Raw genomic sequence first — 61,016 nt, forward strand, 5'->3', positions numbered from 1 at the left:
CTTCACAATGATGTCATGTGCTACAACAGTGTCAATAGGCTGAAAGTTATGGTGAGAAACTGCTTGTCTAATCTCCTCATTATAGTCTCCAGAGACAAAATCAGTTGTCTTCTCAGCTACAACACGTGGTGGGAATAAGTTGCCAGCACTTAAGAAAGCTTGAAGAAGCTGATGCCTCTCTGCAAGAGTAGAACACAAATTCTTAAAATTGTGTAACTTTCTCGCACACTGCTTAAAATATGTGTGCTTACTCTCAAATCTTAGGGTCCACAGACGAATGAGAGGGCCAAAGCGAACAATCAGGTCTGGGTAATGAGTGATGTAGTGGTGCTTGGGTTTCAGGGGATGATTGGGAAATGCCTCCAATCGAAAATGCAAATACTCATCAATCAGAATGCTTAAATAGGCTATCTGACCAGGGGTAATAGTAGGTGCACAAATGAACTCAACGATCTGCCTAAGTTGCAACACTAGTTGCCACACTTTATTGTCAGTTGGGCTTTCGATCTTATCTCCAACCAAGACTGGTAGCAATCGCAGGAAACACCAGTTCTGCACAGCATGACCCCCAAGCTTCTCACTCCCAGGATTAATCTCACAAGGTTTGTCATGAGCATCATTACCAAGATACTTAAGCTGATTTATTCTTCTGTTCAACTCAGTATAGGTGAAGTGTTTGTCTTTAGTGACAAGATGTTTGATATATAATGCCAGATCATACGACACAACACCTTCAAATAGATCATGACCAAGGCATGGAGGTAAGCCTGGCTGACAAACGTGATAGTACTGGAGTTCGTTAAAGAGAGAGTCAAACTTAATACCTGTAGTATTACCCTGTGCATCATCGCCCTGAGTTTGTACAGCATTTTTGTAGGACTCCACGGTCCTGTTCAAACCTTTTGCTAGAGGGTCAGACTCAAATGCAGTCCTGTCAATGTCACAGTATCTGCAAAAGTGTTTACTTTTGCTAAAGTTCTCCACAAAGCCTCCTATGTTGTGAGAACCAAGATTATCTCCTGCGATAGCACACAGAGTTCCTTTCACAATCCGCCCATCAGGAAATGCAATACCATTGACTTCAAGTTCTTTGAGGTCCTTGACCAACTGGCCCATCACTAATTGTTGACCAAAATACTTAAAGTCAACCTCCCTACAAAGAAGAACAAGTTGCATCTGATCAATGCTAGACCGATTGTGCGGCAAAATGTCTGCGAGCGTTAGGTATACTGCAAGTATTTTGTGCTTCTTTTTCCCAGAACCCAAAGGATTTACAACTTCAAACGAATCCTGGTATAGGACCAAGCCTAGAGTTGAGGCCTCCGTCTTAAAGAGCGGGTTTTCTGCAGCATTCCTACCATCCCAAATGTCCTGAATGACATTTTTGTTTTGAGCACGTGAATGTGTTTCCTGGTGCTGCTTCCTGACTGAATCACATTTCAAAAGAGATTCAATTGTTTCCTTGATGGGAACATACTGCACAAAGCGCTCTTTACCTGCTTCATCCTGACCTAAGCAGATGGGCATAGGCTCTACAAAATTGAAACTCTTTTTAAACACAGTCTTCCTTCTATGATCTGTTTTCAATGTGTATGTGTTGCAAGCGTGAAAGAGGTCTTCTGATTTCACCACATCTATCACATTCTTTATGTCATCCTCTGAAACCCCCAGAGTAACCAATTTCTCCTTTAACTTATAAAGTAGATGCGATTGACTGATGTCATGTACAGACTGAAAATCTTCAATTATAGTTTGAATAACGGATGAAGGAAGCAATAGCTTTGCCTGCAACTTCAAGTAAAACAGGGCCAAGTTTCTCATGAACAAGGCTTCGTCTGCATCTTCAGGGCAAACCTCTGACTGCTCGCCACCCTCAGGGCAAACATCTAATTCCTCACCACCCTCACTGGAGGTCATAGCTTCAAACTGCTCATTTAAATGCAGCTCCCCTGCACCGATCTCACTGCTAGTTTCTAGATTAACAGCAGGTGTCTCTAGAATTGATTTGACCAGACTTGCCTCCGAACAACTTCTATGTGCTCTGGACAGGTGCGATGTGAACGTGGATATAACACGGAATGTCTTATCACACTGTCTGAATGGACACATAACTGTTCCACCTTCTTTAATGTGGGTTTTTAAATGGGAAAAGAACCCAGTCAGATCCTTACATCGGACATTGCACATCTCAACACTGCATATCAAGCTAAGATTGCCACTGCACAATCTAGGCTCCACCACATACTGACGTTTCTTGTGGTTCCTGTACATGTGTAATTTGAAGGCTTGGAATTTTGTAAAGGTTCTCTTACAATCAGAAATGCAACACCTGAAAGAGGAATTAGGAATGTTCCTATGTATTTTCATATGTCTTATATAAGCCAATATGGAGATGGATTCATGCGTGCAAAATTGACAAGGGAACATTTTGGGTGATAATGTGTTATGTTAACTGAAGAAAAGAAAAAAACACAACTGACAGACTACAGACAGGTGGCTCACAGACACTAGACAGGTGACTCACGTGATAACTTGACAAATAAGCTCAGCTCACACCCCTGGAAGGACTGGACACTCACCTGTGGACAGAAAAAAAGGTGTCTGACCAAACATGGCATCCCACTTGATATTCTATGTTATTGTAGTATTATAATTAGGCTATATTACAAATTATAATATGAGTAGGACCTTATGCGAGCACATTTGCTATCAATAAAAGCAAGACAGTGTGATTGCTTTGCAGCTAACTTAGCTGGTAGCTACTACTTATGTGCAGACATTTTGACATCAGATCAAACACACTGACTTAAGGTTATTATACCATAATTAGACAGTTCTAATAACTTACTAGCAATGTAGTTACAGTATAATAATTATCAATTAAAGCAAGACAAGATATTGCAATGCCACGTGGTAACACGTGCTAATGAGATTGTAAAAGCTAGCTGCTAAGTTGGCTAGCTCACACGCGACAGTGGACACACCACGTGCTGACAGTTCGGTGTCAGGACAAAGACAGTCTAATCTAGCTAATGTGATTATGTCACTATATTGTAATGTGACTATAATTGTTCTCACTTACTATCTGTATGATCTCATGAAAGGGGTTTTGCTACCAATAAATACTAGACCAGATTTCGCAATGAAACACCTTTGCAGCCACTGCTGGTATTAGCTAGTTGGTCCACATGTGCTGACATTAAAGCATTAGAGAAAATCTACTTAGTTATACCATGAATACGTTGTACTAGCAATTCGTATAATAGCTAAGTGTAATAACGGCTACCAATGAAAGCAAGACAAGATATAACGTTAGCAATAAGACACCAAATGAGCTGCTACTGGCTAGCTGACGTTACCTTTGTTCACGCACAGTGGACATGTAACGTTAAGTTAACATTACACGTGCGGACAGTTTTGGTGTCAGAGCAAACGTGGTATCCCACTCTGCAGTCTATATTTCTAGTACCAACTTACGTTATACTGCAAATATTAGACACATTACAGTTCTAGCTTTGGTGCTGCCGGTCCTGCGAACGAGGGAGCGGGCTGGTGCATACACTGGCGCTCCTATAGCTAACTGCTACCTCTCTTCCAACCTGCAAAGTGCGTTGCTCGAACGTTCCAGCTCCCAACTAACGTTACCGCGCTCAGCTCACTGTTCCTTCGATATCACTGCTCGACTGCACACGCACTTCTGACTACAAGTATCACTCCGCTGCAGTGTTGCCACAGTTACTTTGAAAAAGTATTCTGATTACTGATTACTGATTACTCCTTTAAAAAGTAATCTAGTTACTTTACTGATTACTTGATTTTAAAAGTAACTAAGTTAGATTACTAGTTACTTTTTTAGTTACTATTGGCAGCTGCCTAGGCACCCGACCCCCCCCCCCCCCCCACCCGCAACATAAAAATGAAAACTGGTTTTGCCAAAACTCACTTTATTTTAACAGTAACTTAAATTACATAATTAAACTTTAAACAATAACTTAAAACAACAAAATAAAGAGTCTTTCTTTGCCTCACCCAACATAAATACTTGTTTTTAAACAATAAAATAAATATAATCTTTATTTAAGTGGGGCTACCCCCCTCAAAACGCAATTTCCCATTTTTCCCCGATTTTGAGATGAGTTGCTCTTTTGCCTCCTAAACATGTTTTCTTTCATATTAGTGACAATACAACGTCGACAAAAACACATTTGGTTGTTTATTTTACTTGATTGTGGTGCATGCGTCCGTAAAATCCTCATAAATTCGCCAAAAGTTAGTAGTTTACGCACAGCGTTACCGAAACGGCTGCTGTCTGAAATACATCAAGCCTGGCCTTGTTTGAAAGATGTGTTTCTTGTGCTCAAAATGGCCGCTTCCAAAATTTACAACGCCCCTTGTATCAGCAACCAATCACTAAAATAGATAGGTTGCATTCTTTTAGAATACGCGATTCTATTGGTTGATGCGAAAATTCTCGAATGTGATTGGTTGTCGTGTCCCATGTGACGCGGAAGGCGGAACTAGCCTCTCCACTCAGCCGTTTAACATTGGCGACCTACTGAACTTTAGGGACACTTTTGGGACACTTCCTATGTAGCCAGGGGAACAGAAAAAGACACACACCATCAGTGGGATGCCAGCTTTCAGACAAAAGTGATTTCAAGTCTCTAGCCCAATGTATCACCAAACAGCGCTCAATTTAGTCAATCACTGTGACCCACCGTTTAACATTGGCGACCTCCTGAACTTTAGGCTCACTTTTGGGACACTTCCTATGTAGCCAGGGGAACAGAAAAAGACACACACCATCAGTGGGATGCCAGCTTTCAGCCAAAAGTGATTTCAGATCTCTAGCCCAATGTATCACCAAACAGCACTCAATTTAGTCACTCACTACCCCTCCCCACTCAGCCGTTTAACATTGGCGACCTCCTGAACTTTAGGCTCACCTTTGGGACACTTCCTATGTAGCCAGGGGAACAGAAAAAGACACACACCATCAGTGGGATGCCAGCTTTCAGACAAAAGTGATTTCAAGTCTCTAGCCCATTGTATGGCCTCCTGTGGCCAGAATTCATAACTCCCCTCCTGAGTGAGCTAGAGGTCTGGTTTTCACAAATGTCGAACATCTTCGGTCGCGCCTAGCAGAAAAAACTCGACAGAGTACGGGTGCCAAGCCCCTTACGAATGACCTCGTCGAAAACGGTGCGTCTCTGCGCCTCGGAACGGCCGCGCTGACCGAAAAGCATTTAAAAATAACTCAAATTCAGGCTTCTCGGCCTAGGCACTTCAGGTCAAAGTACCGCTGCGTCGCAACCGTACGAGCCACAGACGCCGTTCTAATATTTCCTGAATCGGCTCGGGCCCGCCGAACACATATCCGAGCCCCGACTCGGTTGCGGCGCCAGTACCAGGTTCTGTCCCTCTCTCACACACAGGAGAGGCAGATGTGCTCACACACCAGTACCAGGTTCTGTAACTAGGCTTGACACAAGTGTGTGTGTGTGTGTGTGTGTGTGTGTGTGTGTGTGTGTGTGTGTGTGTGTGTGTGTGTGTGTGTGTGTGTGTGTGTGTGTGTGTGTGTGTGTGTGTGTGTGTGTGTGTGTGTGTGTGTGTGTGTGTGTGTGTGGCTGGCTGGCTGGCTGTAGTTCTGTGTGCTGATTACATGGTGGTGCCAGAGGTTTGTGAGAGAGGGAGACACTTTCTATTCCATAACAGCCACTATTTGTAGCCTGTGTGCATTTCTGTTCAGTTTATGTTATTCAGTTATCAGTCAGGTGTTTAGGATGTTTATTGCTAATGGTTTGATTAGGTTTTGTGTTTGTGAATAGCAGTTTCAAATAAAAATGTTTCATATTTCACAATACAAAACTTTGAGTCTGTTTTCCCGAAAATTTGTTTTTATGTGTTTGTCCACACACTTGTCCACACACAAGGATTTTCCTTGCACCAAAACAGACCAAACTTTCCACATTTCTTCCTATCCATATTCTGCTTCTCTGCACACAAGAGTTTGATGATATATCATTCATAGCCCTGTTTATAGTACATTTTATACCAAAACCATGGCGAAAATAGATTTTTTTATGACTATGGACAGTATTTCCTGATGTATGGGCTGATACGAGGACATAGACACAATCTGCTGTGTGCAAAGTTTGTTTTCTTATGTGTCAACATAAATAAAAAAATAAATAAAAAAATTTGACAAATATGATGGTGTGAGTGATCCTGGAGATTTGGGTCCAATTAGCATCTAATTTGCATAATAAACATAAACAATAATAAATTCAGAAAACTTGCAATACATTTTTTCATAGTTTTTATGTACATAACAAACTGGGAATGTGTTCATAGTGATATCTATTTTCTTTCTTTTTTTGCCTATTGGCAAAGTCTAGGGGGGGTAGCCTCCCCTTAACAGTAACTAGCAAGGAGGGGTTTCACAAAACCTAAAACCTACCCTGACCATTCAGGCTTTTACCACAGGACAATATTTTCTTGCCAGCACAGAGTGTACAACGAACATTTATGTTCTTGTCATCCTTTGCTGACACAAACTCAAAATAATCCCTATATTTCCAGCTATTTAACGCATATCTCTGTTCTCGCTCCATTATACGCTTCTGTTTACACTGTGCAATCAGCGTGGTGATACACGTGAGCGATTCTGCTGCACCTCGTGTTGAAAACGTGATCACTGACGTCACTCCCCAAGACGCGAGAAAAGCAATAAATGTTTGTTTACTATCGAACATTACAAAGAAATACTGCATTTAGCCTAAGTTATGAGGTAGTAACGCAATAGTAACGCACAGTCACTCGAATAAGTAACTTTAATCAGATTACTGATTTGGAAATAGTATCGCGATAGAATAGTCGTTACTGGGAAAAGTAATCAGATTAGAGTATCGCGATACTTAGTATCGCGTTACCGGCATCACTGCTCCGCTGTAATGTTACGTTCTATGACTGTTAAATTAAATGGTTATGAACTTCACACTGCAAAGACGAATATATTTCCACAAATAAAGCTAGACTAACTAGCCAGCTAACATTGCGATGCTATGAGGTTATTGCTATGCAATTGTTCCCAATTAAATCAAACTAAACTACACAATTAGATACATTCAGTAAACATACAGTAGTGTGCAAAATGACATACCTGTTGACTCTTTTGCTCCTCTGGGATGCTGAGTGCTGTCAAAATTATGAAAATCCCGCTGAATTTCAAACGGCTGTAGAGCATGAATACGACCTAAATACCCACAATGCATAGCTTTCCACTGTATTTTACTGTAAGGTGAAGAAACGGTTAATTACAGTGAGATTCCGCTGTAAATTTACAGCAATTTTTTACAGTGTAGATGCATAGGCTACCGGTTTCCAGTGTTCACCCTCAGCCTGAAGGAGTACTGCACCAATCCCATCTTTTGATGCATCTGTGGACACTTTAATCCTCTTTGTGTGGTCGAAGAATGTTAGCACAGGTGCAGTGGTTAGTGCTCTCTGGAGCACTTGCCATTCATGCTCATGCTTGGAGGTCCACTTGAACACACTCTCATTGTGCAGGAGCCCACGGATGCAGGATGTTTTCGCTGATAGGTTGGGGATAAATTTACCTATAAAGTTGACCATCCCCATGATGCGTAGCACCCCTGTTTTGTCTGTGGGCCTCGGCATGTCGAGTATGGCGTTGATTTTCTCCTGGTCGGGTTGGACACCTTGTGCTGAGAGCTTGTCTCCAAGGAAGACTATTTCCTGAGCTCCAAACTGGCATTTTCTCCTGTTGAGCTTCAGTCCATTCTTCCGTATGCTCTCCAGCACTTTTGTCAGCCTCTCATTGTGTTCTTGGATTGTGGAGCCCCAGACAATGATGTCGTCCACATAGGCTCGAACTCCATCCAGCCCCTCGATGATGTGTTCCACTGCTCTATGAAATATTTCAGACGCAGAGATTATTCCAAATGGAAGTCTGAGGAAGCGGTATCGACCAAAAGGAGTGTTGAAGGTGCAATATTTGGTGCTGCTCTCTTCTAATTTGAGTTGCCAGAACCCTTGTGATGCATCAAGCTTTGTGAAGTATCTTGCACCCGCCATTTCACAGGTGATTTCCTCACGCTTGGGTATCTGGTAGTGTTCACGCCTGATGTTCTCGTTTAGATCTTTTGGGTCCATGCATATTCTTAGGTCACCGTTTTTCTTTTTCACACACACCATTGAATTGACCCAGTCTGTTGGTTCTTCAATCTTCTTTATTACACCCAGTGTTGTCATCCTGTTTAGTTCCTCCTTTAGACGGTCTCTCAATGGTGCTGGGACCCTTCGTGCAGCATGCACAACTGGCTGTGCATTTTCTTTGAGCTGGATTTTATAGGTGAATGGCAGTTCACCAAAGCCCTTGAACACATCTGAATAGCTCTGCACTATGGATTCAACAGAGTCACTAGATGTGCTCACAGTTGTGTTGATGCAGTACACTCTTTTCACCAGCTCTAAATCTTCGCATGCTTTATCACCTATCAGTGAGTCTAGTCCTTCAGCTACCACAGAGAAGAGTAAGTGGTGCACTTTCCTTTTCACTGTTACTTTCAGCTTGCATGTGCCTAAACAGTCAATTCTCTGTCCATTATAGTCCTTAAGCTCAAGCATTTTTCTTTGAATTTTTGGCTTTTCTTTCATTGCTTTGATGTCAGACATGCTGATTAGATTTGCTTTTGCACCAGTGTCTAGTTTCAGAGTGACTATAGTCCCATTTATTTGCAGTGGTGCTATCCATTTATCTTGCTTGACAGCATTTATCTGCTTCTGTGGCTCTACTTCACAGCCCACCATGCCAACAACATATGGGTCACTGTCACTGTCAGTTTCAGTGTCTTCCCCCACTATATTTACAGGTTTTCCCATCCTTTTCTCTTTCCCTTTAGAGAAGCACTGTTTGGCAAAGTGGTTATTTCCTTTACAATGAGAGCATTGCTTACCAAAAGCTGGACACTCCCTTGGCTTGTGCTGCGAGCCACAGCGTTTGCAGTTGAACGTCTCACCGTCTGTCCGTTGCGTTTGTGCGCGTTGTTTTCCTTTGTAGAAGACCGCGGCAACTGTCACATCATCACTCACTTTCATGGAGCCCGCTGCCATCTCGCCGAACGTCCTCACGTGAATCCGGGACAGCTCACTCGCATGACAGATCTTGATTGCCCCCTCTAATGTCAACTCAGCTTCCCTGACCTTTTTATCCTCCACACCAACTACGATCTGGTCCCTGATCATGGAGTCCTTTAGTGTAGCAAAGTTACATGACCGTGCTTTTAGCTTTAGGTCAGTCAGAAAACTATCGAAAGGCTCGCCCTGCTGCTGGATTCTAGAACGGAACACATATCTCTCGTACGTCTCGTTCTTTTTGGGAGAGCAATGGGCATCAAATTTCTCGAGCACTTTATCCAGCTTCTCGTTATCATCTCTTTCCTCAAACACGAACGTGTTATACACTTCTATGGCTTGTGGGCCAGCTATTGTTAGTAAGAGTGCTACTTTCCTGGTGTCCGGCTTCGTTTCCAATCCCAACGCTGTAATGTAGAGTAGAAACTGTTGTTTAAAAGTGCGCCAATTGCTGTCGACATTCCCCGTCAGTTGCAGACTCGTCGGTGGCTTCACTGAATCCATGTCGCATTTCACAGTTGTATCTTGCACTGTTTTACTCCTGGTACCATGTGTTGTTCGTGTCGTTCAATGAGAAACAGTTCAATGAGAATCTTTTTATAACTTTTATTAACGTGCTCTGGTTACATCAACTCCATCTACCTAGTACCTATATAGTTCCTGTCCTGTCACTACCACTACATCATCTCCGGTCCTGTCCTATAACAAGGACCTCTACTGACACCTAGTGGTAGGAGTATCCAATCGTCACACCTGAGATGCCTCAGGAAAGAACACAACAAGCAGGAGATACTGGTGGCCTTCTACCACGGCGCAGTGGAGAGCATCCTCACCTACGGCATCTGCAACTGGTTCCACAGCTGCACAACAGCGGAGAGAAACGCTCTACAGAGAGTCGTGAGAACAGCACAGAAGATCACCGGCGCCCCCCTCCCCTCTCTGGAAGAGCTGTACAACACACGCTGTCTCAGGAAGGCCTCCAAGATCTCCAGGGACCCGACCCACCCTGGGCACGTACACTTTATCAGGCTGCCCTCGAATAGGAGGTACAGGACCCCGGCCGCTAAGACAAACAGACTGAAGAACTGCTTCTACCACAGGGCCGTCAAGGCCCTGAACACAGCAAAGGCCTAAGTTCTGGGCCCAGGACAGTCCGGACGGATTGTATGGCAGCTAGTGCTGAGGCACAAACATGTACATTTCAAGCCTGCAAACTGTGACACTTTAAAATAACGTGAAAAAATACTTTTGTGCAATATGACAACCCTAGTTGACTATCTGTGCAGTATAGTACAGTGGATTGTGTACATAGCCTTTATTGATGTAAACCAGCTCCTTACCTTCTTGTGATTTTATGCTTTTTCAAAAAAAAAAAAAAAAAAATCCCCTTTCCTAACACCAGGGGAGCCACCCCTCCTAAATTTCGTTGTTTGGTACCTGTACTGTAGCAATGACAAATAAAGTCCATTCCATTCCATTCCATTCCATTCCATTCCACAAATCACACAGGACCCCTCTCACCCCCTCCACCAACCATTTCAGCTACTTCCATCAGGCCGCCGTTATAGAATTCCACTGGCACGGAAAAAAATTCATTCATTCCCACTGCAACCACCGCCCTGAACATTTTAAAATAGGAAGCACACTGTTTTTCTTTTAAACCACAACATTTTAGCATTTTAGCTTTTTAAATCGTAATACTGTTTTTCTTACTATTATTTTTAAATGACTAGACTTTTTAAATAGGCACTACATTTTATAAACACTGTTATATCCCAGTGAGCAATAGACGTCTTTTCAACCTCGCGTCTACAATATAAACCAATATAAACCAGCTATATTATGGCTATATTTTCTACTTATCTTAAATGCATGAAAACCGTTATTAAACCCCTCTAAACTGTCAGAATACGTCCCAGACGTCATGTAGTATGAGATTCCATGTAGTCTAGCATAGTTATTCAAGCGGAAGTGGTGGTTTAAATTGCGTCTATACGTCGCTGTCCTTTAACCCAGATAAATGCGGTCTGTGTCTAAACCTGTTTTAGTCTAGCAGCACGTTGAGTTTAAATTAATACCCTAAACGCCTGTAGATTGTCAAAATATGTACCAGACCGTCATTTAGTCTGAGATTCCATGTAGTCTAGCATAGTTATTCATGCGGAAGTGGTGGTTTAAATTGCGTCTATACGTCGCTGTCCTTTAACCCAGATAAATGCGGTCTGTGTCTAAACCTGTTTTAGTCTAGCAGCACGTTGAGTTTAAATTAATACCCTAAACGCCTGTAGATTGTCAAAATATGTACCAGACCGTCATTTAGTCTGAGATTCCATGTAGTCTAGCATAGTTATTCATGCAGAAGAGGTGGTTTAAATTGCGTCTATACATCGCTGTCCTTTAACCCAGCTAAATGCGGTCTGTGTCTAAACATATTTTCTACTTATCTTAAATGCATTAAAATTCAGGATGCTATAACAGGTCAAAACAACTAGACCAATACAAAACTAAAGAACAACCAAAAAAACATATTTCCCCCCAAAATAAAATGTGACAACAATCAATTTCATTAATGGGAGACCCTAAAGATAAGAAAAATCATTGTTGTCATTTGTTCTACCTCGGGTAGGGGTATCTCGAAATCTGAGGTCCCTTCCTGCAGACTTGACTATGATGTGGAGAGTTCCGTTCAAGTTGAAGAGGAGTTTGAACTACACAACTGCACATAAACTAACTTTTTACCTAAAGTGACTGGAATACCGCCCAGTAGTAAATCATATCCTCAAATAATATCTTAAGAAAGCCTTCTTATCTTTGTTGGTTTATTATGTTTAGTTGAGTGTCTGTTTCAAATATTTTGTCCAACAATAGCCTACTGACTTTACTGAATAAGGCTGTGCTGTCATGACACATATTGGTCATAATAATAATAATAATAATAATAATAATAATAATAATTCATTACATTTGTATAGCGCTTTTCCGAGGCTCAAAGACGCTGAAGTGAAGTCATGAAGTCATGAAGTGTTGCCAATGTAATGAATACAATATTGTTAATTTCAATGTTTGTAATTGGTCACTTTCAATTTATAAGAGTGTCATACGGGTAGATACATTGAAATCGTAAAATTAAATTAAATAAATGTCCCTCCTGTCATATGACGTCGAGTAAACATGACAAGTGTATGCAACACGATTGGCTGTTTCATATGGAAGTCCCACCCATTTCAGATGTTCTGTCTATTTCATTGGTTGTTCGGCGAGACGTTTAAATTCAAAAATCGACCGGTCGAGTTGAGCAGAGAGACAAGGGCAGACAGTTTGAAGAAGTGAAGTGCGAGGAGTTGGTTACCTGGTTACCGAAAGAGAAATAATAGACTCGACAGTTGAATTTCAGGTAGGTGGTGAAAATGTGATTATCCAGCGCTGACTATCTACCTACGTGGTAGACTACTGTTTATAGCAAGCGCTCGTTTGTTAGATACGTTTTTGTGCAACTGACTTGTGTTTATGTTCTCCGCACACGCTAGACAAGCAGAACGGGCCCCAGGCAGGTAATGGGTGGGAACAATAGCTGGTTAACTCCACCCCCAACCACTCCCTCAAGACAACCGCTCCCCCATTACACTACCTGCCATTATCTACCTGTCATCTGTCAGTGGGGTTGTCATCTAACCCTCAGGAAACAAGCTTACAGGGCTGACATATTTAAATTGCTAAATAATAATAATAATACCTCTACACCAACGAGTCCGTCTCCCATCACTACCTACCTTAAGTACTCAGACGACACAGGCATTCTTGCCCTGCTCACAGACAACCACTCCGTCCTGGACTACCACAGCTCCATCACACACTTCACTAAGTGGTGTGAGGACAACCATCTCCACCTCAATGTGAGTAAAACAAAAGAAATCATCATTGGTCCCTCCACACCACAGTGCCCCATTATCATTTTTATCTGGTTAAATAAAGGTAGAAAATCATCAACACCCAAGCAGTTGAAATGGTTGACAGTTTTAAATACCTCGGAATTACACTGGACAATAAACTTAGTTTCAATCAACACACCACCGATATCTTTAAAAGGAGCCAACAAAGATTATCTGTCATCCGCAAACTTAAAGGACTGTATGTTTCCCCCCTCTTCTCCTACTACTGTACCAGAGCATTATCCAGCCCATCCTCATGTACTGTTCCTCCTGCTTCTTCAACATGCTCACAGTCATCGACCGGGCCAAACTCACACGCATCACCAACACTGCTGCCAGAATAATTGGACTCCCCACACCCAACCTCACAGCACTAAACAACAGGGGATCACGCATCGCAACCACAATAGAACAGGACATCACCCACCCACTCAATCTGTACCTCGCCCCACTGCCATCCGGGCGTAGGTACAGAAAGCTAAGGTGCAAACGGGCTTGCTTTGGCAAAAACCTGATCCCCGCCGCAGCCATTGTTGCCTTAAATAATAGATCGCGCTGAGTGTGTGTACTTGTGTATCTGTCTGTGTAGTACTGTCTGTTGTTGTCTGTGTTATACGGTGTTGTATGTAGGCTATAAGTCAGTCCATTTACCATTTCTTCACTTCACAGTCGTGAGTTTGACCATAACAGTCTGCCCTATAGTGTCACTGTTGGGTTTGCGTTATCTAATCTAGACTGTGTTTAAGGGATGGACGAGGACGGCGCTATCATACACTGTTCATCTGTTCACAAGACCTTGGAATAATGAAAGGTGTTTTGAAGATCATGTGACAGGCCATCCTCGGACCTGACAGCTGTATGTTCATACTGCGTGTCAGAAGTTAGTGACATCTTCAGCGGTGGTAGGTATATGACCCCAGTGCAGGTGGACATGGAGGTCAAGTGTGTGAGATACGCGGGGCAGGAGCCTATCCCACGGCCCGGATTGGTGAGTTTCTTTCCATTTATTATTGAAGGATAAAGCTGTGAAGAGCAACTTTTAGGTTTAAAAATCATAGTCAGTCACTGTGGTAGGTATGTATGTGGATGGTAAGACAATAGTCACTCACTGTGGTATGTATGTATGTATGTATGTATGTATGTATGTATGTATGTATGCATGCATGTATGTATGTATGTATGCATGTATGCATGTATGTATGTATGTATGTATGTATGTATGTATGTATGTATGTATGTATGTATGTATGTATGTATGTATGTATGTATGTATGTATGTATGTATCAGTGGAGGCTGGTGACTTCCAGAATTGAGGAGGCCAATTTTTTTCCGCTTGCTCGCTTCACTCGCAATGGAATGTTCCCTGTTCTTCTTATCTGTCTTTGTGCTGGCCAAAGGCATACTATTTGGAGTGTAAGCTACAATCAGAAAGTTCTGATTGATGGAATTCATTGTGCAGAGCTTAGCCTATGTGCCTGCCTGAATAAATGACATTGCTGTAAGTCTATGAGCCTGCCTGAAGAAATGACATTGCTGTAAGTCTATGAGCCTGCCTGATAATTAAGTTGAGAAATGACATTTGGATGTAATATAAATGCCCAGTGAACATGTGTCAAAGGCAGGAATTTGATAATTATGTGGTTAAAAAACAATTTTTAGCCTACATTTTTCATTCTTCTTCTACAGCTTCAACATGTAATCATCAATTTAATCACGTTTAGCATATAAAAAAGATACGTAACAGTTTCTTTATCAAATGTAGTTTTATTCAATATAATATAAATATTTATTTGTTTAAATGTTGTGAGGACAGTACTGGTTCCAGCTGGCTTCATCTGCTGAGAAACACAGACATGCAATGGAGTGTTATTACTACTGAGAACTAGTGGTGTAACACTGGTAGAGACATCTGATTAGTTCAACTCACCTCTGGTTTAGCTGAGGGGCGGCATGCTCTCTCCAGGACTCCACTCCACAGGTTTGTCCCAATATTAAAGTTATATCAGCAAGCCAACTTGCTGGATTTCAACTTGCAGGATTTCAACAATAAAAAAAAACTTAACTCAACTCAACTCAACTCAACTTGCAGGATTTCAACAATTTAAAAAAACTTAACTCAACCCATCCTCCTCTCCCACTGGATTCGGACCCATGCCACCACCACAAGCACCTGTTGCATGTACCTCTCTCACATCCATTTTGCCTGACAAAATGTCAATCATTCAGCCCTGGACTCATTTCTTATCTTTGTTGGTTTATTATGTTTAGTTGAGTGTCTGTTTCAAATATTTTGTCCAACAATAGCCTACTGACTTTACTGAATAAGGCTGTGCTGTCATGACACATATTGGTCATAATAATAATAATAATAATAATAATAATAATAATAATAATAATTCATTACATTTGTATAGCGCTTTTCCGAGGCTCAAAGACGCTGAAGTGAAGTCATGAAGTCATGAAGTGTTGCCAATGTAATGAATACAATATTGTTAATTTCAATGTTTGTAATTGGTCACTTTCAATTTATAAGAGTGTCATACGGGTAGATACATTGAAATCGTAAAATTAAATTAAATAAATGTCCCTCCTGTCATATGACGTCGAGTAAACATGACAAGTGTATGCAACACGATTGGCTGTTTCATATGGAAGTCCCACCCATTTCAGATGTTCTGTCTATTTCATTGGTTGTTCGGCGAGACGTTTAAATTCAAAAATCGACCGGTCGAGTTGAGCAGAGAGACAAGGGCAGACAGTTTGAAGAAGTGAAGTGCGAGGAGTTGGTTACCTGGTTACCGAAAGAGAAATAATAGACTCGACAGTTGAATTTCAGGTAGGTGGTGAAAATGTGATTATCCAGCGCTGACTATCTACCTACGTGGTAGACTACTGTTTATAGCAAGCGCTCGTTTGTTAGATACGTTTTTGTGCAACTGACTTGTGTTTATGTTCTCCGCACACGCTAGACAAGCAGAACGGGCCCCAGGCAGGTAATGGGTGGGAACAATAGCTGGTTAACTCCACCCCCAACCACTCCCTCAAGACAACCGCTCCCCCATTACACTACCTGCCATTATCTACCTGTCATCTGTCAGTGGGGTTGTCATCTAACCCTCAGGAAACAAGCTTACAGGGCTGACATATTTAAATTGCTAAATAATAATAATAATACCTCTACACCAACGAGTCCGTCTCCCATCACTACCTACCTTAAGTACTCAGACGACACAGGCATTCTTGCCCTGCTCACAGACAACCACTCCGTCCTGGACTACCACAGCTCCATCACACACTTCACTAAGTGGTGTGAGGACAACCATCTCCACCTCAATGTGAGTAAAACAAAAGAAATCATCATTGGTCCCTCCACACCACAGTGCCCCATTATCATTTTTATCTGGTTAAATAAAGGTAGAAAATCATCAACACCCAAGCAGTTGAAATGGTTGACAGTTTTAAATACCTCGGAATTACACTGGACAATAAACTTAGTTTCAATCAACACACCACCGATATCTTTAAAAGGAGCCAACAAAGATTATCTGTCATCCGCAAACTTAAAGGACTGTATGTTTCCCCCCTCTTCTCCTACTACTGTACCAGAGCATTATCCAGCCCATCCTCATGTACTGTTCCTCCTGCTTCTTCAACATGCTCACAGTCATCGACCGGGCCAAACTCACACGCATCACCAACACTGCTGCCAGAATAATTGGACTCCCCACACCCAACCTCACAGCACTAAACAACAGGGGATCACGCATCGCAACCACAATAGAACAGGACATCACCCACCCACTCAATCTGTACCTCGCCCCACTGCCATCCGGGCGTAGGTACAGAAAGCTAAGGTGCAAACGGGCTTGCTTTGGCAAAAACCTGATCCCCGCCGCAGCCATTGTTGCCTTAAATAATAGATCGCGCTGAGTGTGTGTACTTGTGTATCTGTCTGTGTAGTACTGTCTGTTGTTGTCTGTGTTATACGGTGTTGTATGTAGGCTATAAGTCAGTCCATTTACCATTTCTTCACTTCACAGTCGTGAGTTTGACCATAACAGTCTGCCCTATAGTGTCACTGTTGGGTTTGCGTTATCTAATCTAGACTGTGTTTAAGGGATGGACGAGGACGGCGCTATCATACACTGTTCATCTGTTCACAAGACCTTGGAATAATGAAAGGTGTTTTGAAGATCATGTGACAGGCCATCCTCGGACCTGACAGCTGTATGTTCATACTGCGTGTCAGAAGTTAGTGACATCTTCAGCGGTGGTAGGTATATGACCCCAGTGCAGGTGGACATGGAGGTCAAGTGTGTGAGATACGCGGGGCAGGAGCCTATCCCACGGCCCGGATTGGTGAGTTTCTTTCCATTTATTATTGAAGGATAAAGCTGTGAAGAGCAACTTTTAGGTTTAAAAATCATAGTCAGTCACTGTGGTAGGTATGTATGTGGATGGTAAGACAATAGTCACTCACTGTGGTATGTATGTATGTATGCATGCATGTATGTATGTATGTATGTATGCATGTATGCATGTATGTATGTATGTATGTATGTATGTATGTATGTATGTATCAGTGGAGGCTGGTGACTTCCAGAATTGAGGAGGCCAATTTTTTTCCGCTTGCTCGCTTCACTCGCAATGGAATGTTCCCTGTTCTTCTTATCTGTCTTTGTGCTGGCCAAAGGCATACTATTTGGAGTGTAAGCTACAATCAGAAAGTTCTGATTGATGGAATTCATTGTGCAGAGCTTAGCCTATGTGCCTGCCTGAATAAATGACATTGCTGTAAGTCTATGAGCCTGCCTGAAGAAATGACATTGCTGTAAGTCTATGAGCCTGCCTGATAATTAAGTTGAGAAATGACATTTGGATGTAATATAAATGCCCAGTGAACATGTGTCAAAGGCAGGAATTTGATAATTATGTGGTTAAAAAACAATTTTTAGCCTACATTTTTCATTCTTCTTCTTCTACAGCTTCAACATGTAATCATCAATTTAATCACGTTTAGCATATAAAAAAGATACGTAACAGTTTCTTTATCAAATGTAGTTTTATTCAATATAATATAAATATTTATTTGTTTAAATGTTGTGAGGACAGTACTGGTTCCAGCTGGCTTCATCTGCTGAGAAACACAGACATGCAATGGAGTGTTATTACTACTGAGAACTAGTGGTGTAACACTGGTAGAGACATCTGATTAGTTCAACTCACCTCTGGTTTAGCTGAGGGGCGGCATGCTCTCTCCAGGACTCCACTCCACAGGTTTGTCCCAATATTAAAGTTATATCAGCAAGCCAACTTGCTGGATTTCAACTTGCAGGATTTCAACAATAAAAAAAAACTTAACTCAACTCAACTCAACTCAACTTGCAGGATTTCAACAATTTAAAAAAACTTAACTCAACCCATCCTCCTCTCCCACTGGATTCGGACCCATGCCACCACCACAAGCACCTGTTGCATGTACCTCTCTCACATCCATTTTGCCTGACAAAATGTCAATCATTCAGCCCTGGACTCATTTCTTATCTTTGTTGGTTTATTATGTTTAGTTGAGTGTCTGTTTCAAATATTTTGTCCAACAATAGCCTACTGACTTTACTGAATAAGGCTGTGCTGTCATGACACATATTGGTCATAATAATAATAATAATAATAATAATAATAATAATAATTCATTACATTTGTATAGCGCTTTTCCGAGGCTCAAAGACGCTGAAGTGAAGTCATGAAGTCATGAAGTGTTGCCAATGTAATGAATACAATATTGTTAATTTCAATGTTTGTAATTGGTCACTTTCAATTTATAAGAGTGTCATACGGGTAGATACATTGAAATCGTAAAATTAAATTAAATAAATGTCCCTCCTGTCATATGACGTCGAGTAAACATGACAAGTGTATGCAACACGATTGGCTGTTTCATATGGAAGTCCCACCCATTTCAGATGTTCTGTCTATTTCATTGGTTGTTCGGCGAGACGTTTAAATTCAAAAATCGACCGGTCGAGTTGAGCAGAGAGACAAGGGCAGACAGTTTGAAGAAGTGAAGTGCGAGGAGTTGGTTACCTGGTTACCGAAAGAGAAATAATAGACTCGACAGTTGAATTTCAGGTAGGTGGTGAAAATGTGATTATCCAGCGCTGACTATCTACCTACGTGGTAGACTACTGTTTATAGCAAGCGCTCGTTTGTTAGATACGTTTTTGTGCAACTGACTTGTGTTTATGTTCTCCGCACACGCTAGACAAGCAGAACGGGCCCCAGGCAGGTAATGGGTGGGAACAATAGCTGGTTAACTCCACCCCCAACCACTCCCTCAAGACAACCGCTCCCCCATTACACTACCTGCCATTATCTACCTGTCATCTGTCAGTGGGGTTGTCATCTAACCCTCAGGAAACAAGCTTACAGGGCTGACATATTTAAATTGCTAAATAATAATAATAATACCTCTACACCAACGAGTCCGTCTCCCATCACTACCTACCTTAAGTACTCAGACGACACAGGCATTCTTGCCCTGCTCACAGACAACCACTCCGTCCTGGACTACCACAGCTCCATCACACACTTCACTAAGTGGTGTGAGGACAACCATCTCCACCTCAATGTGAGTAAAACAAAAGAAATCATCATTGGTCCCTCCACACCACAGTGCCCCATTATCATTTTTATCTGGTTAAATAAAGGTAGAAAATCATCAACACCCAAGCAGTTGAAATGGTTGACAGTTTTAAATACCTCGGAATTACACTGGACAATAAACTTAGTTTCAATCAACACACCACCGATATCTTTAAAAGGAGCCAACAAAGATTATCTGTCATCCGCAAACTTAAAGGACTGTATGTTTCCCCCCTCTTCTCCTACTACTGTACCAGAGCATTATCCAGCCCATCCTCATGTACTGTTCCTCCTGCTTCTTCAACATGCTCACAGTCATCGACCGGGCCAAACTCACACGCATCACCAACACTGCTGCCAGAATAATTGGACTCCCCACACCCAACCTCACAGCACTAAACAACAGGGGATCACGCATCGCAACCACAATAGAACAGGACATCACCCACCCACTCAATCTGTACCTCGCCCCACTGCCATCCGGGCGTAGGTACAGAAAGCTAAGGTGCAAACGGGCTTGCTTTGGCAAAAACCTGATCCCCGCCGCAGCCATTGTTGCCTTAAATAATAGATCGCGCTGAGTGTGTGTACTTGTGTATCTGTCTGTGTAGTACTGTCTGTTGTTGTCTGTGTTATACGGTGTTGTATGTAGGCTATAAGTCAGTCCATTTACCATTTCTTCACTTCACAGTCGTGAGTTTGACCATAACAGTCTGCCCTATAGTGTCACTGTTGGGTTTGCGTTATCTAATCTAGACTGTGTTTAAGGGATGGACGAGGACGGCGCTATCATACACTGTTCATCTGTTCACAAGACCTTGGAATAATGAAAGGTGTTTTGAAGATCATGTGACAGGCCATCCTCGGACCTGACAGCTGTATGTTCATACTGCGTGTCAGAAGTTAGTGACATCTTCAGCGGTGGTAGGTATATGACCCCAGTGCAGGTGGACATGGAGGTCAAGTGTGTGAGATACGCGGGGCAGGAGCCTATCCCACGGCCCGGATTGGTGAGTTTCTTTCCATTTATTATTGAAGGATAAAGCTGTGAAGAGCAACTTTTAGGTTTAAAAATCATAGTCAGTCACTGTGGTAGGTATGTATGTGGATGGTAAGACAATAGTCACTCACTGTGGTATGTATGTATGTATGTATGTATGTATGTATGCATGCATGTATGTATGTATGTATGTATGTATGTATGTATGCATGTATGCATGTATGTATGTATGTATGTATGTATGTATGTATGTATGTATGTATGTATGTATGTATGTATGTATGTATGTATGTATCAGTGGAGGCTGGTGACTTCCAGAATTGAGGAGGCCAATTTTTTTCCGCTTGCTCGCTTCACTCGCAATGGAATGTTCCCTGTTCTTCTTATCTGTCTTTGTGCTGGCCAAAGGCATACTATTTGGAGTGTAAGCTACAATCAGAAAGTTCTGATTGATGGAATTCATTGTGCAGAGCTTAGCCTATGTGCCTGCCTGAATAAATGACATTGCTGTAAGTCTATGAGCCTGCCTGAAGAAATGACATTGCTGTAAGTCTATGAGCCTGCCTGATAATTAAGTTGAGAAATGACATTTGGATGTAATATAAATGCCCAGTGAACATGTGTCAAAGGCAGGAATTTGATAATTATGTGGTTAAAAAACAATTTTTAGCCTACATTTTTCATTCTTCTTCTACAGCTTCAACATGTAATCATCAATTTAATCACGTTTAGCATATAAAAAAGATACGTAACAGTTTCTTTATCAAATGTAGTTTTATTCAATATAATATAAATATTTATTTGTTTAAATGTTGTGAGGACAGTACTGGTTCCAGCTGGCTTCATCTGCTGAGAAACACAGACATGCAATGGAGTGTTATTACTACTGAGAACTAGTGGTGTAACACTGGTAGAGACATCTGATTAGTTCAACTCACCTCTGGTTTAGCTGAGGGGCGGCATGCTCTCTCCAGGACTCCACTCCACAGGTTTGTCCCAATATTAAAGTTATATCAGCAAGCCAACTTGCTGGATTTCAACTTGCAGGATTTCAACAATAAAAAAAAACTTAACTCAACTCAACTCAACTCAACTTGCAGGATTTCAACAATTTAAAAAAACTTAACTCAACCCATCCTCCTCTCCCACTGGATTCGGACCCATGCCACCACCACAAGCACCTGTTGCATGTACCTCTCTCACATCCATTTTGCCTGACAAAATGTCAATCATTCAGCCCTGGACTCATTTCTAATATTTATCCTGCAGAACAGAACTCATACACGCGTGTGGCGGAAAAAAGGTACTACGACGGAGGAGAGGCCTCCTGTTCCCACCCATTTTCAGTGATGGGCCAATCACATATTGCCATGAAAAAAATTGCATTACATTGACTTCTATGAGAAACCACTTTCCAACAGGAGGCCTGGACTTTTCGACAGGAGGCCTGGCCTCCTTCAATAGAAACAGATAGGGATTCTGTCCTGTAGGTGCTTTACAATTGCAATATTGGGTTTTAGCCATGGAAAATATTTATGAACAAAACGGAAATAATATTAATAAATAATATTAATATAAAACAATTTAAAATATTTTTTTTGTTAAATAAATAAAAAATAAAAAATAAAAAATATAATTATTGCTTTTTAAAATCTCTCTCTCTTCTCTCAAATTATTGGGGAGGCCAGGCCTCCTCCACCTCTATGGAGGAGCCTCCACTGGTATGTATGTATGTATGTGTGTGTGTGTGTGTGTGTGTATGTATGTATGTATGTATGTATGTATGTGTTATGGTACATGTGGGATAAATATTAAGGTGTCCAAGATTTTCATGGGGTGTCCTATCTTTTATAATCTGATATCATGTAGCCTGCTGATAGCCACAGTCCTGGTGATCTGAATGAAAAAATAAAACAATAAGTAGGCGGCAGTATTGCCCTTTTGGTGATGACTCTTTTATATTCTTCATAAACGCGCGCGCTCGTTTTTTGCTTCTTTTTCCGACGTAGTATCTTCTTTTCGACAATCACCTGTTGTTGCATTATGTAGTCTGTGCGTTTGATTTAACGTTGACTAGATGTGACGTGGTGTTAATGGAACGGCTTGAGCCTTAAGTCACAGTCGACGTTAATTCAAACCAGGCTTTTTCAATTAAGCGCAGATTTCATTAGCGACGTTGATTAAATAACTCCCTGCTCTGCTGGGATAGGCTGGGAGGGTCACAACGATGGCAAACTGTCCGATCAAAAGTAAGCGAGGCATGAGCGCGATTGGAATATAATCATTCAAAGTGATGATCAATCATCACAAACCAATGTTCTATATCTATCCACATCTGAAGATGTACACGTTATATTGTTGCCATATTCACTTCTACAGTGCAGCTGCCACCTTCAAATAACCAAATATTTCTCAAGCTCACTGAGCAAATAGTGGACATTTATTATCAATATTTCCTGAATTGTCCAACAGATGTCATTGTGGTACAGAGATAGTCTTGTTATTGTAAACCATCTCAAGTAACCCTGTTATCATTTCACACAAAATAACCCCAGGCAAAGATAAATAACATTACCACACTTACACAATAGTTATGCAACTCATTATCATAATAAATTATGACCATGTCCATGATGCTAGTCTTAGGATGGGTTATCCTTTATTTCAGTGTCAACATGGGCAAAGACTAATCCATACACGGCCATCACTAACTCATCGATACAAAATAAATTAACATCAACATCTTCATTCACTTTGTTCTTCATAACCAAATAAATATTAAATACGTACATCACATTTTTCTCAGTTCATTGCAAGTGTCTCAAAATACTTCTATGGAAATAAAATAAAATTATATAAACAAAAGACAAAATCTTTAAAAAATTATCAAAACTCGTCGGTTACAAAATATTTGCACTTAAAAAAGATCCCAGTATTTCAAATAAATAATAAGATATATAAAAGAATTTATAGTTGATATTTTTGAAAATATTTCCTCTTTTTCAACAATGCAGAGGAAAATCTCCTCTCTGTGCCTCCTTAAAAATGTCTTCAGTAGCATTTTGTTTTGTAAGAAAAATAAATAAGTCAATAAATAGATGCTGAATAAATAAGCAAAATTAACACAAGGACATGAATAAATAATATATTAAACAGACATTTCAAAGACTCAAATAGTTACACAACAATAGTAATGAAACTACAAACTAGACCTGGTAGTGCAACATCTATGCTCATAAATACTATCAACGTTACTTGATGGGATTGAAATACATATACACTATTTAAGAGAATATGGTATGGTGGGGTCAAGGAGTCAGTATACTGCATTCTAAGTCTGTTCTGGACCAGTAGAATAGGTGGCAGGATGTCTGATATCCCTGTCAAAACGTTTCCTCACACCGACACAGTTTTATTCCGATGCACTCAAGAATACTTGAGACTTAATTGACACTTTCATACTCATCCATACACAAGTCAGTCCATTGATCCTGATAAACAGTCATGCAAAGAGGGAAAGAAGTTCACCTCCCAACAAAATAAATAAGAGAACAACCAAGTATGTACTCCAAAAGCGCCTTCAAAAACGAATGAATATGGGTGGTTTTGGTATACCACTCATATCATAACACCCTCTCCTCTCTCCATCTCATTCCTCCTCCCTCCTCCCTCTGTTTTTCACATGTTCTGTTTTTGCCTGTCCATTTCTCATCTCCAGATTATACTTCGATGCCTTTCACTGCCTGGTTGATAGACTCCAGGAGAGCACGGTTCTCTGGGTTCTGGTAGCAATCTTTATTTGAGAACATGTGGGTCAGGGTGTCCACGTAGGTATCCAAGTTCTGCTCAGTCATTGGTTCCTGCTGGAGGAAGTACAAGGAGGAGGTCAGAGTCAGAGAATGAGCACAGGTGTTTGATATTGTCTGCAGAAGTCTATGAATAAGTAGTAACCGTGTGCATTGAGAGTGTAAATCTGTGCATGAAGGTGTGTAAAGCCGTGATTGAAGTGTGTGTGCGTGCGTGTGTGTGTGTGGTTTCAAGAGTGTGTTGAGATGATGTGACATGGTATGGGGTGTTGTACTGTATGTACGCGAGGATTGGGTGTGTAACTCACTATGTGCGGCAGACGGATGCTGGACAGGCTTCGGATCAGAGCCTGGCTCAGCCCAGAGAGCTCTACAAACAGAGCCTCGTTCCTCTCCTCCATCTGCTTGTTCTCCTCCTCCATGCTCTTCAGGCTCTTCTCCATCGATGAGATCTGGAGGGAAAGACCCAGAGAACAGTCAGTAACAGACCAGAGAACAGTCAGTAACAGACCAGAGAACAGTCAGTAACTGACCTCAGGTCTACAAGAGAACAACAATAATAATAATAATAATAATAATAATAATAATAATATCTTAGATTTATATAGCGCCTTTCTCAGACCCAAGGACGCTTAACAGATTTCATAGACAGACAGAATAGAGAAAAACAAAGCAAGGAAACTAAGACAACGAGAGTGACAAAACTAGACTAGAGGCCAAAGGCCTTAGAGAACAGGTGGGTTTTGAGGGCTGGTTTAAAGGTGTCCAGGGTAGGGGCATTGCGGATCGCTGTGAGGAGAGTGTTCCAGAGGGTGGGAGCTGCCACGCTGAAAGCTCTGCCCCTGAAGGTCCGTAGGTTGGTGCGGGGGGTGGAGAGTAGGCCCATGACTAGGGACCGCAGGTTCCGGGAAGGGATGTGTTGACAGAGAAGGTCAGTGAGGTACTGGGGGGCGCAGGCGTGGAGGGATTTGTAGTGAAGAGGAGGATTTTGTAGGTGATGCGGGACTTGACCGGAAGCCAGTGGAGGTGAATGAGGGTGGGGGTGATGTGCTGCCAGGGCTTGGTGTGGGTGAGGACCCTGGCAGCAGAGTTCTGCACATATTGGAGCCTGTCCAGGGCTTTGCTGGGAACCCCGGACAGGACTCCATTACAATAGTCCAGATGGGAGGTGACAAAGGCGTGGATGAGGGTTTCGGCCACGGAGTCAGTGAGGGAAGGTCGTAGTCTGGCGATATTTCTGAGGTGAAAAAAGGCGGATTTGGTGACAGATTTGATGTGTGACTGGAAGGAGAGGGTGGAGCCCAGGTTGCGGACTTCGGAGGATGGGGAGATGGAGCAGCTGTCGACCTCAAGGATGAAGTCACTAACCTTCCAGAGCAGCACCTTGGGTGCCACAACCATGAGCTCTGTTTTCTTACTGTTGAGTTTGAGAAGGTTAGATGTCATCCAGGTTTTTACTTCATGCAGGCAGTTGACAAGGGACTGGGGGGGGGAGTGGAGAGGATGGGGTGGAGCTGAGATAAATTTGGGTATCGTCAGCATAGCAGTGGAAGTTGAGGCTGTGATGACGGAGGATCTGGTCGAGGGGGAGCATGTAAATGGTGAAGAGGAGGGGTCCGAGTACAGAGCCTTGAGGCACGCCTTGATTGACTGGGGCTGGGGGGGGGAACTTGAGTTGTTGATGGAGACAAACTGTTCTCTGTTTGAAAGGTATGATTTGAACCAGGAGAGGGCTGTACCAGTGACACCTAGGTGGGTGGAGAGGCGGTTGAGAAGGATGGTATGGGAGTGTCGAAGGCCGCGGAGAGGTCCAGGAGGATATGGATACTGAAACGGCCCGAGTCAGCAGCAATGAGGAGATCATTGATGATTTTAATGAGGGCGGTTTCCGTACTGTCATGTGATCTGAATCCAGATTGTAGGGGCTCATAGAGCTCATGGTTGGACATGTACTGATGGAATTGGCCGGCAGCTGCTCTTTCCAGGGTTTTACTCAGGAAGGGAAGGTTGGAGATCGGCCGGTGGTTGTGGAGGTCATCAGGGTCCAGGCCAGGTTTCTTGAGGATGGGGGTGACTGAGGCAGTTTTGAAACTGGTGGGGACTATGCCAGAAAACAGGGAGGTATTAATAATGTCCACCATGTAGGGGCAGAGGGTGGGTAAGCAGTCCTTGACCAGGGCTGTGGGCATGGGGTCCAGTGAGCAGGTGGAGGTCTTGGCCAAAGTGACTTTTTTTTTTTTTTTTTTGCCAGGGGAGCCCCCCCTCCTAAATTTCGTTGTATGGTACCTGTACTGTATTAATGACAATAAAAGACCATTCATTCACCTGGGCAGCGTCCACTGGAGAGAAGTCCAGGAATTTGGAGCAGAGGTCGGGAGCACCAGGGGGATGGGGGGTGTCAGGGGGTAGACGGTTGATGGTGGTGTTCTGGGGTTTTGCTGGGAGCCGATGAGGTGGGAGTAATATAGGGTCTTAGTGTGGGAGAGAGCATCCTTGTAGGCAGTCACATGGTCCCTGAAAGCCAGGAGGTGGACCGTGAGGCCAGTTTTTTTGGACAGCCTCTCCAGCTGGCGACCAGTGGCCTTCATGGTGCGGAGTTCGGTGGTGAACCAGGGGGCAGGGCGGGTGAAGGAGACAGTCCGGGTTTTGAGGGGGGCGAGAGAGTTGAGGCTGAGGGATAGGGCAGCGTTATAGTTGGCTACCAGGCCGTCCACCGTGGTGTCGGGGGGAGCCGAGGCCATGTGGGACACTATGAGGTTGGATAGGGCCGGTGCACTCACAGATTTGATATTCCTAAATGAGATGGTGCGTTTGGGATGCTGCCTGGGCAGGGAGACTGGGACAGTGAAGAGGACGGCATGGTGGTCAGAAACAGCCAGGTCCAGGCACTGTAGGTCGGGGGGAGGTGGACCAGTGGAGCACACCAAGTCCAGCGTGTGGCCTTTGGTGTGTGTGGGACCTTGGACATGTTGGGTGATGCTGAAGCAGTCCAGGAGTGATAAAAATTCAGCAGAAAACTTGCAGTTGCTGGAGTCCACGTGGATATTGAAATCACCGAGCAGTAGAGTGGATGGAGATGTGGAGGTGAGCAACTCAGACAGCTCTGACATGAAGGTAGGCTTTGGGTGGGCGGTAGATGAGGGCAACCTTGAGCGGAGCAGACCCAGCCAGTTTGATGGCAAGACACTCAGAGGTGGTAGTAGGCACTGGGAGCTCCTTAGCCAGGATGTCAGCTCAGTGGATAATAGCCAGTCCACCACCACGACCCAGTGAGCGAGGCTTCTGGAAATACACATAGCTAGGGATGCTCCGATTTATCGGCCACCGATTTAAATCGGCCGATTTCACTCCAAATGACTCGATCGGTGATCGGCAAAAATGGCCGATCGCAAAAACCGATTTTTTTTTTTTTTTTTTTTTTTTTTTCCTGGGGAAGACAGATAACTGAACAGAAAACATAGGAGGACGTAACAGTATGTAAACCATGAAGGCCACGTTTATGATGTCTTTTATACAGCCATATCGACTGACTTGGGCTTCAGGCCCTAACTGGGTGATAGGCCAGACCTTTACTATGCCATAAAAATGGGTCTGCGTTTTCTTGGTGCCTAATGGATCAAAACTTTTGTCTAAAAAGCAAAAAATATTTAGGCTATCCAGTCAGTTATATATTTAAAAAAAAATCGGTATCGGTATCGGTATCGGTTGATCTTGAGGAAACAAATCGGTGATCGGTATCGGCCCCAAAAATCCAGATCGGAGCATCCCTACACATAGCCTGGGGGAGTGGCTTGATTTAGTGTGATGAAATCCTGCTGATTTTGCCAGGTCTCTGTTAAGCATAAAATGTCAATGTTATGGTCGGTGATGATATCATGGATGAGAAGTACTTTATTGTAGAGGGAACGAGTGTTCAGCAGCATGAAAGTTGCTGTGTTGTTCGTAGTTGCTGTGTTGTTCGTAGTTGCTGAACAGTCAGTAACAGACCTCAGGTCTACCAGAGAACGGTCAGTAACTGACCAGAGAACAGTCAGTAACAGACCTCAGGTCTACCAGAGAACAGTCAGTAACTGACCAGAGAACAGTCAGTAACTGACCTCAGGTCAGCCAGAGAACAGTCAGTAACTGACCTCAGGTCAGCCAGAGAACAGTCAGTAACTGACCTCAGGTCAGCCAGAGAACAGTCAGTAACAGACCAGAGAACAGTCAGTAACTGACCTCAGGTCAGCCAGAGAACAGTCAGTAGCTGACCTCAGGTCAGCCAGAGAACAGTCAGTAGCTGACCTCAGGTCAGCCAGAGAACAGTACACTACAGGGCAGAGGGCCAAACTAGACAAACTAGTCTCTTTTCCGTTGTGTCTTACAAGAAGAGACCAAAGCAAGCGACACTTGTCACAAAGCAGCCAACAACAAGCCTTAGGTGAGCCAGAAAGCAGTCAACCAGAGGCCGGAAACCAGTCAACCGCAGACCACAAAACAGTCAACAACATCAGTTTGAATACAAAATGGAGGGTTAAGCCATTGGTGGTTAATGTTAGGGCCAGGGGCCTCATTTATAAAAAAAGTACTTGAACGTCATCTTTGACTTTCACGTAAGCACATTTTTCTAAACGGACCTAAGAATTATTTATAAAACGGGCTGCGCTTGTTTCAAATTGCGTACGTGCTTCCTTCTATCAATACCAACGCAGGTAAAATGAACGCAGGTGAATGAGGTTTGTATTAGCCTAACGCCTGTGATAGCGGCTCAATTATAGCGGCTGAATTAAGCCAAGTGCTATAATATAGGGTAAGCGTTCGTCTGGAAGCGGGAGAGGGCAGAGAAGGGTGGCTTATCGGTAAGTTGCATTTGTAACGTTTGATCATGACAACTAACCAGGCAAATGCTTATTCTCAGTACTCAAGTTGTAAAAGAAAATCAGGGGAGGTGGTGGATTTTATCATATGAGGAAAATGTTAGCATCCCCACAGCATCAGTGACTTCAGTGTCAGTGACTTGGTAAACATGTCATTGCATGTGTGCGTGCCCCCTCGCACCTTGAAATAGCAGTAATACCACGTAAAATGACATAATGGATGGGAAGGGGGGATGGCAGTTTTAGAAGGGGGATGATTTTGACTGTTTTTATTTCAGGGGGGATGCCATCCCCCCTCATCCCCCCTCAACTCGAGTGCTGCTTATACTGTAATAATATAATGGTCTTATTCTTATCAGGTGACATTGAAAACATGACTCCCTTTGCGAACTCCCAGACACCGGAGAAAATCCAGTATAATTTAGCGCGTGGCCGGGCAAGGTCCTTTGTGGAACGCACTAGGCATGTTGAAGGGGAGATAGACAGCTCCGGAGGGATATAAAGAAAGACTGAAATACAATCATAAACATCAGTTCCCTTTAAATCTTGAATTAAACTCATTTTCTCAGCTGATAACAACATCGTTAATTTTATTACGAGCCACTTGCATGAATTACAGTAGGCAGTGCAGCTCACATGCCTGTAATAACTCTGCATAACCAGTAGGTTATGTGCGTACGTAGAGCTACGATCGTTTCCACGGTCAAATTGACTCAAGTTGAAATTGTATAAATCACTACGTTGACGTGGTTTTCTACGTACGACACGGGTAAGATCAAAATTTGATCTAAGTACTTTCTATAAATGAGGCCCCAGGTCTTTTGTCTTTAACCAGGTGAGCTGAGCAAGATAATAAACCCAGACTGACCTGTGTGTGCAGATTCATCATGTCTGACTCCATCTCGCAGTTGGACTCACTCAGGTCACTGATCTCCTGGTTCAACTGTTTGATGTCTTCATCATTGTCCAGAACTGAGGGATCAAACCGACCAGTTAGAGAACCGACAGACAACCAGCTGTGATGCAAACATCAACACTCACTTGCACACGCGATGACTCATGGAACTGACCGTGTTTTTTAAAGTGATATGTCTCCAAAAAAGAACACACACACCACAGTAGAATTGTCTTAGATACAAAATAAGTATTCTGTACAATCAGAACCCTAACAAGTCTTACCATCGCTGGCCCTGAATTTAGCTGTGATGTACTCATCCCCAGGGAACTTAGCTCTCTTCTTGGCAGACGCTCTCGGACAACCCGAAAGACTGAGGACGAGAGAGAAAGGAGAGGAGGAGGGATGAGAGAGAGGAGAGGAGGGATGAAATTAGAGTTGGAGCACTGCTAACATGAACGAACACTGCTAAAATCAATAATTTGCATGTAAAGTAGACATGACACGTGCAGCAAGTACACTGCAAAAAGTTAATCTAAGTAAGTTTAAATATCTTAGATCACGGCCAATATGCTTGTTTTTTGTATATATGCCTGTTTATTTAAGATATAGTTTACTTGTTTTATGAAAATCTTGGCAAGTGAAATGTTGCTGTTCTGTTGGCAGATCATTTTGCTAATTTTAAGAAACATTTCCCCCAGTTTATTGCTTTTTTTCTTGTTTTTGATAGCTGGCGTTTTGCAGTGTATTAAACGACAGATGAAGAGGGCGGACATGTCTCCTATTATGTTCATGGGAATTATATTTTGGAAATACTACTGAATAAAGTAGGCAAATGACAATTATTGAATGACAACTATGGCTATATGACAACCTTAGTTTGGATTCGTATTACTGTTATGTAATGTAACGATTATCTTAGCCTTTATTCAAACCAGGATGTCTTATTGAGATAAAAAAAAATAGCAATCTCTTTTCCAAGGGAGATCTTGTCTATAAGACAACTACTAACTAAATACAAAATACAACAACCATATATGAAGGATTCTTTTGTAGGATGTAGGTCTGCATTGCGGTGAAGAACATTCAGATTGTACATTCTGATGAAGGCCATGGCAGCCCACACATCACATGTTTCAACTTGCATAAGATAAGAGAAACAGACAGACAGACAGACAGACAGACAAGATAGATAGATACTTGTTAGAGAGAGAGATAGACAGACAGACAGACAGACAAGATAGATAGATACTTGTTAGAGAGAGAGAGATAGACAGACAGACAGACAAGATAGATAGATACTTGTTAGAGAGAGAGAGAGAGAGATAGACAGACAGACAGACAAGATAGATCAATACTTGTTAGAGAGAGAGATAGACAGACAAGATAGATAGATACTTGTTAGAGAGAGAGAAAGAGAGAGAGAGATAGACAGACAGACAGACAAGATAGATAGATACTTATTAGAGAGAGAGAGAGAAAGAGAGAGATATAGACAGACAGACAAGATAGATAGATACTTGTTAGAGAGAGAGAGAGAGAGAGAGAGAGATAGACAGACAGACAAGATAGATAGATACTTGTTAGAGAGAGATAGACAGACACACAGACAAGATAGATAGATACTTGTTAGAGAGAGAGAGAGAGACAGACAGACAAGATAGATAGATAGATACTTGTTAGAGAGAGAGAGAGAGGTCTACCTGCGGTGTGTGAGGAAGCTGCCGTTAGCGTGTCCAGAGCCGTCGCACCCCGGGGTGGGGCAGGAGGGCCCCTCCGTCTTGAAGGCCTTCCAGGAGAACGGCGAGCCGTTCAGAAGCCCCTCCTTCTGCCTCCGGGCCGCCAGCGGACACCCGTAGGCACTGCGGTGGGTGGCATACTTCCCACTGATGTGACCCAGGCTGTCACAGCCCGGCATGGGGCATCTATGGAGCACAGAGGAAGTGAAGGCGGGAGGGAGGTGGTAGAGAGGGAGGGAGAGAGAGTATTAACACCTATTGTTCCAAATGTTGTTTTGGCGATTAAAAGTACCTTTGCTGCCCCCTGTAGCCACACTGAGAGTAAAATATGCAAAGTTTGAAACATCTTTTTGGAAAAACATCTGCGTACCCTTCGACCAAAATGTAAATAAAAATTGTACGTACTGTGGTACCAACCTTAGAAGCTCAGAGTCTTCTTTGTCGTCCTTGGTAGGCGTTAGTTTGACCCCTCCTTTCTTGGCACGAGGGCATCCAGACAAACTGTCAGAAATTGAGAATTGGTGCTTTAGAAGAGCAGTTCTTAAACCGTTTGTCCGGCGACCGCCAAAAAACATTGGTCAAGTGTCGCGAGCCCCTTCTTTTGCCAATCCACTGATTTGACAGCATACTGTCATGCTCCCTCAAGTGTTTAACCACTGCATAACACGGAAAGCAGAAGCTAAGACGTAATAAGTATAATGGTTTATTGTTCTCAACGAGAAGGGCAATGCACAAAAACATCGATCTTAAATGGGCCACAGGCACGTCAGAGCAGCCAATCTCATCTGTGTAGGGAAGGAAGGGGAAAGGGGAGGAGAGGAAGACACACACACACACACACACACACACCGGTTCGCTAGCTTACCTGTACATAGCTTACTACTATCCTCTCCTGTACATATCTTTTTTTTTTAAAAATTTGTTTTTCAGATTTTATCCCTTTTTCACCCAATTTGGTAGCCAATTCAACCCAACTTAGCATCCAATTATCCCCTGCCTATTGCATTGGATCCGCCGCCCGACCCCGTGGCCGGCAGTCCCAGAGGAGGGCGCCAGGCAGACTAGGCTGACTGGCTCCTCGAGCCCAGTACCGTTATTCCGGCACCCCAGGGGGCGGTGTTGCGCGACGGATCCTAGTCCAGAAATACTCCTATACCCCCCCTCGGAAGCGGCCGGCCAATATGCCGCTTCCCGTGTGCCTCGGCCATTATCTGGATCTGGCGAGCCGGGATACGAACCCCGGCCCCGGTGGGCAGCATGCACTAGCGGCCAGTGCGTAGACCGCTACACCACCGCGGGGCAGCTCTCCTGTACATATCTATATAGTTTCCATTCTGTACCTATTACTATCACTAAAATGTTTTATATCACTATTTGCACTTCTGGTTGGATGCTAAACTGCATTTCGTTCTCTGGTACTTGTACTCTGCAATGACAATAAAATCTAATCTAATCTAATATTTTTTTTGTTTTAGCTGGCTAGCAACTCAAGCATTCAGCTTATTGTTTTCTTAAGTAAAGCGGGAAAGATTTGAGTTTGTGTAGACAGAGCATCCAGATTTGAGTTTGTGTAGTCAGAGCATCCAGATTTGAGTTTGTGTAGACAGAGCATCCAGATTTGAGTTTGTGTAGACAGAGCATCCAGATTTGAGTTTGTGTAGACAGAGCATCCAGATTTGAGTTGGTGTAGACAGAGCATCCAGATTTGAGTTTGTGTAGACGGAGCATCCAGATTTGAGTTTGTGTAGACTGAGCATCCAGATTTGAGTTTGTGTAGACAGAGCATTCAGATTTGAGTTTGTGTAGACAGAGCATCCAGATTTGAGTTTGTGTAGACAGAGCATTCAGATTTGAGTTTGTGTAGACAGAGAATCCAGATTTCAGTTTGTGTAGACAGAGCATCCAGATTTGAGTTTGTGTAGACAGAGCATCCAGATTTGAATTTGTGTAGACAGAGCATCCAGATTTGAGTTTGTGTAGACAGAGCATCCAGATTTGAATTTGTGTAGACAGAGCATCCAGATTTGAGTTTGTGTAGACAGAGCATCCAGATTTGAATTTGTGTAGACAGAGCATCTGGTCCATTTCTTTCTCTCAGAGGAACAGTATGGAAACACTCTCAATGGTGCATCTAGGCTACTGAATAATAAAAACCAAAAACAGTAGATTTACATTATAAAACGTTTTTTTTGGGCAACCGAGTATGAGCTGGTTTAGAGTATGAGCTGGTTTAGAGTATGAGCTGCTTTAGAGTATGAGCTGGTTTAGAGTATGAGCTGCTTTAGAGTATGAGCTGCTTTAGAGTATGATCTGCTTTAGAGTATGAGCTGCTTTAGAGTATGATCTGCTTTAGAGTATGAACTGCTTTAGAGTATGAGCTGCTTTAGAGTATGAACTGCTTTAGAGCATTCACCCAGTAGGACCTTTTTGGACTTGGATGAAAGCAGAAGCAGAAGCAGCAGACGTTGGCTTACCTTCTGTGGGAGGCGTAGTTCCCGGTGATGTGTCCTGACCCGTCACACCCCGGGGTGGGACACCTGACAGGAACAACACATGCATTTATGATTGGTGATATGTGTCTTACTGCACTGACAAACCCAATCGATCGATTGATAGTTGTCTGCTTGTCTGTCTGTCTGTCTGTCTGCCTGCCTGTCTGCCTGTCTGTCTGTCTGTCTGTCTGCCTGTCTGCCTGTCTGTCTGCCTGTCTGCCTGCCTGCCTGTCTGTCTGCCTGCCTGTATGTCTGTCTGTCTGCCTGCCTGTCTGTCTGCCTGTATGTCTGTCTGTCTGCCTGCCTGTCTGTCTGTCTCTCTGCCTGTGTGTGTGTCTGTCTGTCTGTCTGCCTGCCTGCCTGCGTATACATCTATCATAGCACTGTATGGCACATAATAGAACACTGTGAAGGAAATAGCAAAGGGAAGCACAGAATGGAATATGACCCCGAGGTCTGTTCACTGGGATGGGTTTGAGGAGACAGTATAGTAAGTTAATGATCATTCTCCTCTTTGGATGTTCATAGTGGTTACACATTTTGAGATCTATATTTATATATATATATAATATATAAACTGTTTTATTTCTCTAAATAGTAGTCCACTTTCTCTGATTGACAACACAGGAAGTATTGTCATGGACTATGATGTATTGCAGTAACAAAGAGAACACCTGTAGGGGGCAGTAATGTCAGTGTACAGTGGTGTTAGGACAGTGTGGGCACTGCAGACTTCCACTCCAGACCAACACTAACACACCACATTCAACAAAAAGTCTTCAATTTAAGCCAGAATGAGGTGGCTACCGCCTACTACAGCCCTCAATTCAAAGGCAGGCGCTGAGTTAGTAGGAAGAGGCAATTCAACACAGACATACTTCAGTTCAGCAGAGTGGGCCGCCATGAGGGTCCGAAGAGACTTATCAGCAAGAGGACAGCCTGACAGACTGGAAGATAGGAAGTAGAAAAGAGAGAAAGAGAGAGAGAGAGAGAGAGAGAGAGAGAGAGAGAGAGAGAGAGAGAGAGAGAGAGAGAGAGAGAGAGAGAGAGAGAGAGAGAGAGAGAGAGAGAGAGAGAGAGGGGGGGGATAGGAGATTGTATTGATCTTAATGCGCAGAAGTAGGGGAAAGGGGAGATCACAGTCTTCAACATGGATATTAATTTCAAGATTCATTTGGGATTGTGGGTCATTATTGAAAGGACAGGACTTGTATTACAGATGTAATAGATTAGTAGTTAAGATACAGCATCGGTTCTACAAAGGAGGACCATGAATGAGGTATTTAATTTACAGTGGAGAAGATTGAAAAAAGAGATTGAAAAAACATTGAAACTGCCGACAGGCGGCATTGGGTTGTAGTTGAGGATAGTGGGTCTGTGCCTTACCTACGATGTGATGCATAGTTTCCAGTGATATGCCCACTGCCGTCACAACCTGGCGTGGGGCATCTAGAGAAGAGGATAAAGAGTGCAGGCAGATGAGATGATGGTGGACTCCATTAGCAACGCTCATTCACTTCCAATCCTGTTATTTCCTCATTTCTAGGCTAGATCAAAAAATATGAAGAACATGAAGAACAAAACTAAACACGACATGGCATGTGCTGGCTTTGTTGTTGTTGTTGTTGTTGTTGTTGTTGTTGTTGTTGTTGTTGTTGTTGTTGTTGTTGTTGTTAGGTTTAGGGTTAGTTACATTGTACTGCTCTTCCCAAAGACTTACAGTAGAATTTCTTTCTTGCAATCTTTGGGCGGGAACTTGGTGTTGAAGCTGGAGGTGGTGACCTCCCCAGGGTACTTCCTGTCCTCCATACGCTCCTGACTGAGCTCGTCCTCCTCCCCGTCAGAGGAGGTGTAGGAGTGAGCCACGTACTCCATCTGGGGAAGGCCCAAATACACTGTTAGGATGGACAATAGTGTGTATAGAATGATGGAATAATGGTCCTATTGCCAATAGTGTCACAATTCATCCTTTCATCCTTTCCTTTCCTTTCCTTTCCTTTCATTCCCTCTCCTTTCCTTTCCTTTCCTCTCCTTTCACGGATCTACTATGATGAGGTGAAAGCAACATTTGCGTTGTAGTGAGCTCACTGATCCTGGCTCGTCGGACCCTGAACCAGGGCCTGAATCTCACTGCCTTTTTTTTTTTGTTCTTTTTTCTGAGTGGGGCAGTCCCACTCATATTTTTCTTTTCATTGATAGAGACAGTAGAGATTCTGTCAGGAAGAATACCCTGCGGTTACATGGTCAACGCTTAACCCGCTACGCCACCTAAGCGCCCCGCTGCCGTCATCCTTAACCTTCTACATGTCTGTCTCGTTGGGATGACCCGGCCTCTTACCTCGTCCTGCTCCTCCTCCTCCTCCTCCTTGGGACAGCTGGGCTTGGTGAAGTCCAGAGGCCCCTCCCACTCCTCGTGGGCGTGGCCTTGGGCTGTAGGCGGGCCTCCTGGGTGCTGAGAGGAAGAGGAGGAGGAGGAAGAAGGGTCCGACGATTGCATCCCTTCCATGTGAGCGGGCTTCTTCATGCTCAGGTCCAGGGTGCCGTTCTCGTCCACTTCGATGCCCAGGATCTCCTGTGGACAGAACATCGGAACGTCCGGTCATTTCTTGAAATTATTTGTGACACGGTCTGGTCAACTGGGCCGCAAGTCGCAAGCTAGCGCTAGTTAGCTAACGCTAGTAACCAGATCTTATCCACCTCATTTTTCTGGTTTTCTGCTCGAAATGACATGCCCACAGTGAATATAGAATATCTCCACAATCACAAGGGCCTTCATAATGATCTTGTTATCAAATGAAAGCTAACACCTGTGTGGTGGCTGTAGAAGTGTCAGCATCAAAATCTATGTTACTGTATCAGAGTAAATAGAGCTAGAACATTATAAAACATCTCAAATTCAGTCTCCGCCTAAAAAAACAACAACTTTTACAGTGAATATCACCTTGGAAACCTGATGACGAAGCCCAAATCATCTAGGAATCAGTACTCCAGGGTCTTAGATAGATAGATAGACTTTATTTGTCATTGCTACAGTACAGGTACCAAACAACGAAATTTAGGAGGGGAGGCTCCCCTGGTGTTTAGGAAAGGAAAAAGAAATACATTTTGGAAAAAGCATAGATGCATAAAATCACAAGAAGGTAAGGAGCTGGTTTACATCAATAGAGGCTATGTACACAATCCACTGTACTATACTGCACAGATAGTCAACTAGGGTTGTCATATTTCACAAGAAAGTATTTTTTCACATTATTTTAAAGTCATATTAGTACTTGTGCCAAAGTCGATGCTAGTAATGTGAGCAAATGCGACTTTGTACCTGTTTTAGTACAGGTATGTTTAGGCGGACACCTATATGTTTAGGCCATTTGGAGATATTTTGGCACCATCTTTGACCTTTGACCTTTCTCATGTATCAGATTTTTTTTTTTTTTTTTTTTCTGGATTTTTTTGGGTTGGCCGACCAATGGTATGGAAATTCAGCGTTGAAACCGGACATGACACATTCTCCAGTTGGAGAAAACTGGATGTGACTTAGGCCGTGTTTACCGTCTCGGAAAAAAAATTATGGCATCGTATAGCATGCAAAGTTGTGAAAAAAATGTGATATCGATGAAGAGAATTGATCGAGGTAAGCTCTTTATATCACTTCGGATCCACCTGTGGGTCAGTTGGCTCCTATGAGGGTAAGCACTAGTTAGCTAACGCTAGTAAGTGCTAGTTAGCTAGTGTTAGTTAGCTCGGCCCCTGGGTGAGCTAGAGAAACGCGGTCTTGGCCGGGGATGCAGTGGAGAGTGGCGTTGTTGTCATGTGGCATTGTTGAAAATCAATGACACACTCGCTAGTCAAATAACACAGCTGGTTATACTGTCTATTGCAGGGGTCTTCAACCTTTTCAACCCAAGGACCCCTTGGACGAGAGACAAACAGAACAGGGACCCCCACATGTAATATATATTTTTAAATGTCTCACATTTTAAAGCCTATAATAACTTGTATATTTACTTCATTCACCTTTTCTTTCACCGTATTCACCTATTTATATACTGGGTTATTACTAATATACTGGGTTATTAGCCTATATGTGTTTATGATTGATAAAACGTTCATGCATAATTATGATTGGTTATTATTATTATTATTATTGTTGTTGTTGTTGTTGTTGTTGATGAGGCTTATATTTTCTATTATTATTATTTTTCAACAATGAAACTTTTAGCTTCAGCAAGCCAGGTATGCCTACCTCAGTGAGATGACTGGCCCTGGTTGGTGGTACACAGCTTGTCTATTCTGGGGGAGATGGAGGTTGTCAGGCAGAGCATCATGTCATCCTCAGACTGCTGTCTGGAACAGTATTTGCTCTTCAGGTAGGTGAGGGAGGAGAATCCACTTTCACAAAGATAAGTTGTTGCAAAAGGCAAGAGGCTCATCGAGAACTGGGTGAGAGGCTGTGACTCGTACACATTCTTGTGTGTACTGTCTGTGGTTAGGTCGATCAGTTGATCTTCCTCAGCGGCGGTCAGGTTTAAGCCGTCGGATGCATTGTCTTTGCATGGAAACCGTATCCATGTCTTGTGCTTTCTCCAAGACTTAGTCTCAGAAAAGTACTTCTCAAATTGACTTTCGAGAGCCTCCAAGTGATCAACAATTGCGCATTTCACGTCAGGCGAGGGCACCGCGGAATCCGCGGAAATGCATTGAAATGCGCAGCCAGCTCCGCGCGGTAGCAGAATCTCGTGGATAGCTGTATGTAATTCAAAGACGCGCGCCAATACTGATCCACGGGAAAGCCATCTGACCTCGGAATGGTAAAGGAGCGCGTTATAGCGGCGCATAGAGAAGCAAAGAGGCGGGTTTGTTATTATCAAACTAACTAAATTAGTAACGTTATGCTAGTTATTAATTAACGTTAATTTCGCAATGAAGACCGAACTGCAGCGTTTTAGCCAACACCTAGCTTGCTAGACAGGTGTGTTTTTTTTTCTTTTTCAGCTGACGTTATGTGAGACTCTAGAATCATGGGCATCATTTATTTTGTAAATAGTTTTTTGTCAAAGGTAGCTTATTATTGCCTATTAATGCTTGTACTTTACTCAATATCATTTTTGTTATATTTTGTAATTCTCACTGATTATTTTGGTGAAAAATGTCAATTATTATGACAAAAAATGGTGGACCCCCTGCAGTACCTCTGCGGACCCCCTAGGGGTCGCGGACCCCCGGTTGAAGACCACTGGTCTATTGCATTGTCACCTATCATTACCATTGTTGTTCTATTTAGTTGTGTACTTATATCACTATTTGCACTTTCGGTTGGATACTAAACTGCATTTCGTTGTATTGTACTTGTACTCTGCGATGACAATAAAGTTTAATCTAATCTAATCTTGTTTTGTGAGCCTGCTAACAATGTCAAGTAGTGTTCTAGTTAACTAGGTAGCAGTGGGGATTACTCACTGAATCCATTATGTTGCAGTATTTTGGCTTGACTAGCGAGTTTGTGTTGTGATTGTCAACAACGTTGAAATGTATTTCCGTGTTTCAAAATAGAAGTCAGAACATTCTGATTGGTTGCCGACATGCGGACCAAAACTCTAGAATGTGTCACAATTTACAAAACTATGAATGAATGAATGAATGAATGAATCTTTTATTTCAAACATGATTTAAAATAATAAAAGAACAAATAACTAATACGAAGAGTACAGACCCATTAATGTTGGAAATGGAGTAGGATGAAGCCTAAGCTTATCATGTCCTCCCCCTATCCCTCACTCTCAAGTGAGAACAATAATACTTAAATTATATAATCCAATTAATTAATTCATAAATTACAGTATCAACAGTACTAATAATTTGTCATTCTTAATATTGAAACAACACAAAATATATAAATAAACATAATTTTCCATTCTTAATACTGAAACAACACAAAATAAATAAATAACAAACATCAGTATCCACAATGTAATACAAAAGAAAAAGAAAACCACATCTTAGTATCCAGAAAATTAACAACCTTCCCTTTCCTCATTTTGGTAGTTAACAAAAATCATTCCTTTAAACCTTTTTTTAAATAGAGCTATCGGTAAACAAGTGGTACGAAGTACCAAGTACCTTACAATGGATACCCCCACTACCATAGAAGTCATTGGTTATGTAATAACAATGACACCATAGTTACCATCATTATGTTCTGTGCTCAGGTAAAGTTATTGTTATAAAGGTGTTATAGCGGTATGCTGTTCCCTAGTGGACAATGCATTGGACTGGTGATCAGAAGGTCATGAGTTCAAATCCCAACTGGGGAACACCACCACTAGTGTGCCCTTGAGAAAGCCACTTAGCCCTAAGTTACTCCAGGGAGACTGTCCCTGTCATTGCTAATTGTAAGTCGCTTTGGATAAAAAGGAGAAAGGAGAGAGAGAGAGAAGGAGAGAAGGAGAGAGGGAGAGAAGGAGAGAGGGAGAGAGGGAGAGAAGGAGAGAAGGAGAGAGGGAGACAAGGAGACAAGGAGTGAGGGGGAGAAGGAGAGAGGGAGAGAAGGAGAGAAGGAGAGAAGGTGAGAGGGAGACAACGACACAAGGAGTGAGGGAGAGAAGGAGAGAAGGAGAGAGGGAGAGAAGGAGAGAAGGAGAGAGGGAGAGAAGGAGTGAGGGATAGAAGGAGAGAAGGAGTGAAGGAGACAAGGAGACAAGGAGTGAGGGAGAGAAGGAGAGAGGGAGAGAAGGAAAGAAGGAGAGAGGGGGAGAAGGAGAGAGGGAGAGAAGGAGAGAGGGAGAGAGGGAGAGAAGGAGAGAGGGAGAGAAGGAGAGAAGGAGAGAGGGAGAGAAGGAGAGAAGGAGAGAGGGAGAGAAGGAGAGAGGGAGAGAGGGAGAGAAGGAGAGAGGGAGAGAGGGAGAGAAGGAGAGAGGGAGTGAGGGAGAGAAGGAGAGAGGGAGAGAGGGAGACAAGGAGTGAGGTGGAGAAGGAGAGAGGGAGAGAAGGAGAGAGGGAGAGAAGGAGAGATGGAGAGAGGGAGTGAGGGAGAGAAGGAGTGAGGGAGAGAAGGAGTGAGGGAGAGAAGGAGAGAGGGAGAGATAAAAAAAAAAAGCTGCTAAAAATTAAAACAGAGTGGCGAGCCTACCTTGGAGGCTGCCTCGGCGGCGGGCGGGTCGGCGTCCTTGGTGCTGAGGTTCTCGGGCCGCTCCCAGCAGCGTGTGGACAGGTTGAGGATGGCGGTGGCGGCCATGTGAGCGGCCTCGGCGTCGTGGGAGTAGTCGTACCCGCTGGAGGAGGAGGAGGAGCTGCTCTTGGCGTACCCTCCTCCTCCGGACAGGCTGTGGCTGGGGGAGGAGGCCTTAGGGAATGGTTTGGCTGTGACGGGGGAGGAGAGAGAAGGAGAGAGGGAGAGAAGGAGAGAGGGAGAGAAGGAGAGAGGGAGAGAGAGAGATAGGGAGAGAAGGAGAGAAAGAGAAGGAGAGAGGGAGAGAGGGAGAGAGGGAGAGAGGGAGAGAAGGAGAGAGAGAGGGAGAGAGAAGGAGAGAGGGAGAGAGAGAGAAGGAGAGAGGGAGAGAAGGAGAGAGGGAGAGAAGGAGAGAAAGAGAAGGAGAGAGGGAGAGAAGGAGAGAAAGAGGTAAGACACAACGTTGAGCACGGGGGGGCTGGGCAGTATCACACCAACGACACACCAACAGTTGTAATTTTGAATCCGTATTTTAGCTTTAGACACCCAGGTCTGATCAGAACATCAGTTCTGGAGAGGTCATGGCTCTCCTCAGACTCTTCAAATGGTACCGACCCATTTCCAACCAACACTGATGTGAGAAAAAACTATGCTTAAATGATGGTAAATGGACTGACTTATATAGCGCCTTTATCCAAAGCGCTCTACAACGGCCTCTCATTCACCCGTTCACACACACATTCACACACCAATGGCGGCAAGCTACCATGCAAGGCGCCGGCCGGCCCGCTCACTGGTAGCAATTTGGGGTTCGGTGTCTTGCCCAAGGACACTTCGACATGTGGCCCGCCGTGGCTCGAACCGCCGATCTGCCAACCTTGCGATCATTTGACGGAGGCTCTACCTCCTGCGCCACAGACGCCCCCATGATAATCATCATAAATGATCCTTTTCAAAAAACAGAAACGTATTGAGATGTCCCCCTTACATTTGAAGGCTTTAGGTGAGGTTTCGCTACCGGACATGGGCATCTTTGGAACGAGCATGGGCTTGCCGAACACCTGGACGTCGAAGCTTGCATAGTCGAAGGAGACCTTGGAGTACTTCTCCAGCTCCTTGGCCAGGTTGGCGCGGGGCGTAGCGGGCACCATGTTGGGACCGTAGCTGCCATACTGAGGGATCTCAAGCTGCTTCACAAAACACATGGGCCTGCAGGAGAGAGGGGGAGAGAAGGAGAGAAGGAGAGAGGGGAGAGAGGGAGAGAGAAGGAGAGAGGGGGAGAGGGAGAGAGGAAGAGAAGGAGTGAAGGAGAGAGGGGGAGAGGGAGAGAGGGAAAGGAGAGAAGGAGAGATGGAGAGAAGGAGAGAAGGAGAGAAGGAGAGAAGGAGAGAGGAAGAGAAGGAGAGAAGGAGAGAGAAGGAGTGAAGGAGAGAGGGGAGAGGGAGAGAGAAGGAGTGAAGGAGAGAGGGGGAGAAGGAGTGAAGGAGAGAGGGAGAGAGAAGGAGAGAAGGAGAGAGGGAGAGAGAAGGAGTGAAGGACAGAAGGAGAGAGGGAGAGGAGAGAAGGAGAGGGAGAGGAGAGAAGGAGAGAAGGAGAGAGGGAGAGAAGGAGAGAAGGAGTGAGGGAGAGAGGGAGAGAAGGAGAGAGGGAGAGAAGGAGAGAGGGAGAGAAGGAGGGAGGGAGAGAGGGAGAGAAGGAGAGAAAGAGGTTAGACACAGGAAATTGTGGAAACAGGGCCGCACTAAGAAAGCTACACAAGCTTCATTCTACCAGAGTTATCAGTGGAATAAACCTGGAACAAGAGAACGAGGACATCATTTGGACTAGAATAAAGATAGAATAGAATGTGAAGGAATGTAGTAGAGAGTCAAACAGAAAATATACACATCTCCGAAATTGAAATGCAAACCCTAGGTGCTAACAATCAACACAGTCCTAAGATAATAAAACACAAGAATGACATAAATAGACATAAATAGGGGGATATAAATAGGGGGATAAGTAATCGGTAGGAATCTGAGAATGTATCTATTATGTAAATGTATATACTTACAGGGGGGTATATAGACAGGGGGGTGTTAGCATGTAACTATGTACTTTTATAAACATATAAACATATGAACTAGTAACTTACATACAGTGTATGTAAACCTAAACATATTGCACCGTTATAGAACATTGCACTATTCCCTTGGTTATTGCACAGTAGTTTCTGGTATTGCACGGTATACAGGGTATACGGTATTACTGTATAGAGATGTCCTGGAGTATGAAGGGATGAAGGGTGGAGAAGACGGAGGAGAGAAGGTTCACCTGAGCACTCTGTCTGAGTGGGGGCTCCCTGGGTGGGGGTCGCTCACTGAAGGCTGGGGGTGGCTCTGCTTCTCCTGCCCCTTAGACAGCTTCTCTGCTGCTGCGATGGGACAGCCGGACAGGCTGGCAGGGAGGACAGCAGGGAGGACAGCAGGGAGGGATGCTTTACTCTCCAGGCCTGATATGACCGCTTCTTACATGGTGTTTACTATGACCTTATGACCTTATGACCTTATGACCTTATGCTGCTCATTACTGGAAATAATGAATAATTACTCATTTAATTAATAATACAAAATCTGTAACTTCTTGATTCAAATGTGTGAATCCCTAAAAGTAACTATGGTTACCATGTCGTTTGTAAAGCAGCTATCAGCTAATTAGAAAGCTATATGCATATAATATACAGTATATACAAATACAAAAATGAAATATTGGGGATCTCAGGAGGAGTTTATGTGTGTGCCTAGGGTAGATTGTATTAGTTATTGGTTGATGGGCTGTCACTTTGTTTTAGTTTATGTTTTTATTTGTATGTTTACATTGGTAATAAAATATATTGAAAACAATACAAGACTATTGAACATATGGTTCCAGACAGGGACAGTTGCAGGGTTAAAGTGGCAAGTGAAGAGGCGGTCCGTACCTGCGGTGTGTGTTGCGGTTGCTGTTGACATGCCCCTGGCCCGTGCAGCCAGGAGTCGGACACTTCAACACGTTCTCATGCATGGCCAGGACTGGACAGAAAGGGAGGCGTGCAGCACAATATTACACATATTGACAAATAAGTATGTGTAATATGACTCTGGTTCATAAAATATATTTTTTTTTATTATTATATATTATAATACATTTTCATCAAATGGAAATGTTCCCCCCTTTCCCTTAAATGTTAAAAACAGACATAAGCACTATTCGCACGGTACTAGTATTATGTGGTGACGTCCGTCATTTTGAAATCTCCCCCCGACATCTGTGTTTCATATTGCACATTTGTGCAGGATAAGCGAAGTCTGTGTTTTACTGGAATGTAAACGCAACAGGCGTTGGTTAGTTCTCCAACACCCAGCAAAACAAAGGAGGTGGAGAAAACAAACTCACCCCAAATTAACAAATTGCCGAATCGCGCTGGACTACTGTTATCCCAAGACCTCCATAATCAGCGAAATAGGGTAGGTGATTTGCGGTGGACGTCGCCACATAATACTATTCCCGTGCGAATAGGGCTATAGACAAAACCTAGAATACAAACAAGTACTTTGTTAGTACATGTACTTCCTCAGTACTCACTTTCAGGTGGGATCCTGTCCTTGTGAGGGCAGCCGGAGAGACTGCGGTGATGGGGGTACAGTCCAGTCACATGACCAGCCCCATCACACCCTGGGGTGGGGCATTTCACCTCCTTCTTCTCTGGATGGACCAATAGGGGGTCAGAGAGAGAGAGAGAGAGAGAGAGAGAGATAGTTCATGTGGGTAGAGACCCTTGTATTTGCAGTACTAACTGCATAATCAGATTATCTGAGGTTATCTGATTCATCAGCTAATCATTCAGCTAATCAATCAGTCAGCTAATCATCTAATCAATCAATCAGCTAATCATTCCCAGAGTAAAAACAAAACACGGCGCAGCAGCTTTCAGTCATGCTGCTGCATGCTCCTAGAACAAACTCCCTAAAGAAATCAAACAGGCCCAAACCCTTAAAATATTTTAATCTAAGGTAAAAACCTTTATGTTTTGGAACAATTATGATTAAACACTTCTATCAATGTCTTTTTTCCATTAACCATTGTCTTATTAAATGTTTTATCAATTTACTTCTTATATTTGCTTTAATTCATTGTAATTTTTCTTTTCTTACTATGCTCCTCTTACTGTATTTTTAAAGAATGTATGTAAAGCACTTTGAATTGCCCCTGTTGTATGAAATGTGCTATACAAATAAACTTAATATAGAGCATGAGCTTTAGGTTAGCAAAATCTACTGCCTTTTTAGACGTTTTGAAGTGGGATCTAACACATCAAGTAAAAAAAAAAAAGAAGAAGAAAGAAAGAAATGTAATGCCACGATTAAGGGATATTCCAACCAAATGTAGTCTGGAGACTTTCCGTAAATTTACCATTGAGCAGATGCTTTTACAATCAGAGATTACAGGGACATTCTCCCTGGAGTCATTTAGGGCTAAGTGCCGTACTCAAGGGCACACTCGGCGGGATTCCAGACGGGATTCCAACTCATCACTAGTCCAACTCACTATACCCTAGACCACCACTACCCTCTCTAACCCTACCCTCTCTAACCCTACCCCTCTAACTACTACCCCATTCCCTGAGCTTGGCTTGGATGTCAGTGTCAAATGGTAGTCTGAAGATTGATTGTGTGAGCTTGGCTAGGTGCGGGGCGGTCCTACCCTTGCTGTGGTGTCCTGTCCTGCGCGGGGCTCCGTCCAGGCTCCTCTCGGAGGTGCGGTCCTCTGGGCTGCCATGGTAGTACTGCTGCCCCGGGGAGGACGACGCCTCCTCCTCCTCCGCCCCGCCCACCTGCTCCGCCTTCAGGGCGATGGCCTGCTCCAGCAGCCCCAGGTTCCCCCGCGTCATGTCCCAGGTCTCTGAGTCGTCCGTCATCCCCGAGCTCTGGGAGAGACGGTCACCCTCCCCTTCCTCTTCCTCCTCCTCCTCCTCCTCTTCCTCCAACTCCTCGTCCGATCGTACCTCGATGACCACAGTAGGCGAGGCTTTGTGGGAGTTGTGGGGGTCCTCTTCTTCCACCTCCCCCGCTTCCGTTTCTTCCTCCTCCTCCTCCTCCTCCTCCTCCTCTTCCTCCTCCTCCTCCTCCTCCTCCTCTTCCTCCTCTGTCATCGGGGTGGCAATCTTTATGACACTATGCACCATCTCAGGTTCCTCTGATTCCTGAGCGGTAAGGACAGTAGACTGCGGATGGGCCTCCTTCGCTTCCTCCTCCTTCTGTTCCTCCTCTTCCTCCTCCTCCTCCACCTCCTCCTCTTCTTCTTCTTCCTTCTTTTCCTCTTCCTCCCCTTCTTTGGCCTGAAGTCTACTGTAGTCTCCACTGGAATATTGGTGATCCGAGTTCTCCTGGCTCACGCATGGCCTCTCCTCCTCTTTCTCCTCCTCCTCCTCCACTCCCTCCTCTTCCTCCTGTCCTCCTTCCTCCTCCTCATGTTCCTCCTCTTCCACAACCTCTGCCCTCCCTGTTTCATCATCTCCTCCATCGTCTGTTGTCCTGTATTCTTCAACCGTCTTCTCCTCTGCTTGAACCTCCTTTTCCTTCTCCTCCTCCTCCTTCTCCTCCTCCTCCTCCTCCTCTTCCTCTGTCGTCTGAACATCTGCCACAACTTGCACCTCCTCCTCTTCTTGGCTCTCTGTCACTGCCTCTGTGATAATTTGCTGTGGGCTTTCGGGAGCTGTCTCAGCAGGCTCTTGCTGTGGGGTCTTGGGGGGTGCCTCCTCTCTGTCTCCCCCAACGGCCTCAGCTCCAGGCACGGCTACGCTGTCGGACACCACGAGCGTTTCTAGGTCTTCAGGTACCACCAAGGAGCAATCTGCTGGGTAGAATGTGTCGAGTTGAAAGATGATTAATTGATTGATTGATTGAAAGGTTGACGATTATCAAATGATTAACTGTACCGTGTATTTGCTTGACATTATGTCTGACACATCAGCGCCCATGCATATAATCCAGTGTAGACTATGAGATCAACATATGGATATACAGTATGTATCATGTGTATTGCGTGCTGGTCATGTGTGTTCCTCCTATGAGTGTAATATTCTTTCTACAATGTACAGATATTGAATGTTTAAAAAAAAAAACGTTTATCTCTTGTGAGAAAAATGACATTTTGTTGGCATGACAATCATTTTTGTCGTATTCCTCACCCTTCTGGTGACTCACCTTGCATGTGCTCCTGTGGGTTGGCTGTTTTACTCTTTGCTGTCTCTTTGAGCTCCTCCCCCTCTGACTCCTCCCGCTCTTTTGGCACTGCCTCACTGTCGGCGTCGCTGTCTGCGTTGAAGCCCGCGTCCATGGCCAGCTTCAGGGGCGGGGCTTTCCTCTTAGGAGCGGGCCGATTCTCCTCTGCCTCCGCCTCCTGGAGCTTCCTCTTCTTTACGATTGGGCATCCCAGTACGCTGTGGAGGGGCGGAGCATAGTGAGTAGGCTGTGGGGGAGGAGCATAGTGAGTAGGCTGTTGTGTGGGTGGAGCATAGTGACTGTGAGGGCGGAGCATAGTGAGTAGGCTGTGGGGGCGGACCATCGTGAGTAGCTGTGTGGGAGGAGCATAGTAATAATAATAATAATAATAAGACATTTATTTTACAAGGCGCCTTTCATGGCACTCAAGGTCGCCGTACAACAACAAATTTAAAAACAGTTACAAAATTAAAAATACAAAATACATAGAAATATACAGTATAAAACATAGCTAGCAGCAGAGCAGCACGGGAACAGTAAATCAACAGGGATACGCCTGCGTAAACAGGTGGGTTTTGAGGTGGGTTTTGAATGAGGAGATTGAATCAATGTTCCTGATGTCGGGGGGGAGGGAGTTCCAGAGGCGAGGGGCGGAGCGGATGAAGGCTCTAAACCCCATGGTGGACAGACAGGCTGGGGGGACGGTCAGGTTGATGGAGGAGGCAGACCTGAGGGACCGGGTGGGAATGTTGATGTGGAGGAGGTCGGACAGGTATGGAGGGGCGAGGTTATGGATGGCCTTGAAAGTATGGAGAAGGATTTTGTAATCGATGCGGTGTTTGATGGGGAGCCAGTGGAGTTGGTGTAGAATGGGGGTGATGTGACTGATGACAGGGGTTCTGGTGACAATACGGGCAGCAGCGTTCTGGACCAGTTGGATCTTGTGGAGCAGTTTGTGGGGGAGACCAAAGAGAAGGGAGTTACAGTAATCTAGGCGGGAAGTGACGAGGGAGTGGACCAGGATTGCGGCGCTGTTGGGAGTGAGTGAAGGGCGGAGGCGGTTGATATTACGAAGATGGAAGTAAGCAGACCGGATGGTGTTGTTGACGTGGGAGTGGAATGAAAGGGTGCTGTCGAGGACGACACCCAGACTCTTAACCTGGGGGGAGGGGGAAACCAAGGAGTTGTCTATGTTCAGGGTGAAACTGGGGTGCTTGGTGAGTGTGGATTTGGAGCCCACCTCCTCCCCCTCCTCCTTCCTCCCTGTCCGCCGATGACTTTGTCACCTACTTTGAAAAAAAGGTGGACGACATCAGCAGCACCTTTTCCCCCCCACCTCTCCCTCCTCCTACTAACAATGCTAACACCCCTTCCAAACTCTCTCCTCGACACTCGGTCTCTGGATTGTCATCTTTTTCCCCCCTCTCCCCCGATGAGATTCTCACACTTATCACATCAAAGCGGGCAACCACATGCCCTCTTGATCTCATCCCCTCCCCCCTTCTCCAATCCATTTCCGCCGACATCCTTCCTTACCTTACCACCCTACTCAACTCCTCCCTATCCACAGGATCTGTCCCAGCGGCCTTCAAAATAGCCAGAGTCAAGCCTCTCCTCAAGAAACCTACCCTTGACCCATCATCTGTCCACAATTACAGACCTGTATCCCTTCTCTCCTTCCCTTCCAAAACCCTTGAACGCGCGGCAACTAAACAACTGACTGACTATCTCCGGAAGATGGATCACTTAGACCCCCACCAATCCGGCTTCAAGGCTGGGCACTCCACTGAGACTGCGCTCCTTGCTGTCACGGAAGCCCTCCATTCTGCCCAAGCTTCCTCCCTCTCCTCTGTTCTCATTCTCCTTGACCTGTCTGCTGCCTTCGACACAGTCAATCACCAGATCCTTCTCTCCATCCTCTCAGACCTGGGCATCTCTGGCACCGCACACTCCTGGTTTTCTTCCTGACCAAAACTGACCAGGTTTCTTATCTCTATTTATCAGAGTCCCACCCACCCATTTATCAGTCCCACCCAAACTCTTTTCTAAAGATCTCTCGTTTGGTACCCAATTATTTACCCTCCTGATTCTATTTACCTACTTGATCTAATCAATGCAACTTGGGGTTTGCTTATTGTTGCACCTGCACCAATTTCTTTATAATGTCGTTTTCCTACTACACGCATGATTCCCTCCAAACCAACATATGGAATTGGTAAATATAAACCTGTTATATCAGATAAAGGAGACTGGTTATGACTAAATAAAGATTTCATGGTAAAAAAAACAAAAACAAATCTATGATTGAACAAGGGGTTCACATACTTTCAAGCAGCACTGCATTAATATGATTCATAGTGATGCTTATTTTAATTTTTTTATTATTATCAGAAACCAAAAGTCCAAAGGCTTTTATTATACCAACAAGTTCTCATTCCATTCATTGTGAGTGACGGGTATATAATAATAACACACAGATACGTAGTGTGTGTTTACAGAACAACTTCAGAACTAGACGTGGTTGGTGAGGACGGCTGTGGCGCAGGAGGTAGAGCCACCTTCTAATGATCGCAAGGTTGGCAGACCGGCGGTTCGAGCCCTGGCTGGCCATATGTCGAAGTGTCCTTGGGCAAGACACTGAACCCCAAATTGCTCCCAGTGAGCGGGCTGGCGCCTTGCATGGTAGCTTGCCGCCATTGGTGTGTGTGTGAATGGGTGAATGAGAGGCCGTTGTAAAGCGCTTTGGATAAAGGCGCTATACAGTATAAGTGCAGTCCATTTGGTGAGGAGTAATAATACCTTCTGTGTCGTGAATATCTCCCACTGACGTGACCCGCACCGCTGCAGCCAGGAGTGGGACAGCTGTTGTTATGGAGACAGACAGTTCACACACATCAGTTTCTTCACTTTTTTGTTGTTCCTTCAAGCTATATGGAATCATAAAAAGAACTGGACCTTACATGTTGAACATTGATAGATTGACAGCACTATACATACTATCTATAACTGAAATGAAATACAATGCACATGTATACAATGTATAACTATATAAAATGTATGAAAACACGTTTTTTTCTTACCTCATTTCTTGTCCGACGTGTTCGACCGGTACTGGAGAGTGAAAAGCGAGGGAGATAACTTTATTAGATACACATAGTATTACACCCCATTCATGTGCATGTTTTATAGTGTTGTTATGCTATTAGGATAACTGTGTGTGTGTGTGTTGTGTGTGTGCGTGTGCGTGTGCGTGTGTGTGTGTGTGTGTGTGTGAGTGTGAGTGTGAGTGTGAGTGTGAGTGTGAGTGTCAGTGTGTGTGTGTGTGTGTGTGTGTGTGTGTGTACTTGTGCATGTCCGCGTCAGTGCATGCTTGTGTGTAGTGATGTTCACCTCTGATGCCTTTGGAGCGCGTTCGTGTTCGTGTTTCTGCTGCGTCCTGACTCATCTGAAACAAAGACACTAGTGTCAGGAGACTACACACACACACACACACACACACACACACACACACATTTGCTGGCTGGACAAAACACTGAAAAGTGTTGACAAAACTCTTGAGTGCACAGCAAACCTGTTTCCTCCAGTTGTTTTTCATGCTATCACTTGTTTCCAAAGAAGAACCCAGACTCACCGAGACACACTCCTGTACTCAAAAATAATTTTGAAAATAAATAATCAGTCCACTGTTGATAAGCCATCATCATCTCACGTGTAAATATATATATATATATATATATATATATATATATATATATAAGCTTGTCATTAGGATATGGGGGAAATAAGTATTATCAACACTAATTCAACATATTTCCATTGCAGCTATTCACATGACATTTAAACCAGACGTTGGTATTAACTCAATAACACAGCTAAAGAAATTCTAACACGCCAATCCATAAAACACGTTATGTGCAATAAAGGGGAATGACACAGGAAAGAAGTATTGAGCATGCTAACTGACATGTATTTAATACTTGGTGGAGAAGCCTTTGTTTCCAATGACAGCTTCAAGATGCTACCCCTGAAAAACGAACCTCTCAGGTGATAATCAGGTGGGATTTTGGCCCATTCTTCCACCAACACCGTTATTTTCTTCCTCTTGAACTAATTGAGAGTCTAATTGTCTATGTTTTTTTCAAAACATTTCTATGTTTTGAAATGTTATGCCGCTGGAAGATCCACCCGCATCTCATCCTCATCATCTTGGTGAATTTCCCAGCACATAGCTCCATTCATCTTCCCTTCGATAATTTGGATTCCACCAGTATCATGTGACGAGAAACAGCCCCATAGCATGGTGCTGCCACCACCGAACTTGATACACTGTAGATATGGTATTTTTAGTATCATAGGCAGAGCCATTTCTCCTCCAAACATGGCATATCGTATTGTTGCTGAAAAGATTTCTGTTTCGTCTGACCAGACAACATTCTCCCAGTAATCTACAGGCTTCTCCAAATGTTCTGTAGCAAACTTCAAATGACCTTCAACATGCCTTTTCTTCAGTAATAGAGTCCTCCCAGGTGATTGTGAACGGAGACAGTAGCAGTGGAGTGCATTGCCTATTGTTTTCTTTGTGACAACTGTACCTGCTGCTTCCAGGTCTTTCTGGAGCTCTGCTTGAGTGGTCCTTGGCTCTTGGGCTACTCTTCTGTCTAACTTTCTCACTGCCCGGTCAGAAATCTTGCGAGGAGCTCCTGTGTGTGGCCGGTTGATGATCAAGTGATGTTCCTTCCACTTGAGGATAATGGCCCCAATGGTGATTATAGGAAGATTTAGGATCGGTAACCGGTGCCATTACTATGATGGTCAACGATGTTGTTGCGAAGGTCTTGGGAGAGCTCTTTGCCTCTACCCATCGTGAGATGTTTCTTGCAGCAAAGTCTGGTGACAGATGACCTGTTTACTTGCATTCAGAGGTGGGAAACTCAAACGAGTACTTTGAGTACTTACCCACCAACCTGCACTAACCCAGCTCATTCTGATTAGTACAGGTAGGAGAACTCATTAGTGGCATAAGCTGGTTTAGTGCTTCTTCTTACTGTGTTCAATACTTGTGACACTCCTGTGTCATTCCACTTTATTGCACATAGCTTTAATACCAATGTCTGGTCTAAAGGTCATGTGAATACTTGCAATGTAAATATGTTGAATTAAAAATGTTTCGATGTGTTGAATACTTATTTCTCCCACTGTATGAAGCTTGTACTCCAAAAAGAATGATGTTTTGAGACTAAACCTATGTTAGACTGAAACTCCAAAAAGATGGACTCCATTTAGATCGTCGTTATTCAAGCCGTTTCCCAAAAAACATAGTTGCATTAATTAAAAACTGAAGAATGAAGTGCAATAACTCACTCTCTATGATGGCTGATGCATTAATCTAATATGGGGCAATTCAATTCCAGATATTTCCAGCAGGCTAGAAACTCTAACTCTAATAGTGTTATTTGAGACACCCAATATCAACTATCCATGTTAGTAATGATGCAACGTAAAGAAAGACCACCAAACAGGGGACCCCCGGCCACGCTTCCCTTTGCTCAGAGAACATGTTTGGTGTAATTTCTCTGCAAATTCTCCGCACAGAGGGTCTCCAGATCTGGGAGACTACACATTTTTCCGTCCCTCTATGTATTCCTTCTTGCTACTTCCCACACAAAAGTATTTGGATCATACATCTATAAACACCCATAGATATGCATGTAGAACATTTCTACAGCCCCCAAAGAGGTGTGGGAGGGACCTTCCCAAGAGCAAGATCTGGTTACAAAACCAAAGCCCTTATCACCTCTAATAAAAGCTTTTAAAAAGGACAATTCAATTACCTCCTTCCGTTTAGGGAGGTGAGCAAGTTAGAGAGAGAAAGAGGGAAATAGAAAGGCAAGAAGGATTTGTGCCAAATGAAAGTCACTGCTCAGGAGTATTACAAAGCAGTAACTCTCTATCTGCCCCCCCCTCTCTCTCTTTCTCTCTGTCTCTCTCTGTCTCTGTCTCTCTCTCTCTCTCTCTGTCTCTGTCTCTGTCTCTGTCTCTCTCTGTCTCTGTCTCTGTCTCTCTCTGTCTCTCTCTCTCTCTTTCTCTCTGTCTCTCTCTGTCTCTGTCTCTCGCTGTCTCTGTCTCTGTCTCTCTCTGTCTCTGTCTCTCTCTCTCTCTGTCTCTCTCTCGGTCTCTCTCTGTCTCTGTCTCTCTCTCTTTCTCTCTGTCTCTCTCTCTCTCTGTCTCTGTCTCTCTCTCTCTCATGCATGCACATCCACACCCACATCCACACCCCCCCCCCCCCCCTCACCCACACACACGCACTTCCACTTCTCACTTTGATTCGAAGGCTCCTCTTGGTGTCACAGCTGCTGACTCTGTCCCCTCTCGTCCACCTCTGGCTCAGCAGCTGACCTCGGTACTCATTTTCTATTGGACGAGAGACACCACAGGGACAAGACAAGAGCAGCATTTAGCATAGCCGACATCTGCATGAATGAATGAATGACTGAATGACCACACACGGTTAATGACCACACGACCAAGGTCAATACAGCAGTGTCAAATACATCAAACATACACACATTACACATGACTATCACAATGGACAATGTCCACATAACCACAAGACAAAATCATAGTCATGATTTAGGCATGAGACCTAAAGCTCCAGCTCAGCCAGGTTAACAGTTTAGAAGATGAGTCAGGTTCAAAAGCCCAGTCATTCACACATCTTCATTCACACTATCTCCCGGGGTGAACCTGTAAATGGGCTGGGTTGATGATGAGGTGGTTGTTAACTATACTTTGTGTTTTGTCCCCCGCCCCCACCTGTGGTGTATGTCCCCACCTGTCCTACCCGCTGTACATACCTTATGCTTTGTTGTATTGTTCTTCCCATGATGGATGTATGTTTATCTTGTAGATAGTACTAGTTATTTGTCTGTATTATCTTGTAGATAGTACAAGTTTGTTTTGTCTGTCTTACTTGTAACGATGAATTGAGAATCAAGGACCCCAATTGAAATAAGCCAGTGGCTTTCTTGGGTTTTTATCCTGTTAGTTGACCTTGTATGTAATATGTACTTTCATGTACCTACTTCTGCAAATCTTCTAATAAAGTTTTCAATCAATCAATCAATGACTGTTATATTGCACCCAAGAGAGACGATGACACAAGGAGGTGCAGGTGGTAGCGGTAAGGCCTAGATCCTGACAGTGACACTACCTGGGGGGGGAAGCTCCATACACTCACAACATCCACAGCAGCTGCGTCGTATGATGATCTCGTCATACCCCGCACTAGGCGACGCACGCTTGGTGAACCGTGCCTTTTCTGTTGCTGCACCCTCCCAAGCCACCATTCCACCAGCCATCCGATGCTCGAATACTCTCAATCCATTCAAGACCAGACTCAAGATGCATCTGTTCAGACTGGCCTTCATGGGTCTTGACTAACAGCAGCCCACATAGCTGCCTGAGCTTTTACCCCATTCTTTCTTTTTCTTCTTCTTTTTGAATACGATTTTATCTTCTGTATCTCTATTCTGTTTTGTTTGTTGTGTTTTTTTGTTTAATGTCCCGCTTCTCTCTTTTTTCCCTTCTGTACAGTATCCTTGAGTTTGAGAAAGTTTAATTCTTTTAAAAACAATCAACATTATCATATTCTTAAACTCAGTTTAGCATACAAACTGAGAATTTAGCCTTCGTCAGTTCGTCTGCTTGAAAGAGGCAATGATTGTCGCTAAATAATCATAAAGCCTTATTGTGAAAAAGAATTGTAGCCTAGTGTTATATTGAGCATACCGAGGGTGCTTCTCTAATAATTATGACGATGTCTGTTATACAAAAAAACAACAACACGTCCCTTGCGAAAAGGAAGCCTAACAATTCGATTGAAAATACATTAAAGAAAAACACCAGGCCTACACGATTTAACAGCACTGATGACAAACAAATAGATTATAATAAATACCATTGTGAAATGTCCCTGGATGCTGTGCTGGTTTCAAGTTGGTAAGATGGGCCTCCCGGTCCCTATATCTCAACTTCTGCTCAGCGCTGAAAAGGCGACTACATCCACAATATCCCCGCACCTCCGTTACTGACCGTTAGAGACATCAAACATAATCCGCGATAAGCGCTATTCGGCCAGGTCTCCACTTTACAAAAGCGACAATAGTCCAACTAAATACATTTCGAATAGCCTATTACTAAATTCTATATCTCAACTTCTTCTCTTCTACCCCATTCTTTCTTTTTTTCTTCTTTTTGAATACGATTTTATCTTCTGTATCTCTATTCTGTTTTGTTTGTTGTGTTTTTTTTTTAATGTCCCGCTTCTCTCTTTTTTCCCTCCTGTACAGTATCCTTGAGTTTGAGAAAGGCACTATTAAATAAAATCTATTATAATTAGTATTATTATATGGGCACCTGGTGCCTCTCTGTTCCCCAGTGCATGGGGCTGTAGGTGGGATTCCCCTAGAGAAATGTCATGGCAACAATATGACAACAGTGCGTTTACATACATCTCAAGGAATCATAGTAGGCCTATTTCAAGATTATATTATATTATATTATTATTATAGATTTTAAGGCATATAATGGGTCTTTGTGGATGGTTTTGGCTGGTATTTGTCGTTAAGATCAGTTGAAGGGTATGTGCAATTCCTCAACATCTTACATGGCATTACCCAATAGCTCTCAGTTGTATCATTCTTTTTTTATGGTGGGTTTAATGAGAGATGAAGGCTATCAGGCAACAGGCTTTGTTTTGTTTAAAGGGCCTTGCTCACAACCATCACGATATAAGCAAAACACTTGGTTGGCACCACGCCTCGACCGAGTCGACGGAGCTTGGATAGCCTTCAAACCAGCATGCGTGGGTGGGGGTGCTTTTCTACTGCCACTAGATTCACAAGCTCGTTTTAATGGCACTCTCAGCGCACATAGCCCCGGGAGATGGTGACATTTTAAGGGGCGCATCGGCTCTCGGAAATGTAGCCCCACCTCCCTCCGTTTCCTACCGACACACTTTTCACTCGTCGACTTTACACACGACCTCGACCTGCGCGGAGCACCGAGCAAATGCGTAAAGGAGCACTATGGCGAGCCGAGACAGCTTTGTAACTATAGGCTAGATAATGGCTGAAATAAGGCCTTATAGGGATCTAGTGAACATTCAATGGTATGAGAACTACAAGGATGAATAAAAAAACCGAGATACTAGATGATTAGAACAAGATCATTTCGGCTATAGCTACTGTAAAAAGGCCTATGTCTCTCCTGGTTACAAAAACAAAAATGACGCTCATAAAACATGTATATTTTAAGCCTCGCCGTATATGAATGTTGTAAAGCCAGTGCCTCTTTGGCTATTTAATGTATCACTTCTATATTTATGAAGAAAAAGACAAGGAGATTAGAAACAGAATAGTCGAAATTGCAAAGGCGCATTGTCACGCAATAGGCCTATGTTTCAAACTTCTCAACAGAATAGATCTCTTCTCTCGAAGTTTAAGTAGGTCAAGGCTTAAGATGGCTATCTCCTGGCACTTACGTTAATACAACATCGGCTATTAATTCTTTTAAAAACAATCAACATTATCATATTCTTAAACTCAGTTTAGCATACAAACTGAGAATTTAGCCTTCGTCAGTTCGTCTGCTTGAAAGAGGCAATGATTGTCACTAAATAATCATAAAGCCTTATTGTGTAGCCTAGTGTTATATTGAGCATACCGAGGGTGCTTCTCTAATAATTATGACGAGGTCTGTTATACAAAAAAACAACAACACGTCCCTTGCGAAAAGGAAGCCTAACAATTCGATTGAAAATACATTAAAGAAAAACACCAGGCCTACACGATTTAACAGCACTGATGACAAACAAATATATTATAATAAATACCATTGTGAAATGTCCCTGGATGCTGTGCTGGTTTCAAGTTGGTAAGATGGGCCTCCCGGTCCCTATATCTCAACTTCTGCTCAGCGCTGAAAAGGCGACTACATCCACAATATCCCCGCACCTCCGTTACTGACCGTTAGAGACATCAAACATAATCCGCGATAAGCGCTATTCGGCCAGGTCTCCACTTTACAAAAGCGACAATAGTCCAACTAAATACATTTCGAATAGCCTATTCTAAATTCATCATAAAAACATGGCTTCATTTGCCTTTGTCAGCGTGATGTAGCCTATTATTACCTTACCATTCGCTCATGGGCCATTGTTCACCCCTCCCCCCCTTGCTGTGACATCACCATAGCAAACCCCACAACATAAGAGGGGCAGGGCTTCTGGTACATGGGTAATTTTTGATATCAGTCATCTGCTGAATCAATCATATTATTATTATTGCTGTCGACCCCCTCCATCCAAACCAGCATCAAAGTAGATGTGCAGACTGTAGCAGTGTGGTTCAGTACCCGGGACAGCGCTGTGGCGCGGCTCATAGTTTCAGGACCATGGACAGGGACACCATGTTTCACCAACAAGCATGAAATTTGATCGCAGAATGTTCTCAGTGCTCGAAACATTTTGTAGGCTGGACACTAATCGAGTAAACTTGGACTATCCTATTATTTGCTTTGTTAAACAATGTTTCACCTTGTTATGCGGCTGGCAGAGTTCGCAAGGTCGACCATTTTGCATTTCATCAAAAGAGAGTTACGTTTAGGACAGGGAACTAGTTTTTGTTGCGTAACGATACACAGGCAGTGACCCGCAAAATATGATTATTAGCCCGGATAAAGTAGTCTATGATATGGTAGGAGGCTCTTTTCTGCTTCAACTAGATTAGAAAGTCACATTGGCATGACAGTACAGTCTACAATGCGCCACTATTGAACCACAAGGAGACTATATTAGCGTACCGATACCTAAACAATACAACCTATCCTACTATATGGGATTATTGACAACACCCTAATATGTTATTTAAATGTCCTAGGCTAAAACACAATGATGTGCTATAATCGGCTAGCCTAATCCGATTTAAATAATGTATAGGCGTTTACTCCAACCTTATGAAAAAGTGTACTTCTGAGTAGGCAATCAAATACGTGCTTTTTGTGCTGTCCCTTAAATTGGACAAGAGAAAACGCTCAACTTTAGCACTGTGAAAGAGGGAGCAACTTCCAAAGACTTGTGCATATTTAAAGAGTCTCAATTCTTCTTCGGTTACCAGCTGGGGCCCTTTCTTTTTCTTTTTTTTTCTTCTTCTTCTTCTTCTTCTTTTTTTTTTTTTAACATCTCGGTCATTTCTTATGAGCCCCAGTGCAGTGCAGATGGACAGCCCTGTAGCCCTGGAATATAATTAGCGTCGGGTCTGTGACTGGGACGGGCTGTATACATATTACATTGAACACCACCGACAAGAGGCGACACACTCTCGACTCCCCACAAACAGATGGAGCAGTCTGACAGACTCCCCCACCCTGCGACACACAACTCTGGTTTAATTCGCCTGCAGACTGACGTCGTCTATACAAAGTTAAGAGCCACTAATCCCTGAGGGGACAAAACTTTCCTTTGTCTAAAAAACTGTCTGGACCATCTGAGTTAAGGAAATCTTTTAGCAGGCACAATATACCTTGTGTGGTTGGATTTAACGTTATTATTTTATTTAAAATTTAGCCTGATATTGGTCTAATGTTTAGTGTTCCATTAACGAAACGATAATTGTCTGCTTGATAACTTAACGTTGTAAAAAAAAGTTTACTAATAATGTCGAAATTATTGAGAGGGGGCAGGTTCACGAAATGAGCAGTTTATAACACAAACAAACATCTAACCTATACAGAAATCCACCCACATAGGCCTATAACAGTAGCCTAATAACATGTTACAACATCTGATTTCAGATCTTACAAAATGATGCAAATGCAGAAAGAGCAAGTTGAAAAGAGCAAGTTATTACATCGCTCTAAAAGGACTAAATAATAACAGATGCTATCTCGTCACATCTGTTCCTTTGGAGAGAAGTCAGTAGTCATACACCCACAGCCACGTTCCTTGGTGAGACATAATAACCGAAATAGGCCGACTCACCTAAGAACGTTTTACACAGCTTCATCTTTGCGGTGATTTCGCCTTGCCACCGCTTCAAAACACCGGTAACTTTACTGGAGAAAGTTTGGACGAAAAACTTATTTTGTCGGGAGGGGGTGTAGGGCAGCTGTAGTAGATGTTGAACCAATCAGGTCGCCGGTTTAGTTATCTTCTCCAAAATCAGCCAATGAGGGCGAGGCACACCGTCAGCGTTCCAAAACAATAGCCATTGAAAACGAACACAAAGGCGTCGCGGTGTCCCCTGCAAGTCACATGGCAACGTCCAACTTCTTCCCCTTTCTCTGTCTGCAACTCCTCAAAGATGCTTAAACTATGAAAGAGCCAATTAAATGAATGTAAGCTTTAATTCCAAAGAATTTCCACCCAGAATACTATCAGCAGGTAACAACATGGTATACACATTTTTAGTTTTGAGCCAAAATATAATAATAATAATAATAATAATAATAATAATAACTTTTATTTGTATAGCACTTTCCCTGTAAACGTTGCAGCTCAAAGCTTTAACATATCCACACAGCATAAACACAACAATATAACAATAGGCTAGTAATCAATAAAACACACAATTGCAAAAACAAGGATAAACAATCCAAGGGGCATAGAACAAAGATAAACCAAATAACTACATAATATAATAATTACTATAAGATTTAAACAAGTAAATACATATACAAATATTTACAATATGCCAATACGTTGCCGATATGCAGTTGTTTGCAAATAAAACAAAATTCTACAATGTTTATTCAGTTTCAGGGCCAATATAAGATTCAAACAACAGTCTCCCCGTCACTGTTTTTGGTAAACAACGGAGGGATGGGGCTGACCATCCATGAGATCAAAATGCTATCTTTAACCATCTTTAAAGTAGAAAGTGTTACATTGTCGACAAACAATGGCGTAAAACAATCTTAAATTTTGGGTTCTGATGTGGTTAGACAGCTGAACTAAGATCATAAGGCATTTATTAGTTATATCAATATAGCTATATTATATTATATTTAAAAAAAGAAAAAAGGATGCACCCAAACT

At 43.4% G+C, this 61,016-nt stretch overlaps 1 protein-coding gene across 1 annotated transcript; it reads right to left on the reverse strand.

The window, feature by feature from the left end:
- Positions 1 to 24,447: 24,447 nt before the first annotated feature.
- myt1a (myelin transcription factor 1a) lies at positions 24,448 to 59,985 on the reverse strand (the record flags this gene model as incomplete). The annotated part of the gene is made up of 23 exons (XM_080534337.1): positions 24,448 to 24,591; positions 24,843 to 24,986; positions 30,259 to 30,362; positions 30,570 to 30,658; positions 31,989 to 32,210; positions 32,442 to 32,525; positions 34,499 to 34,561; positions 35,395 to 35,463; positions 35,903 to 35,965; positions 36,237 to 36,391; positions 36,855 to 37,088; positions 41,643 to 41,872; positions 42,670 to 42,890; positions 43,995 to 44,117; positions 44,641 to 44,731; positions 45,285 to 45,404; positions 46,404 to 47,528; positions 47,906 to 48,141; positions 50,723 to 50,785; positions 51,004 to 51,034; positions 51,314 to 51,368; positions 54,243 to 54,334; positions 59,961 to 59,985. The coding sequence occupies 23 exons, from the start codon at positions 59,983 to 59,985 to the stop codon at positions 24,448 to 24,450; spliced, it is 3,783 nt and encodes a 1,260-aa protein (XP_080390463.1).
- Positions 59,986 to 61,016: the final 1,031 nt, after the last annotated feature.

This window comes from Nansenia antarctica, assembly GCF_963989245.1.
Source record: "Nansenia antarctica genome assembly, chromosome: 6".
Taxonomy (NCBI): domain Eukaryota; kingdom Metazoa; phylum Chordata; class Actinopteri; order Argentiniformes; family Microstomatidae; genus Nansenia; species Nansenia antarctica.